This window comes from Leptodactylus fuscus, chromosome 7 (genome assembly GCF_031893055.1).
Source record: "Leptodactylus fuscus isolate aLepFus1 chromosome 7, aLepFus1.hap2, whole genome shotgun sequence".
NCBI lineage: Eukaryota > Metazoa > Chordata > Amphibia > Anura > Leptodactylidae > Leptodactylus > Leptodactylus fuscus.
The window spans coordinates 90,009,401-90,081,489 of NC_134271.1; the positions used below are offsets into that span (position 1 = coordinate 90,009,401).

The following is a 72,089-nucleotide window of genomic DNA, read 5'->3' on the forward strand; positions in this document are numbered from 1 at the left end:
AAAAAAGGTGGTTCTTGACTCACGTGATGTGTTGAAGGGATCTACTGATACATGGGGTGTGTTCTAATTCCCAATCTGCAAACACAATCATCATAGCCTTGATCAGTGTATATGTGATTTGGACACCTTATCTGCCTGCCATGTCCAAAAATTGTAATTGGCCAGCACATGTTGTGTCCATGTCACAAGAAAGGAGGCATAATGATGTCCAAAATGGGATATGGTGAGGGGCCACACGGTGGCTCAGTGGTTAGCACTGCAGCCCTGCAGCGGTGGAGTCCTGGTGCTCAAATCCCGCCAAGAGCAAAAAACCATCTGCGAGGAGTTTGTATGTTCTCCCTGTGTTTGCATGGATTTCCATCGCATATTCCAAAGATATACTGATAGGGAAAAAATGTACATTGTGGGGCTCGCAATCTACATTAAAAAAAAAGGGATATGGTGATGCCCAAGAGTGTGGGCAGACACAAAGGGGCATGACTGTGCCTGAAAATTTTCAGGTTCCATACCTCATTCTTAGGTACTTCTTCATTAATGTTGACAAGTATGCATAAAAGGATACCAACAAATAGTACATGGGTTGTCCATGAGCTTTCTTCCAACAACAGAGTCACACCTGTATACAGGTGTGGTATTATATGTCAACAAAAGTAAATGAGACTCCAATACCACACACACAACTATGCACAGTACAGACAGGGGTGGCACTGTTTATGTTTTTGTAAGAAGGTGTTTTTTCAAATCCTGGGCAACCTCCTTAAAGTTACCCCTCTGCATTTTGATATATGGCAATAAAAGTGATATTTTTATCCATCCGCTACTAAGATATTGCTTTTTTATCTCGTCCTCTCTACCCAGTACACTTTTCAATGAGACATCCTGGGATACATGCTTACAAATACCAGTCCAGCTACAACAAGAAAAAACATGTGGATGTTGTCAGAAGCCAGTGAGATGTAGTCTATACTACATAATATCCAGAGGCAGCCTGCGGCTGATCCTCTATGTTCGGTATGTGAGGAAGCCACTTCACTTCCAGAATATCAGCTGACTAAAGATACATGGCAGGAGGAGCGTGCACGAGCTACGGAGCCAAGTGACATCCAGCTTCCCAGAACTGGAAAATATTACTTGTAATATCAGATCTGTAAATGTCTGTGTAAGGCACATCCCTGATCTCTCACTTCCTTACTTTTAGGCCTGAACAAGTAACATGATGATAAAATGAACTTTACAATTTTTACCCTGCATGGAACTCCACTCATTATATTTCATACAGGTTTTCATTGTACATGACAGGATATACATCAGTATAACATGAGGTAGATCATTTTTAGAAACCACCCAGTTTATATACTGTAGACATGTAGGACGGCTGAGATGACATCTAGGTGCAGAGTCAGGTTTACCAGTATCCTTCTGCAATGGGCTCCATCTTCTCAATCACACTGCAGGGGCCACAATAACCAGTCATTTTGCAGTTTCTTGCTCCTGCTTGAAGTCTGCTGCCATGTGATTATATAGTCACATTTGAGAGGGCTAAGAGGGCCCTGGCCATAGATCAAGGACAAAAACAATCAGAGACAAGAACTAGGCAGCAAGCCACTACTGCAAACATTTCTGAGATTTGCAAACAAGCGTCTAATAGTATTAGTTTTACTGGTGGGTCCTAGACAATCCAGTCCAACACTACATGTACAATAAAGATTTACATTTCCTTATGCTGGTGACTAGAGCTTTATGTATACATATTCATATTTAAAGAGGCTGTGTCGTTATGGACACTTATCCCTTATCTAGAGGAGGGGTTTCGCTTACGTGATCGGCACTCCCCTCACTTCTATTTGTCTGAGGGCAATGTCGGAGATTACAATCCCAGCAGGATGGAATGCCGGTCACACAAACTCACTGGTACTCTACTGACATGGAGGTTGGGGGGTGGGGGCTTTTGGTCCCCTGTCCGCCTATGTCCTGTATGCAGGACTTTATTTTCCATTACAAAAGTAAACAAAAATGATGGAAGGTAGCTTCTGTCATGTTGTTATATATCACTTCAGTCTGTGACTGTTCTCAGTCTCATGTCCGTTGATGTCACCCAATGATGGAAGACAGCAACAGACATTAGTAACGGTATTGTGAACTCCCCCTAATAGCATTTAGTGGTTTAGCTTTACAACATAGTCATGACCATAGGCAGAAATAGCCTGGAGCTGACTCAATGGTAGAGTTTTCTGGTTATGCTCTGTGCAGGGAGAAGGAGTAGATAAACTGTGATATCATCTATTGTCAGTAATGGATGCAATGATGGTACATTATGGTTTGTTTTTTTTTGTAGTGGTGTGATCTCATATTGTGATCCTGTCTCTCTTGTTTGATGACTGTTGCAATGAAAATCTCTACAGAACTGGGTAGTGTCAGTCTATTATTAGGCTTTGTGATCAGAGTGAAAATTGCAGGATATAGTAATTTTTTTAATATAGAGAGTGACATGGAAAATTGAAAATAAAATCATCAAAACTTCTTTAAAAATGTTTCACATAAAAATGAGGTATACATTTTTTTCACTTATACATTACTTTTAAGATCAGTACTTTTACATGGCCATTCCAAAACTTTAACTGTATTCTTCTTCAACCATTGTTTAGTAGAGTGAATTGTATGATGAGAGTCTCTGTCTTCCTTCATAATTCACGTTATTTTGAGATTAAGTTAATGGACAGATGTCCTAACATTTTTCTTCAGATTTTGCTGTTATAATTCAGAATCCATTGGGGTCTATGGTCCCATGGGGTCTATGGGACCCCAACATTGGCAAACAAAAGGAACAGATATACCAGTTATGCCAGAGGTATAGGAATAGGTATCAATAAATAGCTCTACTTCTGCGACAAAATATAATAACAGGAATAATCCTTTTATTGGTCACTGGGAACTATGTGCACCATATCTCAGTTACCACACAGTAGAAAGAGTGTTTACCACCGCCCCACCAAGGACTAGCCACAAAACATATCAGTGTATCATCAGTGACTTGGCAACATAACTGGTCAATAGAAATGTCACAGGACATAATAAAACTTCATCTCAGCCCACAGATACCACTCATGTCTGCCTGTTAAAAGAGGATAGAGCATTGTCTAGTGACAGTCATACGATAAGTAGGTGTATGGTGGTCACTTAAACATGGAGAACCCAACAACAAACAAACTAGGAAATCTCAATTAGTGGAAGTAGTTGTGACATAAGTCAAGGGTGACATTACTCAGTTCTCCGAATCAATATAGAGAAGTCACAGAATATTTTAGCGCAAGTATAAGTTTATTTTCAGAATTGCAAGAGCCCTATCTATGACAGTGCCATATCAAAACAAAGCACAGGATATGATCTCTGATGGAGAACACCACTACTCAATATGTTCCTGATCTTCATACTGAGGCAATTGTAAGCTCACGCTGAATTCACATTCCACAATATAAAAGATCACAGGGCCCATAGACAGATGACTGAGGCTCAGGTTGGGCCCCACGTGGACTAAATGACATGGCAAAAACCACAGGGTTTTACAGTCACTGCAAAGTGAATTCTAGAGAATCCCATCCACACATTGCAATAAAACACGCACAGCAGAAATGCTGCGATTTCCAAAGCCACCACAGTTTTGGAAAACGCAGCATGTCAATTATACCTACAGAAACAATGGCGGTTTCCCTATAGGTATAATTGAAGCAGAAAGAAAAGGCTATTCAGGTGCTGCTAATCGTTTTAGAAAAGACACCCCCCCCCCCCCCGGGTTTTATGATTCCACAGTTCTCCACAAGAAAATGGCGCTTACTGCGTATGTCCGAGATTTCAATTTGCTACCGCCGAGAATACAGACCCTGGAGGCGGTTACTTGCAGGGAGGAGGACTTTCAGAGCACAAGCAACAGAGGTGGGCGTGAGGAAGGTATGACGCTGGTGGGATGCCCGGAACGCCCAGGGTGCACGGAGGGACTCATTAACACATCCGTTTTACCGGTAAATCATAAAAACTTGGGGATCTTTTCTAAAACGATTAGCAGCACCTGAATAGCCCTTTTAAAGGCTATTCAGGTATATGTTTATCTCAAATGCCAAAAATCTAATGATAGAGCCCCTTTAAGAGTTTGGACTCCGCCATCCACAGTGATACATTGTGTACAAATGGAGGAAATTCAAGAAGACTATTAACCTACCTAGCAGAGTCAAAAAAATTTCACTAAAACCAAGACTTATAATACTCGGCAAGGTCATAAAGGTATTCCAAGGTGACCTCTAAACAACTAAATGCCTTTCCCCATTAGCTAGTATTACTGTTCATGAGTCCACCATGAGGAGGACACAGAATGACAATAATGTGCATATGGCGGGATTATAAGGAGAAAGCTGCTGCTCTCCGAAAAGAGCACTGCTGCCTGGCTAGAGTTTGCTAAATATCATCTATATAAAGATCATCTATATAAATCAGAAGGCTGATGGAACAATGTATAGTGGACAGATAAGACAAAAATAGAGCTTTTTGGTTTTAAAAGAGAATTATTATTTATGGAGAAAGGAAACCCATACATTCCAGCATAAAACCCTCATACCATTAGTAAAACATGGCGGTGGTGGTATTGTCTCTCTGCACACTGTTTTCATGTACCCGCTCCATGCTGTTGTAGTGGTACATACTCTATGGAGTTACAGTGATATATGATGTACATATTTTGTGAGTCTCGGGTGAGGTACTGGCACAGTGCTCTATAATCTTTCTTGAGCCAGTGCCCAGCAATCCCTTTATAGCCAGACCACAGCATTCTTTATAACCTGGAGGTTACAGAATTCACAACCACCCTCGTCTTGTGTCAGGGAGCAAAGATACAATGAACTAGCCATAAACTAGTCACAGAGATTTGGTGCAGTACATAGCATGGATGGTCAGTCCGATGACAGGTTTTATGTTGTTTGTGATGGGACCAGCTCTTCAAGAATTCCTAAAATTTTCAACTGAAATAAACATTAACATTTTTACATAATTATATCCATAGGAACACGTTAGGCACTTGGATTTCACAATGAATTTTGAAGTAATAATATTAATTTTTACATCTAATCATTTCACAAACAAATGTCTTATTATTTTTGCTTAAATATAGCTCTAGGGCAGATTATTATACTTTTATATACATTGCACATCTCATGGTAACACATATCACACATTTTACCAGTACCACTTCAGTCCTATCTGTGAGATCATCATTGTAGTAGCCGCAGATACTTCCTATTTTCACCTTTAACCTACAGTCCGACAGTGAGCTGCAGCAAAACAAGTGCTGTGGGAAAAAACGTGGCGGAAACGCGTGGTAGTTTTTCCCAGAGCGTTTTTCCTAGAAAGTCTGCAGAGTTTTCCTCTGTGGACTTTCTGCTTCAATTATATCTACAGGGAAACTGCTAATGTTTCCATAGGTATAATTGACATGCTGTGATTTTCAAAATTATGACGGTTCTTGAAATCGCAGCATATTTTTCTGAAATGTGTCATCTACTTTGCACTATACAAACATACAAAATCACATTTGCTGAAGCTGGACAACCCCTTTAAACTACTGAACAGTAACTATGCTTAATTCTGCACTCTTACAGGAAATGGAGGGACAAGTTGGACACACAGGGATTTGGGGAGGTAGAGTGACAATTCATATGGGAAATATAATATTAAGTAGATGAGTAGCTAATACAGTATTTTCTAAGAAATGATGTAGCATAATATCACAGTCTTGTCTTTCACAGTAGATTTCAGGTACCAAATTGGAGCTCTATTATTAAAATCTAATAAAAGTCCATTCTAAATTGTAGACTTTCCTTGAAGTCACCTTTTGCCATCATCTGAGGGTAAAACAAGCCACTTGTGTTGAACATTCAATTCCTGAGAATAATACTGGTTGTTGCTGACTATCCAGCAATGAAGTGTTTGATTGCTGAGTCTTCTGCAATTTCTGAAAATGTCTTAAAAGTATGTTATTTCTTCCAATGCCATGAAGATGCAGAATGCACAAAATGTGATCCTCACTGCAAGAAAAAAAATCAGAAATAAGAAATGGACTTTATTTGATAAGCTGAAGCAGTTTCCATACAATGGTGGTCTATGGAGACCGCTAGTGTTCATTTTTCCGCTAGCGTTTTTTTTGCCGCTAACAGAAAAAAGAAGCGACATGACCTTTCTTCAGGCGAATTCCGCCTGAGGAAAGCAATAGAAGTGAATGGGAGGCGGAAACCACGTCGCGTTTTTTTACGGTCGATTCACTTTCAGGGCAGGGGAAAACCGCCTGGCGTTTTCTGAAGCGGTTTTTACCAAAAACTGATCCAAAAAAACACATCAAGGTCCAAAAACTGCTTCCTAATTAGAAAGCGTTTTTTTTACGGACCCAATTAAGCCAAATGTAATTTAAGTGTGAACTAGCCCTTGATTTCGAATGGTCATCATGCAGCCATCTCATTGATTTTCTGATACATAAAATAATATAATCTACAGTAAAAAACTGAAAATATTGCAATTAAATCTGTGCAAGTTGTCTGAGGGTCTATTCACACGGAGGAAAAATTCTGCTAGTGGAAAAAAAGCTAGCAGAACCCATTGAATACAATGGGAGGCTTTATTTTCAGCGTTGAAAATTCCACACCAAATTCCTCACCATTTTCCTCCGTGTGAATGGACCTTGATGGTCAGCCAGATTTCCAGCATGGACAATCTGTGTTCAGCAGGATAAACTTTGCCATCGGTCATCTAAACCTCAGATATCAGTCGAAATGGATAAATTGGCTATTTCAGCTGACAAAAGTCTAAAGTGTATGGCTGACTATTTACAGACAGGGGGGATTCATCAAGACCAGTGTATTGTAAGACAGCACTGATAATCACTTACTTCAGCAGAGGATTTGCTGGATTTATGACGGGGCATATCCCTCCTCTAGCTGTGCGTCTACACTAAAAAGTACTTCAATTTGTAACTGGTGTATATTTCAGGCATCATTTACATAAGAACATGTTTAGATTGTAAGTAGGAGTCGAAACACCCACATTTCAGAAAGTGTCAATGGTGGCCTACTAATGGCACTTGGAACAATTTTTGCGGTAAGTGCCATTTTTAAAAAGTTGCAAACCTGAGTTCTGAGGCTTTTTAATGCCACAAAAATGGCATTAAAGAATAATAGTTCTACCCCACATTATATATCGTGAGAACACCTATCCATTTTTAATGTCACATGGCAATGTAACTATAGGTGTTACAATGTGTTATTCCTTGAGCAGAAACCCATTGCGATACCACATGAAGACCATGACCAAATACTGGCTTGCAATTTGCATAGGGATAGTATTTTTCTCCATTTTCAACAGCACATATGTTAAACATTTTGTCATAAGTGTCCATGCCCCATGACCATCAATTGCATGACCCATGGTCATTACTTCTAGACGTGGTCCCAGTATAGGTGACAGTTGGCCAAGCAAGCCAAAAGACACTGTTGTAAAGCACCAGTAGTAGTAGACCAAGTACAATCCGAGGTCAGGTGGGGCAGAGTTTGTGCAGAGTCCATGGGTAGGCAAGTAGTTGGTAGTAGCACAGGGTCAATAGTCAGGAGGCTGGGGTCAGGTACAAGTGTTAGCAGAAAGTACCAAATAAGAAAAGAACTGGGTCAGGTAACAAGTTGGATTCCATATACAGTAACAGATCAGCATGCAGGGAAACACCCTGGCAGGGTACTAGTAAGCTTGAAATCTTTTCTTAGGTGGCAGATGAAAGAATGTGCATATTAAGGTTAGGGAAATTGCCAAAATTGTTGGCTCAAGACAAGCAGAGGACATGTGCACTTCATGGCTTCAACATGCATAAGCGGAGGAGAAAAACTGGAGGAGAATGGAAAGGAACAGGACTTGAGCTACCAATGTTACAGTTTACAGAGTTTTCATTTTACATATTTACAGTACCTGATATCCGGATACAGGTGAAACAGCTGATCTAGTTTGGGTGCAATGTCATTTTTTTTCTTGGCACCGATGATTTCAGAAATACAATGAATTGCGTGATGCAAGTTGTCCAGATCTGACCCCTTGAATAAAAATAACCTTCAATATAGTATATCAGTGTATATCAGAATGGTGTTTCATTTTAAACAGCTTGGTGTAGTGATGGGATTTCTTTAGGCAGGTCTTGTTTTGTGGGGGTCCTTCTGGTTGAACCCCCATGATCAGCTGCCATTCCCATGATAACTACTTAATATCTGATCATTGTAAGTTGACCATTGAATTTTACTGATTGTATTTACTTGTGTATTTCATTTACCAGTTAGCATTGTGTTGTAGTTCAATTCATGGTGGGAAGTTTTCTACATACCATGTTATCTGCAGCTTTATTTATCAAATCACCTTCTTCTCTCATTTTCTGTGCTGCTTTTTTCCTTTTTAGTTTATTCAGGCGCATTTTCCGTTTCATAATCTGAGAGATATATTCTTTCACTAAGTACTGGTGGATCCCCTGTGCAAAGTCCTAGTGAAAAAAATATAATATTGTTGTTCATTTTAATACAAATTAGATAGATACCGTCAGCTGCTGGTACACCAAGGATAGAAGTTCTGTAAGTCAAGAGGGGCAAAAGAGCCGTTGAAAAATCAGGACTAGAAGTAGACCATTAAACCAATGAGGATGATAGCCCAACCACTAGAGCACGAGGGATAACAGTAGACCACAGTTATACCAATAGATATAACAATTAACCACTGCTTCATTGAGGATGATAATCCAGCCAGTGGACCACCATAGATAGCAAATGAACAATGAGAACCAACAGAGAATGTCTTATTGCCACAACTGAGGCTATAGAATATGTAGTCTGAATTTCTGACCCTTAGGCCAGAGCTACACAGTGACTTTTTGTCGCGCTCCTAATTGATATAGTTATACAGTGACAACTGCAACCACAGGATTGCATAGACGTGAATGTAAGAAAGGCCAAAGACAGCTGCACAACATTTTACGTTTCACTTTCCATTTAGTGACTCATCTTAAACCATTAATTCTGAAAGATAATACAACACAAGTTATGTTCCAAGAATAAAATTTACAAAAACATTTTAGAGGAAGTTTCTAAAGGAAATTTCACACATTTCAGAAACCTCAAAATTACAAAATGTATGGTCTGTAACATATAGTCTGGCTCTGTAGAGAAGGTATACCATCAATGAAACCCTTGTGCGTGTACATCCCAACAATCTTGTTTTAAAGGGAATATACAATAAAACTATGAACAAGGGTTGGCAGTTTTTGGTGGGATCTGGAAAGTTTTAATAATGTGCTTCACATGGGGTTGTACAAGTCAGATTTCTCTCCAATTGTAATATTTCTATGTGTGGCAAATTATAAATTCTACTTTGCTACATTGCCCAAATCATTTCTGCTACATCTGTATATGGTGTTTTAGCCAATGTTCCCTTACTTGATTACAGCACGTTTTTCTGAAGGGTTAAACAGATGTAGTTCCTTTACCCTTGATATTGTACAGGGAGAAGTCAGCACAGTGAAAAGGAAGTTGGGAATATTACACCCTTAGTCAGCAGCAGATGGAATAGGGTGGATCAGAAAATAAGCAAATATTGTGATCAGTTGTATACAATGTATTACAGTTTATATATATATATATATATATATATATATATATATATATATATATATATTCTTTATTTATAGCAAATATACCAATAGAGAAACAATTCAAAAACAGAACAGGCCCAAAACTGCAATCCCAGTAGACAAATCAAATAACGGAGAACAACAGCAATGCAGTGAGATAAGAACAAAGAAGCACAGCAGATGAGCCAACTGATCATGACATTGGCAACACTGGCAAAAGAGAGAAGAGGAGAAAAGAAGGAGAAGGGGAAATAGGGGAAGAAGGAAATGGGTTGTGGGTAGACAAAAAAAAAGAAGGAGAGGGAGAAGAGAGAAAGAGAAAAAAAAAGTGAGGAGGGGAGAAGGAAAGCAAAGCAAGTGGCCCCGGGCGCAAGACTCACGGACCGGCATTCAACTCACCAGGTCTCTATAGGTCCGAATACCCTGGAAGAGAATCCACGGTGTTCACTCATGCGCATCTTGGAGAAATGTGTTGAGATCCTCCATGCTCTGGATGCCCTCCACTTCTCCAGTGGAGAAGAGAGGGTGGGTTGGGTGATTTCTAGAGCAATGAATATACACTCTGGTGGTATTGATCATGTGCCGTAAGGGAGTAGTCCGAGAGGTGCAGGAGAAAGAAGGCCAGTGTGTAAGGGAGAGGAACTTGGAATACCTGACAGATCACCCTATGGACACCTGACAGATCACCCTAAGCTACAGCGCCAACATGTCGAAGAGGAGGACGGGAAAATGTGTGCAATTTAGATGGAACATGATACCATCTGGTCAGAATTTTGTATCCTGCCTCCTGAAACTTACTAGTTATTGAACTCTTGTGAGCAAACTCAAGAATTCTCGAGCACTGTGAGTCAGAAAAGGTCATGTTCAAGTCGGCCTCCCACTTAGCTAAGTAGGAAGGTCTGTGGTCCAGACACCAACAACAAGTAAAAGAGGGATTGCCTGACTGGACTGTTCGGAGCATAGGCTCTATGGTAGGGTGGGACCTCAGAGCAGCAGGGCGTTGTGAGTTCAGCCAGGGGAACATGGAGGGGAATGCTAGAGAAGGCGCTTTCTAGGAAGATCCACTGCTTGAAAGGAAGGTAGCAGCACCAGTCCAACACTCTTTGGAGCATGGAGGCCTTGAAGATCTACGACGGTCAGGAAGCCCCAGCCCACCCCACTGCCTCGGCAAGTTGGACTCGAATGGGCCAACCTAGCTTGTTTACCCTGCCAGATAACGTTAAGAAGGTCACTATACAGTAGCTTAAAGAAATAGGGGGGACTATGAATAGGGAGAATTTGAAGAAGATACAGCAGGAGGAAATTCATTTTATAGATGGCACATCGCCCAAACCATCCTTAGACCATCGTTTTAGATCGGATCTGATGACCCGAAGGGGGGGAGGTAGTTTAGTGTAGAGTTCCCAGATTCCTAGAGATCCAAACCCACAGATATTTAATGGCTGCACTAGACCACTTAAAAGGGAAGGAGGATTGAAAAGAGGAATGAAGCCCCAGTGGGAGCGAGACATTAATCACCTCGGACTTCTGAAAATTAATTTTGAAATTAGTAAGGTTACGGAAATTGTGGAATTCAGACATTAAAGTGGGAAGGGAAGAAGGAGATCAGATTTTATCAGAGGGAAGCTGCAGCAAGCCATGTATTTCCCTTGCAGCATCTGCCTGAACTAGTAGCTGCTAAATGTGAGTGACTCTCCAGTTTGGTTATTAGAGGACATCCCAAGCAAGGGACCCCATCTATGGTACCCATATGCTGTAATGGAGCTTATGAGTTATGATGCAACCTCTTTTCTGGGGTTTTATAGACTTCTCCATGATACAAAATATCTAATAATCTAGTAGCTATCAGGTCCCATTGATACAGGATTAAGAGAATTTTCAAGAAATTTTTCATTTTTGTGATCCTTTCACCAGGAAACTATAGAAAGTATTCAATAAGAAAAAAATACTAAAAGCAGAAAAGTAAGAGCATTCATATGCTGAAAAGAGGCTCGGAGTGCCATAAATATACATTCATTAAGATACCCCCAATACAGTGCGTGGGTTATTACGCCTTCAACCACAGCTGCATCCTCTATACCCAACCCTAGCACGCTTTACAGTATATAGGAAAGGAAGTGAATGTAGCACATAGCACACCTGCAGCACTGTAAACCGTCTATGTATTTTAACCACTTCTGTACCTGCCCAATTTCTGGCCCAGGACCAGACACATTTTCGGGGGTTTTTTTGTATGTGCGGTTTTGATATAACATTTTTATCATTTGGGTTATTCAACTAATTTCTGCGTCTTTTTTGGTGACACATATGTTGTTTTTTTATGTGTTTTTCATTTTTTATTTAATAGCACAAAGTGTTACTATAAAACTTCAAAATGAATAAAAAAATGTTATGGTGTCATTGGTGGTGGGGCTAGAACCTTTAACAAGGGCATGTTCAGTTGATTATAAGATACCGCCAGAAATATTAACCATATGCTAGTACCAGTAATAATACCAGCATAAATCAAGAAGAAACCTGTATGCTGCTCAGCCTCCTTTGCCCCCATATCCAGTGGTGAAGCTAGCACTGAAGGATGTATTGTGACTCTACAACACTGTCTCTATACCGGCCTGGGGAACCAGAAGATTCCTAAGAACAGAAACCCAATATACCTTATGATATGGAGCAAGTACATATTTCACAACCCGACACAGGATTTCTGTTGATTTCATGATGGCGTTGAATGCTGTGTTCTTTTTCAGCCAACTTTTGTTGATTAGCTTCTGAAAATGTGGCTGTAGACATAGACACATGCAAAGGTGACGTTTTTATATTGTAAATTTTTGGATTGGCAGATTAAAAAAAATGCACATGACCAATTTGAAGTATAATGTATCAATCATAGAAAACAATGTTCTTATGTTGTTCCTGACAAAGACCTGCATAGACTGGTCTTTTCTGAGTCCATAGGTAACCACTCTTTATGGAATCTTTTCAGACAGTAATGGATGAAATGCAGGGTGGGATTCTGCCGTTTGGGGCCAGCACTCTTGACCTGCTTGTTAAACTAAAAATGTGATCACAGAATCTGGGCTAAATATTGTTTCTTTGCTCTATACCACTGTGAATCACTATCTAGCAGCTAGGTAAAAAATATGCAAATCTATTCTCCTGGATGGAATTAGGAGAACAGAGTGCACTCTGTATACCACCCTATAGAGGGCAGCATCCTTAACATCATGAACGACTCAGTTATAAAGTCTTTTAATCATGATGTGGATTTAATTGCCAAATCAGTATTTCTGTCCCAAAAGGAACAGATTTGTGTGTGTGTGTGTGTGTGTGTGTGTGTGTGTCATACAGTAGGTGCACATACTGAATGCGTGTTGCATATGAGTAGTATGTGTAGTTGCGTGTAGCCATGGCGACAAGCATACGTAACCACACCTTGGTAGCGTCATTGACCTCCCCAGTCCTGCACAGCCTCTAATAGTTCTAGGTACAGTCCTATGAAAAAGTTTGGGCACCCCTATTAATCTTAATCATTTTTAGTTCTAAATATTTTGGTATTTGCAGCAGCCATTTCAGTTTGATATATCTAATAACTGATGGACACAGTAATATTTCAGGATTGAAATGACGTTTATTGTACTAACAGAAAATGTGCAATATGCATTAAACCAAAATTTGACCGGTGCAAAAGTATGGGCACCTCAACAGAAAAGTGACATTAATATTTAGTAGATCCTCCTTTTGCAAAGATAACAGCCTCTAGTCGCTTTCTGTAGCTTTTAATCAGTTCCTGGATCCTGGATAAAGGTATTTTGGACAAACAATTCAAGTTCAGTTAAGTTAGATGGTCGCCGAGCATGGACAGCCCGCTTCAAATCATCCCACAGATGTTCAATGATATTCAGGTCTGGGGACTGGGATGGCCATTCCAGAACATTGTAATTGTTCCTCTGCATGAATGCCTGAGAATTTGGAGCGGTGTTTTGGATCATTGTCTTGCTGAAATATCCATCCCCGGCGTAACTTCAACTTTGTCACTGATTCTTGAACATTATTCTCAAGAATCTGCTGATACTGAGTGGAATCCATGCGACCCTCAACTTTAACAAGATTCCCGATGCCGGCATTGGCCACACAGCCCCAAAGCATGATGGAACCTCCACCAAATTTTACAGTGGGTAGCATGTGTTTTTCTTGGAATGCTGTTTCTTTTTGGACGCCATGCATAACGCCTTTTTTTATAACCAAACAACTCAATTTTTGTTTCCAAAATGAAGCTGCCTTGTCCAAATGTGCTTTTTCATACCTCAGGCAACTCTATTTGTGGCGTACGTGCAGAAACGGCTTCTTTCTCATCACTCTCCCATACAGCTTCTATTTGTGCAAAGTGCGCTGTATAGTTGACCGATGCACAGTGACACCATCTGCAGCAAGATGATGCTGCAGCTCTTTGGAGGTGGTCTGTGGATTGTCCTTGACTGTTCTCACCATTCTTCTTCTCTGCCTTTCTGATATTTTTCTTGGCCTGCCACTTCTGGGCTTAACAAGAACTGTCCCTGTGGTCTTCCATTTCCTTACTATGTTCCTCACAGTGGAAACTGACAGGTTAAATCTCTGAGACAACGTTTTGTATCCTTCCCCTGAACAACTATGTTGAACAATCTTTGTTTTCAGATCATTTGAGAGCGGGCTGTCCATGTTCGGCGACCATCAAACTTAACTGAACTTGAATTGTTTTGTAGAAAGAAATGGTCCAAAATACCTTCATCCAGGATCCAGGAACTGATTAAAAGCTACAGGAAGCGACTAGAGGCTGTTATCTTTGCAAAAGGAGGATGTACTAAATATTAATGTCACTTTTCTGTTGAGGTGCCCATATTTTTGCACCGGTCAAATTTTGGTTTAATGCATATTGCGCATTTTCTGTTAGTACAATAAACCTCATTTCAATCCTGAAATATTACTGTGTCCATCAGTTATTAGATATATCAAACTGAAATGGCTGTTGCAAACACCAAAATATTTAGAACTAAAAATGATTAAGATTAATAGGGGTGCCCAAACTTTTTCATAGGACTGTATATACTCTGTATATACCTGGTGGTGGTGGTGCTTGTGAAAAGGTCCTCCAACCCACTATACACTGGATGGATGTCACAGCACACACCGTAAATGTTGTATCAAACGGTATTATAATTTTTCATTCTACTGCGCAATGCTCAAACACAAATAAAAATACAATGCAACATTTTGGTCTATTCATGACCTTCTTCCAGCCCAGGAACAGGAGGGCATAGACCTCCATTGACTATCAACAGCCTCTATACCCTACTGCATCCAGATACAGATCAAGCCGAGAGAAGGTCATGGATAGACTGAAATGTTGTTTCGTATTTTGATCTGTGTTTGAGCATTGCACAGATATATACTTTATTGCATGGCATTGTAATGTGAAAAGTTGAGGATTTTCTATATTTCGACCAAACGAAAAATAAAACAAATATAATTTAATACAGCAATTAAAGTATGTGCCGAGACATCCATCCAGTGCGTCTAATACATTTTCGTGTCTGCCATGTTTTAGGGGGCGTTCACACTACCGTCTGTGTCCAACAGGTAGTGTCAGTTCAAAATCTCGCACGGACATTAGGAGTGGACACTAGCTGTGTTCGTGACACTTGTCATTTATTTAAATGGCGATCGGGTGTGTTCTTTTGCACTCCGTGCCCTTCCTTCACTGTCCGCTTGTAAAGATGTCCGACTTTTCAAGCGGACAGAAAAACCCTACATGTCGGGTTTTTCTGTCCGCTTGAAAAGTTTGACAAGTTTGTAAAGCGCTGTTTAATAAGTTGGCATTACACAAGTAAGCAAAATAAATGATTAATAAATTATAGCGTTCAATGCATAACTGGTATGCAGTACGCTTCAATGCTCCCTCTAGTGGTGGCAGCAGATATGCATAATTTAATATAGTAATGTTTGATCTATGTAGCCGACTGGGTGATCAGTATCAGAAAAACAACTCCAATTAATATAACAATATATTAAGAACTAATCATTACAGAATATTGAGCCAGTTAAAATAAGTTGGTGGGTTGAAGGGTAAATATTCACTTCATTGAGGGGCCACATGGTGGCTCAGTGGTTAGCACTGCAGCCTTGCAGCGCTGGGCCCTGGTGTTCAAATCCCACCAAGGGCAAAAAACCATCTGCAAGGAGTTTGTATGTTCTCCCCATGTTTGCATGGATTTCCATCCCATATTCCAAAAAAAAGACATACTGATAGGGAAAAATGTACATTGTGAGCTCTATGTGGGGCTCACAATCTACATTTTAAAAAAAATAAAAAAAAATATTCACTTCATTGATATCTTGTCTTTACCTTTGTATCCTCCATATAAAGACGGAGAAAACGATCTTTTAAACATTGGATGGCCTTGGTCAGGTTGATCTCTGCACATCTGTATTGTTCAGCATCGGACTGAGTTGTATTATGTCTAGGAAGGAATATATATATATATCAGAAGCAGAAAAACTTTAGATTGTGTAAATTAAAAAAAAAAGTTGTATATATGAAAACTGGTCAATCCTTAATGGCAGATCTGCATTGTTACCCAATGATGAAGCACCACTGGACATATCACTATGTAACCAGATCCTGCTGCTCTACAGATATCTGGAATACCAAAAAAGTACAGCATGAGGCCCCAGATAGTGTAACCACCTGGTACAAGAAGGAAATAACGTAATAGAGGATAACAGCTGTTCTACTATGTAGCCTCACAGTGATTTTTGCTACCATTCATGTCATTGACAGCATTCAGGAGGACAGGAAAACGTATTGTAGTGGAAAATAATATAGCAGGGGCCAGAAAGCCGGATAAGCAAATCTATCAGCAAGAATAAGACAGGGACAAGCTGCTACCTGCATGACTGTACCCACATATTGAGTAAGAGCACAAAAGGATTACAATGCAAAATTAGTCACACGGCAGGGTTCAGTATACCAGGTTATCAGTGTAGCATCCTAACATGGAAGCTTCTGCAACTTCTTAGCGTAAAGAGGACAGTTATAGATTTTTTATATGGAGCCTCTTTCTTTTGCATATTCTTTTTACATCATCATAGTGGATGAACCATATACATGTATGCATAGAAGGGAAATATATATGACGTGATATGTCTAGAAAGAAGACAGTGTGCAGGAAATAATCTGCAGGAAACTACAAGCAGCAAGAGACATCCGGTAATAATATCCATAATCAATTACAACATTAACAAAGGGGACAAGACATTAGAATAATCATGTTCTATAATGTTATATTTTGGGGAAAGGGAGAAAGCTGAAGAAAGGACTTTGGTTGCCAGTTCTAATTGAGTGGCAGCACAGATGCTCAACCGCAGTTGTACATTTGGGGGTGGAGGATTGGTGGTCATTGGGGGCTCAGCACCTGGAACCTCACCCATATGACATTTTACTATTCATTATTTCCTGTTATTAAACAGCTATTCTCTAAATGGTGTGTGGTGGGATCCCGACAGACATATCCGTAAGCTGATGTTAGAAAGCAGAGATATCCTTTTAGATGTTTCTTGGTATTACATTTATTAGTTATGTGTTAACTCTTGGCAACATTATTATCATGCTGGTTTTCTTCCCAATACATTGCCAAGTGATGGCCAGACTCCAAGCTCCTAGACTCATGAGCTATCTATGAATACCACTATATGGCAGCCAACAGGTGGTCCTCTGGACACATGCTAATTTAACACAATAGAATATTATGCAAATGTTATATTTTTAATGGAGATCTGGGAAAGCCTCCCACAGGTATACTGTAAGACTCAGTGGTCGATTCCAACAATGGCACTAGGAAAAGCTGATTTACAAAACCAGGGAATTCCAGCTCAGCATGATTTCTCATATAACTTACTAAAATCCCTGCTCAGGAGATGAGCTTTGTTCTGGCAGCAGTGGTTTATTATAGAGTCCTTCCTCCCTCATGAGTCATGATTTAAGACACTTGCCTTTGTTTTATCAAAGAAAGCTTAGTAATTACAAGTCGCCCAAGGTGTCTGGCAGGAATCCACTGAATTCAAGGAAGGGAAAAGCGTAAATGCAAATTAGCACTTGGGAAAACTGAGAAAAAAGCTGTAAAAAGCTTCCCATAGGCATATACAAAGTATAAGGAAAATATTTTTTACATCTCTTTCTCCTCACTATACTGTATCTCCTCCAGAGGATTAAGTCTTCAGCCTGACATTCCTGATCTTCTATGCAATTAATATCCAGTTCCTGGTACCATTTGTAAATTCAGCATTTACTCAATCATGTATTCTGTCTCATGTTTGTGGCAATATATATATATATATATATATATATATATATATATATATATATATATATTATATATATATTTAGTGCCCATCTATGTTGACTCATGAAAATGTGAGAATATACATAATTTCTGCTGGATTGAAAATACGAAGTCTAGAATTGGAGGATGAATCCATTTCCCTTCCTCCTATTTTCCCAGCAAAATCCAAAACCACATACATAAACTGATTGGTTTCTTACTAGTGGTGGCCAGGTCTGTTATACCTAGAACGTAAAAATCTACTTCCTCCTCCACTGTAATAATTTGGCTTCAGGAGGTCCTCCACATCTGCTGTATGGAGAACCTTCTCACTGGACTTAAAAAGAAACAGGTTTGGCTCCTAATGGAACACCTTTTACTACTCCCCTGTCTTTCAATTCCTCCTTGTGTCCCTTCCCGCTGACATAGCTGTCCCTTTGATCCAGTGGCGTAATTACCGGGGTAGGGACATTAGGGGCCCGGCGACAACCGCTACCCCTGCGTTTTTTTCTTTTTTTAATAGGCTGTTACCCGGGCCCTATTTACTTACCAATCCTGTCAGTGGCCAGGATCGGTAAGTGACGCCGCGAGCCCCACAAGTATTATCATTATACTTGGGGGTCTTTTCAGACCCCCGAGTATAATGATCGGAGGCCTCGGAAAGATAAAGGAACATAAACAGTGTTACTTACCTTTCCACGCTCTGGACAGGCTTTGGGCCTAGTTGTGTGGCGCCTGCGTCCCGGGTCATGTGACGTGAGTACGTCATTAAAGAATGCCGACACCACCGAAGACAGCAGCGGAATGGGAGATAGGTAAGTAACAGTGGATTTTTTATGTTTGTATCTCACCCCCCTTCCCCCGGTCTCCGTTTATTATACTCTAGGGTCTGAAAAGACCCCAGAGTATAATAACTGTTCATTATGGGGCATAATACTGTGTGCAGGGGCTACTATGGGGATAATACTGTGTGTAGGGGCCACTATGGGGATAATACTGTGTGCAGGGGCTACTATGGGGGATAATACTGTGTGCAGCGGCTACAATGGGGCATAACACTGTGTGCAGGGGCCACTATGGGGATAATACTGTGTGCAGCAGCTACAATGGGGCATAACACTGTGTGCAGGGGCCACTATGGGGATAATACTGTGTAAAAGGGCCACTATGGAGCATAATACTGTGTGCAGGGGCCACTATGGGGCATAATAGAGCGCGCAAGAATGCGGAGGGGGTTGGTCAGTCGAGGTCTTCGGTGTCGGTCAGGAAGGGGGGGGCATGTCAAAAGTTCACCACGGGGCCCTGCCATTCCTAGTTACACCACTGCTTAGATCCTAATATCCACTTACACACTCCCCAATGTTGAGAGGTCCACCCACCTCTCCTTTAGCTGTTTGATACTTGTTTGTATCTCCCCCAATATTTCCCCCCCCCAGCACCTGCCTTTCCATTCCTTCCAGACTTCCCCATGTACTCAATGTATGTTGTTTTGGGCCTTGCCCATGATGTATTTACAATCGAAAACCTAATAAAATCTTTAATGAGAAAAATACTAAATCTAATCCCTTGTGGTTCAGTAGCCAACCAATGTGTGATTCCTGATGTCCTAGTGGAAAAAACATGATTGGTCCAGCAGACAAAACAGTATGTCACCCCTGGCAACTCAATTAAAGAGACAGTGGGTTCAGGGAAATAATAGTGGATCATCCCTGGTGTCCAAGTGGAAGGAAAGTCTAATCCCAGTGATCCACCAGAAATCACAACCTGATCTACAGAGGTCAAACTGAAAATACAATAGGGCGGATTTACTATTCCTGCCTAGTCTTTAGAAAGTGCACATTTAGACTAGATGGACTTAAAATACCGCAGTATAAAACAAGGGAGCAAATAAAGTAATAAAAAATGGCCCAATTCTGGCATATTTTGTGCCAAAAATCTGACATACATGCTTTGTACCTCGTCATCTATTTGTTTTAGACACTTTCTAATAGTTTCTATGCCTTGTACAATGGATGGCTCACAGGGGTAGCATGGTGTACAAGGTGGCTCAGTGGCTAGCAATGCAGCATTGGAGTCCTGGGTTCAAATCCTGCCAAGGACAAAACATCTGCAAGGAGTTTTTGCGTGGATTTCCTCCCATGCTCCAAAGACATACTAATAGGGAAAAATGTACATTGTGAGCCCTATATATGGGGCTCACGATCTATATTTAAAAAAAAACACAGACTGATTCCAATCGTTGTCAAGGGGGTAAATTCTTTCCTGATTCCAAATCCAGCATTCAGTATAAAACCCTGGATCATCTTGTCATCTCCAGAGTCTAATACCCATAACCTACAATAGTTTTCCTTTCAAGAAATCAAGGCATCCAGGTCTTGATAGTCAGGATCTATATGTACCTGGGTGTGCTCCTCAACAATAAACTAGACTGGGCTGATCACCTGGAGGCGCTGCACAGAAAGGGTCACAGCAGGCTCTACCTGCTCAGGAGGCTGAGGGCCTTCGGAGTCCAGGGGCCACTTCTTAGGGCCTTCTTCAACTCTGTGGTTGCTTCAGCCATCTTTTTTGGAGTGGCCTGCTGGGGGAGCAGTATATCAACCAGGGACAGAAATAGACTTGACAGGCTGATCAGAAGGCCCAGCTCTGTCCTGGGGAGCCCCCTGGACCCAGTACAGGTGGTGGGTGACAGAAGGATACTGTCCGTGGTGACCTCCATGCAGGAGAACAAATCCCACCCCATGTATGGGACCTTGATGGGACTTGGCACATGTAAGTGACCGTCTGCTTCACCCCAAGTGTGAGAAGGAGCGCTATCGCAAGTCCTTCCTTCCAAAAGCGATCAGGCTGTATAATCTAAATCAGTCCAAGCGAAGATCACTCCGCACAGAAAACTAATGATTATGATTATGAAGTCTTCCTTCTTTCTTCTTCTGTTCCTTAGCTGCTATGGACTCCTAGTATATCTTCTCTTCTCAGCTTATGTGTGTCTACTTCTGTAATATATTACTGTGTATTATCCTGTATCTGTATTACTATGCTGTTGTAACATACTGAAATTTCCCCACTGTTGGACTATTAAAGAATTATCTTATCTTTTTGAACTTGTACAATGAATCCACCATCACCACATCATGTGGCATTGAATTCCATAACCTCACTGCTCTACAAATAAAGAATCCTTATCTATGTTGCTAATAAAATGTTCTGTCCTGTAGGTTCAGAAGATGTCCCCTTGTCACTGTCACAGGCCTAGAAGTAAACAGATCATTACACAGGTCTTTGCACCTTGTATTTGTACGTTGTGATTAGTCTTCTTTTTTCTGAATGGAAAAAAACCTAATTTGTTAATCTGTCTCTACACACCAATCCAACCCATTTTACTTATTTTCTTGGTCACCCACCATAAGCAAAACCTAGGTGGAGGATCTGAGTCATCTAGTCGATTTAACCTTTTGCCCTGAAAATTTCAGCTGGAGTAGATGTATTGCTGTAACAAATTTCTAGTTCAGATGAGGAAGAACGCATTTCTGGTCCTGTGTTCCTGTTGTGTCTCATGTTACATGAACAATATGATCTCTGTTCAGTGGTTCAGTAGAAGATAAAATGCCTCATTCCTGTTGACCAGGTGGGAAGTGTTATTTTATTACAGTTGGCCAAGTGGAAAACAAACGGATGGTCAAGTGGGAAGAACAGTGTCTGATTCCTATATCTCTGACTGTGTTGGTAGCACTTAAAGTGTAACTAAATTTTTGGACAACTTTTGATTTCCTTTCAGCATTTGTATCATTAATACATATTGTAATATACTTTTATAACAAATTTTGGCTCCTTTTTGTGAAATCCTGATTTTTTTTAAATTGCTATTGAGAGTTGTTCCAGAGTAACTGTGTATGCAGTACAAGCTTGGAGTTTGAGTATGAGTAAATTGATAAGAAAATTAAGGTTTGGGAGGGTCACTTCAAACAGTTACCGTATTTTTCGGACTATAAGACGCACTGGACTATAAGACGCAGGTTTTAGAGGAGGAAAATAGTGAAAAAAATTTTTGAAGCAAAATAATGGTAAAATATTTAATATATGGGAGTTGTAGTTTTGCAACAGCTGCAAGGCCACATTGACAGGTGACCCTGCAGCTGTACGGAGATCCATAGAGCGGGGCCAGATGTACTTTTTAGTTATACCATTTTGGGGAATGTCTATTGCTTAGATCACCTTTTTAAATCAGAGGCAAAAGGGTGAAAAAAAACCCACTGCAGTTTGAAAAATATCAGTAGACCGGGCATTTTCGGACACAGGGATTCCTAATGCGTATGTGTTTCACAGTAATTTTCTACTTTTATATGTATTCTAGGGAAAGGAGGTGATTTAGAAGTTTTATTTATTTTATTTTTTTAAAGCTTTTTTTTTTTTTTTCACTATTTTATTGCCCCTTCCCCCTAGGTGGCTTGAACCTGCAATCGTTTGATTGCAAGTCCCATAGACGGCAATACAAGTGTATTGCCGTGTATGGGAGATTCTCTACATTACTATTACGGCTGGTCATAGACCAACCGCAATAGTAATATAGCAGTGACAGGCCGGGGAGCCTTCAGTTGGCTCCCGGCTGTCACCAGAACAGGTCGGCTCCTGCGACCTCACCGCGCAGGAGCCGGCCTGCAACTTTAAAGGTATAGGGGTGTATTCTACACTTTGGGGGGAAGGGGGGTTAAGTTTTAATGCCCATAATTAGAATGCATTCTAATTTCGGGCATTAGCTTTGGGCCTCCGTGTATACCGGAGACCCGGTTACTATGGCGACTGCTCTGTAGTAGAGCAGTTGCCATTATTCTTACAGACCCGGCATCAATCCCTCCCCGGCAATAGAACGGCGGATGCCGGGAAGGGTTTTAGATGCCTGCACAGGTGCCGGGGCCTGCAGCATTGCCACGCTCCTGTCGCTGCAGGAAGCCAGCAGCGGCAGGAACATGGCTCCACATTCGGACTATAAGATGCACCCTCATTTTTCCCCCAGATTTGGAAATTCTTGTCTTTAATTTTACACTAAAGATGCAGTGCTATCTAATTTGAGAGATAGCACTGGTCGAAAAGCCTCCCCTACCTTTATTTTCTCTGCATTTTACACAGCCCTGTACTCCAAGCCTGTACTCCTTAGGGTAAGTTCACATGGCGGGTTGTAGGGCATCAGCATTCCGCTGTGACTTTCTAATGCTGATTAAGCCCCGATGCCTATGATTGAAAGATCTAAGACACAGTTGCATAGAGTAGCCCTGAAATAAAGACCAAAATCGGGTAATCGACCCTTGGGTTGTATGAAGATGTATATATAGCGGGCATCCCTGTATAGTCCTGTTAAGGATACAAAGAGAGAGTCATTAACTCAAACTCTCTCTGTGCGGCCATTATATACTACCATGATACGCGGCAACATGCAAGGCCCCAGACTGATTGCCCGGAGTATGGCCTTTAAGAAGACCTACAACACCTAATCAAATGCCTTTTCCAAATCGATCAAGAGTACACAGAATGGGACCCCGGAACTCGAGCCTTATGTACTTTTAGAGTCAAACATGTCATAATTGTTTGGAATGGCACCATTGATCAATGTTCCTGTAGCTTAATAAGTAGTCCATGTACTGGAGTCTATATATTACTCTTATATTCCATTATATGGATATAAGTAGACCCTCTCATAAGGGACCATATAACCATGTACAAAGTCTTATGTATTTCATAGAGCCCTAGCAGATTGCATTGCACTCAGAACGTACTTTCAATTTTTGGTAATAAAGGGGATCTTTGGTATGAAGAATTCACAGAAAAACCTATTTCACTTCTGTATTTAGAAACTTTCATCAGACTCTTACAAAATCTCAATTCCTTTAAAAATGATAGGGTTTTTTTTGTTTTTTTTTTAAAGGGATGCAGACTTGGTGGCAAAACAATCATCAGGGATGACCCATGGGCTCAAATGCACCTTAAGCCTCTACTTTTAATTAAAAAAAAACAAATCCATGGCTGACAAGAAGGCAATGTATGAGCTTTCTTTGTAGCTGCCATCTATTTGACCTAGCTACCACACACATACCTCCCAACTTATGAAGAACTGAAAAAGGGACAAAATGTGCGGCGCGCGTAGTGCACCGTGGCAAATTTAGTCCCACCCACTTTTATGTTGACTCCTCCCATTCTCATTCATTTTCCATGTGCCCCCACACAGTATAATCCTCCTAGAGTCACCCGTAAATTATATGACCCCCCTCTATCTCTCCCACAGTTTCATATACACCCTTCATCTGCCTCCAGTTTCATGTCCTCTCCATCTCTGCCCCCAGATTCATGTCCCTCCATCTCTGCCCACAGTTTCATGTCCCCCATCTCAACCCCCAGATTCATGCCCCTCATCTCTGCCCCAGTTTCATGTCCCCCATCTCTGCCCCCAGATTCATGCCCCCTCCATCTCTGCCCCCAGATTCATGTCCCCCCCATTGCTTCCCCCAGATTAATGTTCCCCCATCTCTGCCCCAGATTCATGCCCCCCATCTCTGCCCCCAGATTCATGTCCCCACATCTCTGCCCCCAGATTCATGTCCCCCCATCTCTTGCCCCCAGATTCATGTCCCCCCATCTCTGCCCCCAGTGCCATGTCATCCTCTCCTTCATCTGCCCCCAGTTTCATGTTCCACCTCAATGTCCACACACTCCAGATGCAGATCTGAGTTGAAATCGGGACATACCTCCCTCCAACCGGGAAATCGGGACGGTTGGGAGGTATGCATACATGAAATAGTAAAATAGTAGGAAGGCAGGGATGGAGTGAACAGAGAGCAGAGGCTATGAATGTCCATGAGTCACGGGTGACTGTCCGACTGAGAGCTACACAGCTGGTACGGTTACATTCACACAAGGTGCAAAATGACTGTCTTGCACCCAAGCGGCAGCCATTTTCACAGATCCCACATACATTACAGTGCATGGAAGGATCTGTGAAAACGGACAAAAATAGAACGCAACGGATCAGTTACAATGGAGCATCAAAATAACAGTCATGTGAATAGCCCTCATCACAGACATTGAATGCAATGCTTCCATTTGCGCAGCCATTAATCACTGCCCTGTGTATGTAGCTTAACTGGACTTCTTCCAAGATAGATAAAGTCAGGAGCACACTGGCGGATATAAGAATCAGCGCATAGTGTGGAACCTGAAGGATCCTTGGATAATATTTTACAGGAGAGATGATTTCTTAAAACGTGAGATAGTAGACAAAGCTTAAAAATGATTGTAAGAGTTCACATTTCTCTGCCCTGTTCTATATTTGCCAAGATTTGTTGGAAAAATTCTAAATTCTCTAGAGTCTCCTGACCTAGATATACTAACAGAAAATGCTGGAAGGAAAGAAAGAAGAGGTTTTACGGTTAACCCTTACAGCTCTGGAGAGTCAAACTGAAACTGTTATAAGTGGTAAAAATGGATGGCTATGTGTGTTAGTTTCTTTCGCAGGCAAAGGATGTATTAATTGGGAGAAGTTAGTTCATCCCTCAGTGATGACATCATCAAATTTTCTTTCCCAGCATTCGCTGTTTTCAAAATGGTTTAAAAAAAACAAAATCCCATGCTGATAAAATAATGGTTTAGCAATAAGGGTGTAGTGAGATGTATGACACAAAATAACTTAGAGATTTGGGTAAATCTGACCCAAAACAACATGCTCATGCTCAAGAGTTCCAATATAGCCAGACCTGACCCCGATTAATAAATGCTTATACAGTGCTTTGTCCTTATATACAGCCCACAGTCATTTAGCCCATCCCATTGGGTCCAAGCCCTCTACTCCTATATAAAGCAACAGCCTGGTGCTTTTCATCCATAGCCACAATCTGAAGAAATGGTGCGTTGTCTTGTCTCCCCCAATTGCAGATGTTGCTGATGCCATACTTTCATATGAAAAAACTGATCTTGGCCCATCCATGTAATTTTATCAGGAGGAGATTCGCAGGCTTATTAAAGCTCATTACAGTCATATGTCTCTACTAGCTATACCCGTGACTTCGTCCGCGAACCCCCCTTCCTTGCGCGAACCATGTGCAGCGTGGCCCGTTGACCCCCCACGGCCTGCTGCTCTGGCCACGGCTCCCCACCTAGCACCCACCCGCGCCCCCTGCTCTCCCCTTATCTCCCTTCCGCGCCCCCTCCCCCCTTTCGAGCCTACAGTCACCTTCCACATCTCCCCCCCTGCCCCCACCACCACCAACCACCCTGACCCCAGTCACCCGCCCACCTCCCCCTTTAACCTGTGCAATCGGCCTCCCTCCTACTCACCCTCGGCCCTCTGGTCCCAACCCCCCCACCAAAAAACCACTCCAGGCCCCCACCCTAACTCCCAGCACCTCCCCTAAACCACCTCCCCCCCCCTCTTTCTCCTACCCAGTGCCTCCCCCCCCCCCCCCAGCCCCTTACACACCAACTCTTGTAAACCCCCCACCACTACCACTAAGGAAACTGGCGATCACGGAACCTCCAGCACTCACCTTGCATATGCTGGGGATGTCTGTGTGTAGTGACGGTGACATGAGAGTGAGTGCTGTCTGTGCTGTCTGTTCCCGGCCACACAGTACGCGGGTACGGGCGGCTGTGGGCTTGAGGCCTGGTCGTGCTGCTGTATGTAATGCCAGCATTAGGCGATATGTGGCTGGCCGGCATGTGAGCAGCGTTGGGAACATGCAGGCAGCCGCCATGTTCAGGCAAGTGTCCTCGTGCGCTGGCCACGCCCACATTTCGGCACTAACCTATGGGGCCGCTGTGCTGTCTCCCTATCCCGCCCCCGCACCGCCATGCACCAATCGGCACTGCGTGTCACTACCTGCGCTGACCTCAGGGCCGGCAGTGGAGCCGGAGCCAACTTTTGAGGGTCGCGGTGGTGATTTGGGGTGAGTGAGACACGTTTAAAGTAGCCTATGTATCCTTTGTGGCCAATATGTAGATGTGTGTGAAATTTCAAAGCAATCCATTCAGCCGTTTGGGTGTGATTGAGGAACAAACATCCAAACATCCTTAAGTAGGATGTTACATTAGAAGCATGAGTGTTATACATTGTGTTTGCTCCAGTATACTTTGTTATATAGCAAGCTATTTTTGTGCTATATGTTTTGCTAGATATTTCATTAATTATATATTCTACTGTCCATTGTGTTATATGTTGTGTTTTTACATGTTAAGATCATGACAATCTTCATGTTTTACATCAATTGAAACCGTTTTTTAGCTTTGTATGTTGGTGCCACCTGGTGGCTGTTGACATATATACACTTTTAAATCAATTTCTATAAGCAATATTAACAGCCCTGTGTCTGGAAATGAAAGTCCTCACTGACAAAACAAGGGACAGGCTGCTCTAAAAAAGTATCAGTTGATTTCAGCATTCACTTGTGTCATTGTTGTACTAAAGGAATCCTTTCTAGCAAGATTTATCGTACATCAGTCTTAATAAAGGGTCCAACTGATGAGGGAACAAGGGATTCCCTCTTCATAAATGAGTTGGAAATCCTGAAACAAAATGGAAATCTATACCAGTTACTGATCAGAAAAGTGGCATAACTTATAATGAACCTGTCAGACCGAGGTTTTCCAGGCCTGCCCTGATCCCCGCCACACTCCTTCCAAATTTGCACAATGCGGCAAGCAAGTCACGGATCAGGGCCACAATATCATCCCTCTTTACACAGGGTATAGGACTCCCCTTTATCCCCCATCCACATGTTTTAATGCCTACTTTACTGATCCCCCATCCAGTATATTGCCCTCTTTACAGACCCCAACATTGTCACTTTTATTGGACCCCCTACACAGTATTTTGCCTCTTTATTAACCCCAATACAGGATATTGACTTTATTAATCCCATATGGTATACTGCCCCTTTATTGCCGCCCTTTACAGGCCCTCTACACAGTATAATGCCTCTTTGTTGGCCCCATAGAGTAAGTGCCACCTTTACATACCACCATGCAGTAAATGCCGCCTTTAAGGTCACATAAAATTAAGTGTCCTCTTAATAGGCCCCCACAGAATATACTTCCCCCTCATACTGGCTACAACAGAGTGACTTTAGACCACTACCTACTAGATTAGTCCAGCTGGTAATAGCCGATATTCATTTACCCATCCCCACTGAAGCCTATGGCATCCTCTGCTTGGGCTTCAGCATGTTGCTGCATATTATATCCCAATGCTCAACAGAGGGAGGATACGATATCTAGATGCTATTCATTGTTGGGACGTAATGATTGGCAACCCTGAAAGCTGAAGGTGATGTGGAGGAGGAGAAGTAATTGGATGGGTATGTGAATATTGGCTATTACGTGCTGGAATAATCCAGCCTATTAAAAATAAATTTAAAAAACTGTAGGGGTGGTAGTTCTGCCCCTGAAAAACCCTGTACTCAATAATACAAGTACTGCCCTAGCATTAGGATCAACACTTTAGTAAACAATATACCTTAAACCAGGGGTCCCCAACCACCGGTTCGTGGACTAGGACCAGGCCGTTGGGTTTTTTTTGCCAGTCCGTGGGGCAGTGGGCTGGCCTCAGTCTTAGCTGGATACTTCACACTAGGCCATGTTGTTATAGTAACATGTTAACTATCAGATAGCGTGGCAGCTACAGGATGCCATGCTACGCTATAGTTTACACGTTACAATAGCAATGTGGCCCAGCAAGAATTATCCAGCTAAGACTGAGGCCAGCCACCATCCCGCTACAGTGTAATTGCTAAGGACACCGCGCTACTCAATAGTTTACACATTACCATAGCAACATGGCCTAGCACGAAGTATCCAGCCTCGGTTTAGTGATTCGCCATGTCCGCTCTGATGCTCGTGTCACACCCACCTGCACTGCAGAGCATCCTGGCGGTGAAGCCTGCGTATAACCCTCATATGACCAAAGCCCCTCCCCTGTCCCGACCAATGAACCATTCCACTGTAGCTCTAGCTTTATGTTTAGGTTCATTGTCTTGCTGGAAGGTGAATCTCTTTCCCAGTCTCAAGTCTTTTCCAGCCTCCAACAGGTTTTCCCTGTATTTAGCTCCATCCATCTTCCCATCAACTCTGAGCAGCTTCCCTGTCCCTGCAGAAGAAAAGCCTCCCCCCAGCATGATGCTGCCACCTCCATGCATCACAGTGGGGATGGTGTGTTAAGGGTGATCAGCAGTATTAATTTTCCACCACACATAGAGCTTTGTATTTAGGCCAAAAAGTTCAACTTTGGTCTCATCTGCCCAGAGCACCTTCTTCCACATGTATGCTGTGTCCCCTATATGACATGTGGCAGACTGCAAACAGCACTTCTTATGTCTTTCTTTCAATAATGGTTTTGTTCCTGCCATTCTTCCATAAAGGCCAGATTTTGTAGAGTGCAAAACTTATAGTTGTCCTGTGGACAGACTCTCCCACCTGAGCTGTGGATTTCTGCAGCTCCTCCAGACTGGCCATGGGCCTCTTGGCTGCTTCTCTGACCAGTGCTCTCCTTGCTCCATTTGTCAGTTTAGGGTGACGGCCACGTCTTGGTAGATTTTCAGTTGTAGAATACTTTTTCCATTTTTGGATGATGGATTGAACACTGCTCCTTGGGACGCTCAAAGTTTGAGATATGTTTTTATAACCTAACCCTGCTTTAAACTTCTCCACAACTTCATCTCTGACCTGTCTGGTGAGTTCCTTGGTCTTCTTGATGCTGTTTGTTCACTTGTGTTCTATAACAAACCACTGAGGCCTTCACTGAACAGGTGTATTTATACTGAGACTTAACTACACACAGCTGGACTCTATTAACTAATTAAGTGACCTCTGAAGGCAATTGCACTGGATTTTATGTAGGGGTATCAGAATACAGGGGGATGAATACTTTTCCACATTACACTGTTCAGATTTTTTATTTTGCTTAACATTTTGAGAACTTTGTATCATTTTCCTTCCACTTCACAATTATCTGGTACTTTGTAAAGTCTATCACTTAAAATCTCAGTAAAATGCATTTAAATTTGTGGTTGTAAGGTGATAAAATGTGAAAAAGTTCAAAAGTTTGCAAGTCACTGTATATCCTCCCACACTGCCAACCCTGCAATAATCCATCCTATAAGTCTGCCCTAGATCTGCAGGTATTAACATTGTTCTCTCAAGCTGTTACAGGTTTTTCAGGTGGGAGGGTTTCCTCCCTGCTTTGCTACATTCATAATAAGCAGGAATTTTCCTAAGAACTGGTTCCCTACCGTCAACGGTGTCTGTGAATATGTAGCAGGTGCAAACAAACAGATTTATAACTTCTTGCGGTTGGTAACTGTCACTTAACCCCTAATATTCTTCATATAGGTTTAAAACATCTTGTAGCTATAGGGGATGCAAAGATAGCAACTGTATCTGATGAGTGCCTAAATCCACTAGACAGAAAACAGAGCAGGATTACAACATATAGAGCAGTGATTGCTTCTCATTGCACTGTAATAAAATCCTACTACATGGCGCTAGCTCACTGAAGAACGCAATGTACATACAGTAACATTCAGTGAAGCTTTTGCACTCATCTCTGTCTTCATGGGGCTCCATAGCAAAACTTGTAATGTGTCCCCAATTTACCATGACCACCTTATATGAGGTTTTTTGGTTTTTTTATGGCTAATCCTTAGGACCGGGTGCAGCCTCTAACATTTGATCTGTGTTATCACAGTTATGTCACAGCACAGGAATAATGCATACTGTGGCATTACAGGATCAGGCCAATGCACGCAATGATGTCGAAGTACTAGAATAATGCACCCAGTGATATCACAGTATCGGGATAATGCACAATGTGATTTCACGGTACAGGAATAATGTATATAGTGATAGTACAGCACACCAATAATAATATACAGTTATGTCACAATACAGGGATAAGGGACACCGTGATGTTATAGTACAGTAATAATTTGCACAGTGATGTCACAGCACAGGGATAATGCAAACAGTGATGACACAGTACAGTGATAATGCATGCACTGGTGTCACAGGACAGGAATAATGCTCAATGCCGTTATAGTACAAGGATAATACACACAGTGATTCCACAGTACATGGAAAATGCACCCCATGATGTCACAGTAAACAATTTGGCTTTCCATTTACCCATCCATCATCCATAGTTATCACTAACTGTACCCTAGGTCTCAGTGGAAATGGACCCCCTTTTGTTGGGCCCCATAGCAGCTGCTATGTCTGCTACTCTGCTATTGACGTCTATGATTTGGGCCCAGGAACTAATATTATGCATTTGTATAAATATCTTGTACCCTATAACATTATTCTTGTTCTAATCTATGTGGATCTAACACTCACCTGAGCTTCACGAAACTATTCACATAGACAACAGTGTAATGAACAAACAATTTGGTGAAACTAGTGCCAACACAATCCTGGAAAGCAGTTTGCAATCTATGGACAAAACATAAATGTGTTAAATTCAATGAAGAGCTGATATACAGATGTAGCAGAGCCAAATCGAACTTCTGCAACTGGGTAAACTGCTACAGCGTGATATCTTATCACAGAAGACATTACCTCTTCTGACCCACATCAAGTCCTCGCACACAGCTAGCCAATATCCTACTCGGCACTGATAAGAGACAAAATCCTTGAAACAGCTATCTGCAATGGGAACCTCTTCCTTTTGGAGGGTGGTATACTGACTTGGAGATTATTCCCAGATTATGCCTTTAGGTTTCTTAGAAAAACAGTTATTAATCTATAAAGAGCTACTTTCCAATAGGTGGCACTAGGAGAAAGTTCACCAATGAGGTCTTATTTGTATATCCCTTACACAGAAGACAACAAAAACATTTTCCAATGACTTTTGATTGTTTTTGTTCTCGTCTCTGTTATGATATTATGCTACCACAGTTTAACCAATTGCAGAAGTTGCACAAGACTAAATATGCAAAATGAATGAGGGTTTCACAGCGTCATAATACAGTAGACCTTATGAAAGTCCTGCTTATATATTTTAAGGGGGGATAGAGTCCGCAAACGATCACGCAATGCTAGTGTGTGTGCAGCCTTAATCCTACTAGACAATTGAATACATATAAGGAAAATAGTATTACAGTGCTATGTATATCTCCCTAATACCCACTATTTATCCACCATATTTGTTTTGTTTGTATATGAAAAACTGAGCATTTTGAATTCTGAATAGTTCTTTTCACATTTATTTTCAGTTCCCCTCTTGAACTCGACTAGGAAATCACTTGATCACATACACATATGATGCAATATTTCTGTACTTCAGTATATTATCATATTACCATTGTCCTATTACTATTAGTGTAAATGGGTGCAATCGAACCATTGGTATGGTAGGCTTTACTATGCTCCTGGCTACCATACTAACTGATCAGCCTCTATTATGAAAATGCTTTGACTCCAATCATTTTAAGATGGGGGTCCCTATATAAACTCAATGTAGTAGTGCCTTCACCTCTTGTGCACTAATTCAAGTAGACACAGGAATAAGGAATGAATATGGGATTAACATTCAAAAACTGACAATAATGGATAGGGAAAGATAGAGAAGAAACTCTTTGATTCCTACTACCTCATTTAAAGATGCGACCATCTTTACCATGCCTTGGCTGGACATGACTAGATGTGCAATACACAAAATGACCAGGTATACAAAACAACACAAGATTGCAACATTCTGTTACAAAGGGATATACTGTACTATATGTGGCTGTTTGTGGCCACCCAGTGGCTGTGTTGCGCATTGCAGACTGTCAATCGTTACACTAGTGTGTTGCAATCTTGTTTGGTTTCAAGAGACATTGGAGTCCTTAACCAAATTTGAGCTAAGGTAAAGTTGGATGTATCTGTGCAGTAGGATGGGCAGCTTTACAGTCCAAAAGCTGCTCTAAAAGTGTGCTACTTAAAGTGAGAGAACAGCAACAGTCAGGACAACATGAACGTTTTATTATATGGATTTAATAACAAACCTTGTGATGAACATTCCCAGCTCCTCTACACAGATATTGGCTGCGGAAGTCTCTAGTTCATCAGATAGTTTTGCAGAGTTTCTGACATGAGTTCCTATAATCTACAAAAGATAAAATATATATTGTAGGTAGTGTCTGTGATACATAAGCTTGAAGTTTATTCATAAATGGAGCCTTGGAAAAGTAAAATCCCTGTTAACTATAGGTGGAGATATATATATATGCACTTTTTACCTAAACCTTTTATACCTAAATATTTTCATATGCTCAATCCTCCCTTACAATGCCAACACAATGCTGCCATCTATTGCCAACATAATACCACTATACAATGCCTAAATAATAATACATGAATCTGGGATAGTGAAGGGGTCAGTCATGAATTCCAGTTTAGTTTATAAAGAGATGAAGGGGTTAATGTTTAAGTCCCTAGAGATCTTGGGCAGTGAATAAGCTAAAGAAAAGTCTAAAAGTCTCTTATGGTCTTGAATAGTGAAGGATAAGCAGTAAAGTCTCGGGTGGTCTTGGAAAGTGAAGAGGTTAACATTAAATCACTGGTAGCTATGAACTATGAAGCAGGAGAGGCAGAGAAGGTGGTGGCCCTGGGCCCACTGATTCTGGGGGCCCACCCCAGGACCACCGCAAAGTCAAGCAGCAATTTCAGTTGTAGCTTCATCAGAAGATGAGGATACAATTAAAATACATGGTAGCTTCCCTACCACTACATTCATACTTGCCTACATGCTTGCCTCCACTCCTGTGCTGGACTTCTCTTGCTGCCTGCATACATTTTTTTTTTAGATCTCAGACAAATCCTTTAATATAAGGGGGCATTAGGAAGCAGCATTTATTCACATGGGCCTCATATAAGGGGGCATAGTGGGAACTAACCTCTGGGCAATTAGGCTGTATTAAAGTGGTATGCAGGTATTATCAAATAGACAGCATTATTAATTTAGGGGTACTAATAATTTAAGGGGCACAAGGGGTATTATTATTTAAGGGGGCAAACAGGAAGTATTTTGTGTCACCCCCTCTACCTCATAGATTGTAAGCTCTTGCGAGCAGGGCCCTCAGTCCCATTGTGTGAAATGACTTTCTTTGTAATGTATCTTTCTGTCTGTATTTGAACCCTACAAATTGTACAGCGCTGCGGAATATGTTGGCGCTATATAAATAAAATTTATTATTATTAGTAGTAGTAGTAGTAGTAGTAGTAATTTCAAGATGCACAGATTATTATTCATTTCTAAGGGATTTTTATATTAAAAATTTTGATAGCTCAGTCCAAATGGAAGAAACAGGAAATGTGAACAATTATAGTCTAAGACAGGGGTGGGCAATTAATTTTCCCATGGGGCCGCATAAGAAATTGAAACTATGCTAGAGGGCCGCGCCACTGCAAATTTAGCTCCACCCACTTCTATGTTGATTCCGCCCATTCCCAAGCATCTTTCCATGTGCCCCCACACAGTATAATCCTCCTACAGTCACCCGTACATTATATGCCCCCACATTATAATGTTCCCTTCCAACTGCCCCACAGTATTAAGTCCCTCTCCTGGTGCCCCAGTTTAAACTGGTGGAAACTATAGGGGACATGAAACTGGGGCAGCTGGAGGGGGACATTAAACAGTGGGGGTAGTAGGAGGGGGGCAATAAATTGACAGCTGGAGCGGGACATGAAACTGGGGGCAACTAGAGGGGGACATTAAAATCAGGAAGCTGGAAGCAGACATTAAACCGTAGGGGTAGCTGGAGGGTGACATTAAACTGGGGGCAACTAGAGGTGGACAGGTCGCGTCCAGCTTCCTCCACAGTTTAATGCCCCCTCCAGTTGTCCCCAGTTTAATGTCCCCCCAGTTTAAGTGCCCTCTTCATCTACCCCCAGTTTCATGTCCCCCCTCCATTTCTCCCTCAGTTTCATATCCCCCTTCATTTGCCCCATTTCATGCCCCCCCTCCATCTCTCCCCCAATTTCATGCCCCCCCCCTCCATCTGCCATCTCTGCCCTAGTATAACATTCCCCTTCCATCTCTGCCCCTAGGTTACTGAGACAGACACACACATACAGACAGACAGACACCTATAGACACACACACACAGACACACACAGACAGGCAGACAGACACATACAGACAGACGGACAGACACATTTAGACAGACAGACACACACTCTCCACCCTGCATCTCACATTCCCCTCTCAGTACCTTAGGACACACACCACATGTCTCCATCTTCTTGCACTGTCCTGCCGGCACTAAGACACGCCTCCCTAGACATGCCTCCCTAGTCAAGCTGTGCGGGCTGAATCAGTCAGAGGACCAGATATGGCTCGCGGGCCGGGCTTTGCCCAGGTCTGGTCTAAGACGTCACTAAATATTTCCTCCACTGTATTTACTCAAATATTCTGCAGAGCCCTGTGTAGAGTTGGTATCTATCACTATATGGTCACCGTATGGTGTTAATATTGTTGTGCCTAAATTGGAGGCCCACTCTGATTTGTTTTTACCCCCATGTGCTGAATCCTATGCCTATGAGTAAATTGTAAAGACTCTGATAACTTAGAGCAGTAAAGGGATAATGGTAAAGTCCCTGGTGGTCAAAGGCAGTGGAGGCGTAATGGTAAAGTCCCTGCTGGTAAAGACTTGCACGTCAGAATTCTGGTTTATAAAGCCACAAAATAAGTTCTGTGACTTTATTGAACTTACTTGGGAAACACTTAAAATTACAGAAATTTTATACATTTTTGTCTTGCTAAGGAGTGGTAAACAAAGTGGTGTAATATCTGAGGACAGAAATGTTAGATATTCTTAGTGCAAGAAAGCCCCCTTCAAAAAAAATTGCTGAAATACAGGGCTTAATATATTTCCCCAAGGAGGAGTTCCCATGCGGGAATTAACTAGATAAATGATGATTTACTGATTTTTAATCAATACCTATTGCAAAATTTTTTACAATGTTTGTTCTGTTTTTTAAATGCATTGGCAGAATACAAGTATAAGAAGTTTCACCGGTATAGAAACTCTTTAAAAAAAAGCATTTTCCTTTTTAGTGCAGTTCTTTCTTTAAATCTAGCACTGCATAGAGAGGGTTAAGCGTATATATCTGGCGTCAGATATTTAAATTCCTTGACTCCAACAATTAAACCACTTTGTAAGCTGGCATATCTGCTATTGTGATGCCAATGTACCGGCCATTGAAATGCAAATGGACATGAAATTGCAGTTTCAAAATCCCTCATCTATCACGTTCTGCCAGGAAGCGGCTGTAAATGCTCCCAGCGTCCACATGAGTCACAATGTTGCAGTAAAACAATAACCACATGTTGTGCTTTATTTTACAAGGTGGAACGACAAAATATTTGTACCAGAGAAAACCTGCTGGAACGTAAATTATCTGCAGTGACCAAAATGCAGAGCCGGCTAGCACGAAGCATGCATAAGCAAGGCACAGGTCAATAGTCCAATACCAGTCGAAGGTGAACAGTTTGAACCATCACTTAAAGGGATATACACTACCATTATATCACTGAAAAAATAGCCACACTTTCCTGATATCAGATGAAAGCATGGTTCTATGCTGGATGCAGATAGATCCAGCAAGGTGCAGAATGTAAGAATACAACCACTTATCAGCATTCTGCACCGCTGCTATCTTTACCATAGGGCCTGTCTGCATCTTGCATAGATCCATGCTTTCATCCAATATCAGGTATATGGTGTCCTTTTGCAGTGATTTGTACTGTACACACAGTTAAGGTTCCGCATGTAGCTCCATTGCCACTTTTTGATAGCAACCATCACTTTCTAAAAACTATTCTAGTCTATAGTCACTTTTCAGTCCATAAATTCTGATTCACTGCAGTAACTGTAAAGCACATACATAGCACAGCCCAGTGGCGTAACTAGGAATGGCGGGGCCCCGTGGCGAACCTTTGACATGGGCCCCCCCCCCCCCCCCGACATCGAAAACCCCGACCAACGCCGAAAACCCTGCACGACCCCACCCCCCGCATTCCTACGCACACTATTACGCTCCATATTGGCCCCTGCACACATTATTATACCCATAGTGGCCCCTGCACACATTATTATACCCCATAGTGGCCCCTGCACACAGTATTCTACCCCATAGTGGCCCCTGCACACAGTATTATACCCCATAGTGTCCCCTGCACACATTATTATATCCCATAGTGGCCCCTGCACACATTATTATACCCCATAGTGGCCCCTGCACACACTATTATGCACCATAGTGGCCCCTGCACACAGTATTATCCCCCATAGTGGCCCCTTCACCCACTATTATGCCCCGTTGTGGACAGCCATTAACAATTATTATACTCTGGGGTCTTTTCAGACCCCAGAGTATAATAATCGTAGACCCGGGGGAAGAACAACATAAAAAAAAACAAAAAAAGACACTGTAACTTACCTGTCTCCCGACTCCCCGCTGGCGGCCATCTTCAATGACGTCAGGGACGTCATGTGACCGGGAGCCTGCGTCGCGACGCATAAGGACGCAGGCCCCGATCATGTGACATCTGAGACGTCACACAAGTAGGCCGAAGCCTGCACGGAGCCTGGAGAGGTAAGTAACACAGTTTTTTTATGTTCAGTTACCTCTCCTGCACTTCCGATCATTATACTCGGGGGTCCGAAAAGACCCCCGAGTATAATAGTGCTTGTGGGGCCCGCAGTGTCACTTACCGATCCCGGCCCCTGCCAGGATCGGTAAGTATATAGGGCCCGTTAGCGGCTGGAGTAACTCCAGCCGGTAACGGCCTATTAAAAAAAAAAAAAAAACGCAGCGGTAGCGGCTGCCACCGGGCCCTTAATGTCCCGGGCCCTGTGGCAGCTGCTACTGCTGCTACCACGGTAGTTACGCCACTGTCACAGCCTACACACAATACATTCCTGAATATTTCAACATTATCCATTAACAATCTGAAAGGACTGTCTTAAAGAGTAAGTGTTGCTTTCATTTTTTTCCTTAAAGGGGCTATATCAGCAAAATTATGCTAATAGAGCCCCACATATGCGTGAATAGCCTTTAACACTAGAAGTCCAAGACATTTCGAGCTCCCATTTCAAGCAATGGTAGAAATGTTAAATGACCCCTCTCTGGGACTTCTAGTGTTAAAAAGGCTATTCAGGCACCGTAAATGTTATATTAAACCCCGGTACCGTTTTTAAATAAAAGCATTAAAACATATATGCTAATCGTACCTGAACGTGCACCATGGGCGGGGATGCACGATGCTACGTCATCTTCGGGCACGCCTGCCTCTTCTGTCTTCTTGTAGTTACGCCCTCTGGTTCCGTGTCTTCTTCCTTCTTGTCTTCAAATCCAGCGCCTGCGTAGTAGCACTTCCCTCTGGAGCACTACTGTGCAGGCTCACTTGCCAGTCCCTGTAGAACTACACGTACTAAACGTACTGCACGCTCGCGAACTGCCATTAAGTAAAATGGCGAGTGAGCCTGCGCAGTAGCGATCTGGAGGGAAGCGTTAATACACAGGCGCGAGATTTGAAGACCTCAAGCCGGATAGGAAGACCAATAGGAAGCCGGGAGAAGAGATGGGACCAGAGGGCGTCGCTCCAAGAAGACAGAAGAGGCAGGCGTGCCCGAAGATGACGCGGCATCGTGCATCACCGCCCCCTTTGCACGTTTGGTAAGATTTGCATATATATTTTTATGCTTTTATTTAAAAACGGGACCGGGGGTTAAAATTTACAGTGCCTGAATAGCCTTTTTAAAGGCTATTCATGCATATGTGGGGCTCTATTAGCATAATTTTGCTGATAGAGCCCCTTTAAATCAATAACTTGGGTTAATAGAAGACACTTTGTAATATATTTCATCAAGATGCTTCTATCTACTCTTTTCAGCCATCTCTTGCTTGCTATATAGCTCAGTTCATTGCACAGAACTATTTTTAACACAAACGGGTTAGGTCCGATTCACATCTGCATTCAGGTTTCTGTATGTTCCGAACAGAAACCTATCCACATAAAAAAGCGGTTAGCTAAGGAAAGCCGCTGACCCCCTAGACTATAATGGGGTCCATGTGGTTTCTGCACAAAAAATGTGGAGAGAAAAGTGCTGCTTGCGGGGCTTTTCTCTCCACATATTTCATGAGGATAGGCAAATGGAATGGCCCAAACGCAGATGTGAACCGGGCCTCAGAGTTCACAGACAAATCATGTTACATAGAACTCTATGGAGAGGAGAAGGAGGAGGAGTCCAGTGACTGAGAAACAGAGGCAGATACATGTTGTCTTGGGTAAATGTGTTTAGAACTTTCATAGAAGGTTTAGGAGTACTGAGCAGTATGGATGTGAATAAAGCTAGTGAGCTAGATGTTGTACTATAATCTGCTCCAGGACATCTCTGACACTCTTGATTCTCTCTTCTAGACTTGTATAAACTGTAGCCCATGTTAGAGAAGACAGCTCTGAGCAGTGAATTAAGCAGGTAAGCAGGCAGGAATAGAACTAATAACAGTAGATAGAAGCACTTTTCTCTAATGAGATACATTACATAATATCTAATACTCACATGACCTATAGATTTATGAACAACTCTTAATGTCCGTTTAACATCTGTCAAGGGAAACAGTGATCCAACAGATTGATTTTTCAAGTCTTTAATTGTTTTTTTACAGTCTCCTGTCTTGGATCCCACATATGTGTCTGAAAGACACCAAGACTTGCAAAGCAGTGAACGCCAACCTACTCAATGGCATTCATATTTTTATGCACCTGCAAATTTATGGACCATTTCAAGTGTTTTGATTCTTCAATGGAATCACAGTCCAACAGTACCCTTACATTATAGCTGCGAATTACAATTTCAGCCTCTAACTCTATCACTGCAGCTTCTATGGAGGCAAATCTCCTAAAGCAGGACCTGCCCCCAGTGCACTTATGGGCTGATCTGCACAGCTATAGAAAGATTATCTCGGCATTCCTTCATCGCCAGCACTGTTACCTCCTCAATGTCTGTATGGATTGGTAAATTGCAGCTGTCTTCCAATACTGTTGCTTCTACCTCTTCTTCTTTTTCCCAGTTTCTCTTCTCTATTTCTATGATGTTGCTCATATATGTTCTGATTGTTTTCTAGAAGAGACAATATAAAGATAAGAAGATGAAGTCACCATATACGAATGTCCCATTGCGTAATATGCAAGATGATGCAATAGCTTAGTCTAGGACTGTACATGGATAAGTGCATGTCATATAGCCTTTTATTCAAGGACTTGCCGTATAGGGCTACTGGTCTGTGAGATATAGACAGAATTAGACACTCATGCTGATAGACTCTAAACAGACTCAGTAGTGTAGCTGTAATGGCGGCCCCATAGTGAGAAGGGGCCTAGCCCTAAACTGTCCTCCATACAGATTTTAATACTGATCTCAATACTAACTGTAAATATCCATATGCAATGAACTCCTTACTAGTGGTAGATACAAATATCCAGAACATTATTGTTAAACTGTATTACTTTGGACCTAAAAACGAACATTGAATTTAATTGGAAGAAAGTAGCACTGTTTTCTTGATCTTAATCAATCAGGTTAAGTATTCATTACAGTAAGGACATAATCATCATAAAGAATTACCTGCAAAGCCTGATTATAATCTTTTTTCAGCTTTTCAAGACATTCTCCTTCTAACAGAGGACAGAGACTTAAAGGGTTAATCTCCGGTTGAAATTCAGGATTGCCCATAAAATCATCACTGCAAGAGTTAAATTGACAAATTGAGTTGTTATAGTGTTACATTCAGCAGGGTTTTCTGTATCAATGAAAAGTCTGATCTATGGGAAGAATATGCAAATCTGACTTCCATGATGTAATTAGGATACCAGTGCCTCAGTCATGCACACCAATAGAGGGCGCTCACTGAGGATGTGTAAGTCTATCTTCCATGATGTAATTAGGAAGACAGAGTCTCAGTCATGCAACCCAAGTCTGATCTAGTACAATACAAGTCATATAGGGTGGAGGTGGGTACACTACTACAGATTATGCAGGAGGTCCTGGAGCTTCATATTACACCTCATAGGGCCACTTTTATAGCAATCAGAAGAGTCACTAAGCTCCTCTAGGGTCATGAATGGCGAAATGACTTTGTTATTTATTTATTATAGGAAACTGAAACCTAGGAAAAGCTGAGTGATATTCTTTCCAAACAATAGTCATTAATATGTGATCATCCAGCTATTGTGAAAATACAACTCAATATGTGGTTGCTGGACTATGTTAAGAGTTGTAGTATTTCTACAGTTTGGAAGCCATGTTCTAGAAGCTTAAGGCCATGTTCACATGATGAGTTCCAAGCGTAGTCCATGTGTGGGGCTATATCTTACACTAGAAGTTGTGTGAGACCTGACACTTCCATACTGTAGTGATCCAGCTGTTTAGGATTTCCCTGCCAATACACAGACTATCCAGGTGGAACACAACCTAAAAGCTGTAATATTTGTTGCCAAACCTGGGCCAAATGTAGCAAAAAAACATTCCAACTCAAGAATGTATATTACTCTGGGATTACTGTTTGTTTATTTCTGGGGGAATGGTTCTTTAACAGATTGTCTAGGAAAGTGTCTCCGCACTCTCCAGTCACATCTCAAGAGTGATAAGTCTTCTTTAAGTAAATTGATTTTCACATTAGTGTATTATTCTCTTGAGATAGCTGATTGTCAGAGATGGAGGCCGATCTGTTGCCATGGTGATCATTCGGGGTTACGCTTCAATTTCGACACACAAATTCTCGCAGAAGGACACTTAACCAATATGGGAAGTGTGCTCTCAAGGTTCCTTCATATACCCCTGATCCAGCACATGCTGATAAATGTACTTTCCTCCTGGCAGTAGGTCATAAATGTTGAATGCCCCATAGCTTTGATTACAGGTATGGAGAAAGGCACTTAATGCAGTGCAGGAGGCTGCGTGTTGTTACTGTGTGCCGGCGTATAGAGCAGTAACAAGTATGACACATGCAGATTAAACATTCCTTCAAGTGATTTCCAATGTAATCATATCCAACCCCCAGATTTTAACCCTCTAGTTATAAGGAATGGAGGAATTAACAAAATGTTAATACAGCTACAATGAAAAGGAGCTCAAGGACTATAGACAATTGCAACTATATTTTTGGATTAAAAGTAAAGAAGAAATTCTGCAAATAGTCGTAACATAAAATTTTAGTTTTTTTTGTATGCAGCTCCATTGTGTGTCTATGTGTGTTCATGGTAACAGACGACACATGGCAAATGGTAGTCTAATTCTGCTGTTATATTAATCTATTATATCTTCCTCCTCTTCTACCATCTGTGAAGAAGAGGGAATGTGATAGTTCTGAATGTAGCCTATAACCATGGAGAACTGAATAGGACTTCTATACATGAAATAGTAGAGGCATTATTAATAAAGATTCTTTTTCATCTTAGAATCATTGCAATAAGTGGAAAATAGTTCCAATAGTATACATAATATTACAGTCTAGAAGCTACATAGTGTTACATCCACCCTTGTACAATGGATGCAAAATAAACAAATCCTGCCTAGTTCTGACTTCAGTACAAGATCAGTTGGGAGAATGAATATTGGTGTTGATAAGTGACCGGCGCAGTCAGAGACAAGGCTTTTGGATGGTCTGAGTAACATCAGTGTGCCTGTCATGTGTAATAACCACACTCATTATGACACCTGAAATATCAGTAATCTGCTCCACTGGTAACCCTCAGGACATTGTCAAATGTTTGACCATTGGGCATAATTAAAATCTATTCTACTCATGAGTTATCCTATCAGTTATTTTGGCCACATGCCATAGGGACTCTCACCCAACCTTCTGTGTGTCCTTAATGACATTATACATCTTCACTATTCTACTTGCTCTCTTTTTCTCGCTCAGGTCTTGAGTTGGCTAGTTTCTGAACAGAATTCCATAAATGAAGTAATGACAACAAACAAAGACCAACATACAGATGTGATAGAACAACCGATGTTAGAAGTAACCGCGCTCCCCTTGTAGATTCAAAAAACAGCTTTATTGGTATATAGACTCACAACACTACGCGTTTTGGACGTTCAACTCGCCCTTCTTCAAGTGTATTGATTCTATAATAAAATAAATAAAAATATCATTACCCACACACCTAAGAGGTGTAAGGAGACTGCAGCTGTACCCACCCTAAGGAGGAACCCTCCGACCTTGGATTGTCTTGCCATCAGGGAGTTGACTCAGGTTCACAACCTTGTAAGGTGAGCCTTACTCCTTTATTTCCCAATATTGATACCTGAAATACTACACTACGGGTTGCTCAGTGATTTCTTTTGTTTTGATAAATTAAGTAATGACTGAGACTTAAAGAGAGAGAGAGACACCGAGCGCCAATAGTGTAGTAATCTTAATTACAAATTAAGCCTCTTACCTAGATGTGTTGTGACTAGTCACAACACCAATGACACGCAGAAATGAAACGTGGTGGCAGCAGCTAGTCCCCTTGCGTTAGCCAAGGCTCGCAATGAATAATGTACAGATATCCCTCAGAGTCAAAGACCAATCGGGTGGCAGAGGAGTGGGGTGGAGTGCGCACAAACCAGCCAAAAATGTAATCTTCCAAAAAGTTTATTACCAAGTCACTACGCGTTTCGGGCAATAGCCCTTTTTCAAGTACATATAAAACTGGCTGATAGCCTGCAGCGTCCGATATGTATACATTTTCGGCTGGTTTGTGCGCACTCCACCCCACTCCTCTGCCACCCGATTGGTCTTTGACTCTGAGGGATATCTGTACGTGAGACTTAAGAAGGACCTTTACTCATCTCCTCCAATTCCAACTCTTTGCATTCTTTAATAGTTGCCACTATACTGATTCTGGAATGATTGGACTTTTTCTCTAGCCCCTACGATTCCAAGGCTATCCTTGCTGTTAGTTTCCGTTTTCAGTGCCATTAGCCCCTCTATTGTCAGCTGGGCAGTCCTTTTTCTTTCTAATCCAGCCCATGACCACCTACCTGACAATATAGAGCATGCAAGTACTAAAAAATATAGAAATGATTGTTCGGAATTGGTGGATAAAGAAAAAGATCCAACTGCGCCATATCAATGAAACAGCACCTACTGAAGGGTGCAAAGAGTCAGAGCGTCTATAGGTGGTGCAAGGACCTCTTTAATGCAATTTCAGTGCTGTTTATGTGCATTTTCTCCCACATTAAATTAAGTAAAGAATTTTCTTTATGCATTTAATCTTTATCTATTTCTGCAATGTTTTAGACAAGCCTTTTATTCCAACTTCACAATGGTGCTGGGATTCTATTCATGGACCAGGAAGCTCTGGATGAAAAGTGTATTAGGTTTCTTTTAAAGCTCTCTTTTATATAATGAAAAGATATTCATTTTCTGTTGTGATTTATAAGCCATTTAACATATTGCCTATATAGACGCCTGACTCATTGTAGTGATATATACTGTATAGACTCTTATATCTGCCACTACTTCTATATATAGTGTATGTATACAGGTAACTTATACATTATTTTATACTTGGACTCCCACGATGGTGGGTGACATCACGGCGCTGACATGAAGCACACACTGGTAAGTGCATGAAAAACAAGTTAAGTGTTCAGGAAAATTGCTTTATTTGTGGAACACGAGGTACCTCAGCTGAACAATTAGTCACAGTGCGTAGGATTAGCAGCGTTACCCAACCTTTGTGTTATTTGTTACTGCGAGGGGAAAACAAGGAATTAATGCAGCCACAGTAATATGAGAAATTACACAGGATAAAGGCAGAAACATAACGGAGTCTGTCCCTGCCTTCCCCCACACACAGGTCCTGTTCACATTTGGCTTGCGGGGTCTGTTCACACCTAGAATACAGGACCTAAAGGTCTGTGTCTCATATCACACATTGGGGGAGCAAACTACAGATTTTGCACTGTGCCCAGTTATGCCTCTGAAAAAAATGTGCTGGAGATACAAAATTCTGGATTGTAGCAGGGACTGAAGTGTGTGCCTTTTTTTTTTTTTTTTTTTTTTTTTTTGGGAGGGGGGGGGTTGCCATTGTTATTTATTACTATACAGTTACCAGACACTGGGTTAGGGTCCTGAGCATTAGATAAACTCTCAGCTAAACTGCACCACATATATTTAGAGGGGTCAGAGCCCTGTTTTTATATTACTGAACTCTGAATCCCCTGCTTACAAAGGGCAATAAGTTAACTGAGTAAGGGGCCACACGGTGGCTCAGTGGTTAGCACTGCAGCCTTGCAGTGCTGGGGTCCTGGTGTTCAAATCCCGCCAAGGGCAAAAAAACATCTGCAAGGAGTTTGTATGTTCTCCCCGTGTTTGCATGGATTTCCATCCCATATTCCAAAAAAGACATACTGATAGGGGAAAAAAAAAGTACATTGTGAGCTCTATGTGGGGCTCACAATCTACATTTAAAAAAAAAAAAAAAAAAAAGTAAACTGAGTATGTATTATATATATTGTACTTTATATAGGTACTAGCGGTACCCGTGACTTCGTCCGATCCACCTGGAGAGCCACGCAGGCTTGTTCCTTTGCGTTGTGTCCGCAGCGGGCCCTTCCTACACCTGTGGGCCCATGGACCCCCGGGCCCCACCCTGCGGGCTGCTGGATCTCTTTTCCTCCTATTCCTCCTGGCGCCCGCCACCCCCCTTTCTCCCTACCCACTCCCCCATGTTCTCAGTCCTTCCTCCTACCCCGTGCCCCTTTGCCCCCCACACACGTGCACCCTCCCCCCAACAACATGCCCCTCCTTGTTACCTACCCTGTACCCCCTTTCCCTCCATGCCCCCTTCCCCTGTGTTACCTACCCCGTGCCCCCTTTTCCCTCCCCCAGGCCCTGCCGACCGTGTGGCCCCGGCCTCTCCACACCCCGGGCATCCCGGGCACCAATGTTATAGGGGTGCCTATGCAAGCCATGTGGCCCCATGCCATCTGTGGGGGCAGTGGCAGTCCTGTCCCCGTCCCCCTCCCATGGGCCTCCGGGTGTACCTGCCCAGGACCCCCTTCCCGCGTCCCCCACTGGACCAGCAACCTCCTCACCCTCAATACCCCATCCGTCTTCCTTCTCAAAGTCCCCCAACTCACCTGTCATCACAGGCCTTCTTTGGGCGAATGAGAGGGTAGACTGGCCTGCCGACATCCCCGATGGACTTGTAGTGTCCCGAGAGACCGCAGCCGCTGCGGAACAGCTGGCCGAGCCGGCGTTCCAGAGCGCGGCGCAGGCGACCCCATGCCCAGCCGAGGCAGAGCACTGCAGGCCTGTGGTGAGGCCACACAGGCGGGGCAGCGTATGCACTTGTCGCTGCCCCAGAGTACGGGCGCTTGTTCAGGACGCTCCGGACCTTTGAGAGACACCATGTTCTTGTGGACGGCGGGCAGCCGATAGCTCCGCCCACATAGAGAAGCAGCACCCAACCAGATGAGCTGCTGAAAGGGCTGGGATGACGTCATCCCAGGTCCTACAGCATCCCAGGTCCTGGAGCGAAATCAACAGTGAAAAGCACCGGTCACAGGAGTGAATTGCGGTGGTGTATGGTGGGAATTCCATGTAGCCTATCGTTCAATCCGGGACCCAAGGTCTGTATGTGCAATTTCAGACAAATCCGTTCGCCCGTGTAGTTGTGATTGAGGAACAAACATCCAAACACACAAACCCACAAACATCCAAACACACATACTTTCACCTTTATAATATTAGTAGGATTAATAATGTTTCCTCTCTGAATTATTGCAAGTATTTGTAATAGCACCCCCTAGTGTTCAAAATGTATTGTGCATGCCTTTGTAGTGAAGCTTGCTTAGTCATCCATGCCCTGTACAATATAGAACAGCATCTGCTGTATCTTCATAAAAACAAGCAGAGACAGAGCAGCCCAGCATATGCAGCACAGACACAGCTAATGTTGTACCAGTACAGTGTCTCATAAGCAGGGGATGGCCGGTCAGTAAGATGCTGTGTGGCCTGCGCCTATCAATGGACATTGTGGATGGTTCCAGGCTACATTAGTAAATATAATAAGGATGGGATCTATACTAGCTGCCCATCAGTACTCTTTCCCTAGGATATCTGTGCCACATTACATGCACTTTGCTAACTGATTGTTAGCTTCTTTGAGGGGCCTCTAGTAATATTGTGCTCAACGTTAGCTTATTCCATAGAAGCCGGGCATGAGTGGGCAGGAACAGGTCACTCCGACCTATGTGTATTTAATATCCGCTTCTAAAGTTTGCTCACAGCAACACAGTGGATGGACAGGAATATACAACAGTCACTGGATACCACTAACTGTGCTCATATAAGACCATATACAGGCTATCCAAGAGGGTGGATGATAGCAGGGGACAAATATTGAACTATACTTCCGTTTTTTAGCAATTTTTGTTAAGGTCGATTAAAGTTTATTAATGAGGTAAATTACTTTTCTTAAGGATATAATAAAAATTCTGTTTTATTTACACATCCGGGCTAGGGTTAGCTTTCTATGCAAGGTATAGGGCCAGGTCTTGTGGCCACTGTATAGGGAGGAACAGTGAAGGGGCTACAGTATGGGCCATACATTGTCCCCTTTATATCACTATTGGATAATTACTTACCTATCTGATCCCCAGTTCCACTCTGTCTCCCTGCTCTGACATCATGTGTGCCCGAAGCAGGCTGAAGTGTGAGGCACTGGAGAGTAGACAGGTAAGTATTGATACTTACCTTGTAGGTCACTGGCTCAATTGGGCCTGTAGCCTAAAATTCAAGGAGTGGTAATGCAGGAAGCCTGTGGTGGCAGAAACGGGATAGGGGTGCCACTTCTCCCCGATTCTGCATCTCATTGTAATGGGAAGAACTGGATGCATCACTTACCAATCCCCGCTCCTGCTTGTGGCCTCCTCTTCCCTCTTCAGTCTTCAATGGGTCTTGTGTACCACACATCAGTCCATGATGATGCACAGGTGCCCCTTGAAGACTTAAGAGGGAAGAGGAGGCCATGAGAAGGAGCAGGGATAAGTAAGTTAATAGGTGCCATTACTGAATCTCCACTACCTATTAAAAAAGCAGTGGATGTTTGGTAGGGTCCCCTAAATGCTTGGGGCCCACCAGGGGATTTACCAGTACCCCAGTGGACCAGTCCGGGCCTGCTTAGTTTTATTGCACCAACATATTCTACAGTGACACAGGGAGAACATACAAACTTCTTACAAACGCTAGACCTTCTGGTAATGATTATGAAAACACCAAAGGCATAACTTGAAGCTCTTGGCCTCTAATGTAAAAAAATAGGGTTCTCAGTTACTATGTACCATCCATAATGGTCATGTTTTCAAATGTGACATTATCACTAGGGCCTAGATACAACTTCTACCTCTGTACCCCTATAGCTATTTCCCTTCTCCTTCATTCCTTTGGATTGCTGGTCATGGGCTAAGATCTACAACAGAAGATTTTATCATTTACTTTTTTATGTTTTCGCATTCCCATGCATCATATTGCAATTAACCAACATGTGAACTCATAAAATTGTCGTATTTTACATTATTCTTGTCCTACCTTCTGTATTGATTCATTATCCAGTTCAGTAGACAGTAGAGTTGACTGAACTCCAAGGCTAAAGGTATCACATTCTTCTGAAGGTGTGAGGCCAGGGCTTTGTGAAAACTTCTCATGTAGGTTCCACACACATCATAGTCCTCCGGGTAGAGGCACTTCAGGGAATTCTTAACTTTTTTCAAGTCATCCACAGTAATTGTCTGTAGTCTCTCTAAGTGTTTAGCAAGCCAACCATTTTCTTGTTGTTTTATGGGCACCAATTCTATTCTTTTGCTGACACTGTCATTTACTGCTTCTTTCCATAATTTTTTCCATCCTCTAGGTTGGCCAAGGGGAATTTCAAAATTTAAAGGTGTTACTACAGGATTTTTGTGGGTTTCTGCTTCTTTGTTAATAACGTAAACTACAGAGGAGATCATTGATTCATCCATCTGATCTTGACCAAGAGAGTCTTTCACAATGGACCTTATCATGTTGAACAGAGATCCATATAACAAGTCCACATCTTTACCCCGTATACTGTACTCTGTAACATTTTCATGAATGTCGTTGGTCTTACATTCCTCTTTGAGTTTGTCTTCCATTAGTTTTATATTTCCAAAGGCTTTCTTAAGTTCCTTGCTTTGGATAAGACCATTTATTTCCATCACTAGGAATAATAATAAACAGATTTTTTTTATATCCCATATAAAGAATAAGATATTTTGTAAACGTTTGCATGGTATGAGTATGAAATTTAATGTAGAGGGCAGTATTATATAGTAGAAGATAGAATTTTGTACATAGAGAGAAGTATAATAGTTATAGTTTTGTACATTGGGGCTGTACTATGTAAGATATATATGTATATAGGCAACAGGTTTATAGTAAGTATATTCTTATACATGTTAGGATTTATTATATTAGCTATATTTTTCTACCTAGGGGGCAGTATTATAGTACTTATATTCTTGTACATAGGTGGTAGAATTTTAGCAGTTATACACGTGATCACAGTGGGCAGTGTTAAAGTAGTCATATTTTTTTTGTATATAGGATTATATATATAGGATATATATAGGATTATTCAGTGGTTATATAGTGGTTATATTCTTATACAGTATATAGTGGACATTATTATAGTATGTAGGCAGTGTAATGGCAGTTAAATCCTTGCACATCATAGAAGTAATATAGCAGTATGATAACTGCATATATTATTTGTGACCAGAGTCATGCTTTTAAGGGTGTGTATATTGTGAATGCGGGATATTCTCCATAAAAATTGTTAGAAAAAAACTCTATACAACATACAGATTTCTGCTGGAGACAATTTTTAGGCAGAAAAGTCTGTGCAACTTTTTCTTGCTATATTTGCTGGTGTTGGATTTCAGATTTGCTCTAATATTAGTAAAAATGCTGTACAAAGGTAAACTTCATTTTTTTTCAAGAGCTGTTTTAGGGAGTGCAATGTATTTCACAGACCTCTATATCCATGCAGACATGTGTTGAATGCAACATATAGTAGCATATATAGATTCTTGTATAGCGGGAGCAGTAGTACAGTACAGCAGTTATATAATGACATGAAATACGGTATTACATAAGGGCTCGTTCACATCTGTGCCCAGCACTCCGTTCTGCACTCCGTTCTGCACAAAACAGGGCAGGAGACAGAAACCTGCCGGCATCTTTCAAACCCATTCATTTAATGGGTTTGAAAAGTGTCCGGCCGTGAGCGCCGGTGAGCATTTTATGCTCTACGTGGCAAAACCGTTTTTTTTTAAACTGGACACAGAGTCGGACATGCAGTATTCTGGGTCCGGTTTAAAAAAAAATGGTTTCACCGCGGAGAGCTCAAAACGCTCACCAGCGCTCACGGCCAGACTCGGCATGTCAGGTTTCCGTCTCTACATGCAGAAGACGGAAACCTGATAACGGAGTCCAGACGCTGGTGTGAACAAGTTATATTCTTGTATATAGGAAATAAGGTTATTGTAGTTTTACACATGTGCGTGTGTTATACATGGGGATAATATTATAGCTATATTTTTTGCCTATATATTAAGCTTTATGTATATTGGGGCAGTATTATAGTAGCCATATTCCTGTATATACGGGAACTATTAAAGTAGTTATATTGTTGTACATAGTGGGCAGAATTATATTAGTTAAACTTTTGTGCTTATGACACAGCACAATAGAAGTTATATTCTTATATATAGTGAGAAGTATTATAGCAGTTGATGCAAATATTTAGTATTTATTTACTGGTTATGAATTACAGATCTTTTGCAATATCAGTAACAGTAAAAATCCTGTTCAAAGGTTCACTTTATTGATTGCCAGATAAAGAGCTTAGTAATATAGTATTTTATGTCTAACTCTCTGACATGTGAGGAATGCAAAGCATGTGCAAATAAGTCCAAATCAAGGTCCAAACAAGTCATTGCAACCAAGAGCTCAAAGCAAGAAGTAAGGGACACTAGGGGGAAATCATCATGTAATAAGGTTCAGCCATGGGGAGTTTTTGTCACCAGAGATAGTTCATAAGCTTTATCAGACCAGCGAACCCTTGGCCTCAATGCCTTCCCATGTTGTAGAGATTGTGGAGAGACACCACAAAAAGGGTATAGGAGTATATATGGCGTACTCCATAGGCTTCAAACAAATAGATCAGTCATGTTGTAATCCACTATGCCCAGTCTTCCTTTTCAATAGCATCTGCCATTTAGAGAGAGTTGGGATAACCCCATATGTATTAAGCTCGGTTCACATCTGCGTCCAGTCTCCATATGGGCATTCCATTCGCCTCTCCACATTATTTCACCCTATGGGGTCCGCGGGCTTCCTAAGGTAACTGCTTTTTTATGCAGATTAGGTTTCCATTTGGGGGCCCCAAACGGACCGGACCCCCAAATGGAAACCCATGTGCAGATGTGAACCAAGCCTAAGATATTCAGCCAATCTTGACAAAATCAGAGGATTCTGCCAGTGTTTGCCCTTTTTATGATATTTCTCCACATATTTCAAAATAAAGTAGGGCCAGGCTAATACATCGAGGTCACCTGTAGCAGAATGGAGTGTAATAGTCACAACTAGAGGGGCTTTAGTGGGATTCATTTGTATTTTTGCTATGAAGCTCCCTCTTTCCTTTATATTCCCCTGATATGTATTTAAGTTCTTATATGTCTGCAAACCAATCCATAAATGTATTTCAGTGTAAGCTGAATAGATGTGGTGACCCCAAAATGAATGTGAAAAATTCAAGTGTCTTCAAGATTACAGGTCACATTTCCACAAAAGTGAGAGTGGCAATTTCAGCTAAATGCTGTCTATATAAATACTAGATAATAACAGACTAAATCTACACTCTCAAAAGATTGAATTCAGCATGAGAGAAGATTCATTTGCTCCTGTATGCATCTTATTACTTTGTGAAATTTGCCCAGCCTTCACTGCCAGGACTATTTCATGACCAATCTTGCAAAAGATTTACTTTTAAAGGAGACAATATTTAAAACAACATCACAATGGTCCATAGGGTGTCTGGTATTGCCACTCTGCTCCAATAAAGTGCATGAGGATAAACTACAACACCCCACACAGTCTGTGAACCAGTGTAGCCATGTTTTTCTGATCTAGGGCCACCACCTGGTGTTTAGACTTAAAAGGATAGTGTCATCAATAAATGACCTATTGTTTAAATCAAGTATCACAAAACCTATAACATTTCACTATTCTTTTGGTCAGTGTTCCCAAATAGTGGCTCAGGGGTAATTCATAGCTCCTTGGTCCCCTGCTTGTTCATCTCCAGCTGTTGACCTCTTGTGCATTATTGGCACCAGGGATGTCGAAGGTAAAAGCCATGTCACTTGGCAATATATTCTTTGGAATATTCAATTATAATACTTGGTTGGCTTAACGTTATGAGTTCTTTTTGAAAGTGACTTGCAAGCTGTAAAATGTTGAAAATTACTACTATAGATCATCACCTAAATATTTCTGCCACAGAATGCCATTAAAGGAAGCAAGTATACGGCAAGTTTGATCATAGCAAAAGTTTGAACAAGCAAAATTCACAGTAAGGGTAAGTTCACATGGAGTTTTTTGGACCAGAACCTGAGGCGGAGGCCGCCTCAGGTTTTGGTCCAAAAGACGGGTAGCCGCGACTGAAAGCCGGTGCACTGCACCGTCATCCACCCGCGTACTCCGCTCAAGATTAGGCCCAATGAATGGGCCTAGTCGGGAGGAGGGAGTGTCTTAAGGCCAAATTGCGACGCAAAACGGCCCAAAGAATGAGCATCTCACTTCTTTTTCCAGGAGCCGATACAAGCCGGCTCCCAGAAAAAACACCTAAGCGGCTCCCATCCCATCCCAAGTTCCCTCACAGCTATTCACTGGGTGAGTCCAGCATTAATACAACCTGTGCTCAGATCTCAACCTAATAAGATGCACCCAATAATGGTACTACAGGTTCTAGAAGTTCTAGAGTTCTAGAGTCTGACACATTGAGCCATCTTACCTGATAACATCTGATGTACTTCCTCATCTTCAAGCTTTGGTTCCTCTGGTATAGAAATCTTCTCAGCTCCATTATAGTCTAGGTTCTTCTTCACCCTGATACTTTTCCTCAATTTGTCCATCAGAAAACCAGTTCCTTCAGGGGGACCTTTACTTTCCGTCGAGCTGCAATCTTCCTTCTTATCTGGTTTATTTGGGCTCCACTTACTTAGTCTAGATACCAAATTCTGACCCTTTTTGATAGGTGACTCCTGTTTTTCTTGAGAAGATAGTTCTCCTACTTCATTTGGTTTTTTAAAATTTCTCTTACTCTTTCTAAAACTTCCAAATTTTTGCAGAAAACTTAGATTTTCTTCTGCAGACTTCTGTATATGTCCATTATCTATATTATAATCTGGATTGTCTTCTGTAGGTGTTGGGTAAGATCCATTTGCTGATGTTTCCATGGTTGTAAAAAAAATCCTCAGTCCACACCTAGGGGGAAAAAAAACACACACATTTGTTCGCCGCTCTAATGATAGTCGAGGGAATTTACGTAACTCTTCACAAATGTTTAGGTGTTTCCCTACTACCATTGCATAACAAGCCTACCAAACAGCTGTTTGAGCTCTTAAGGGACCTATGGAGAGGGAAGTCCACCTAAGATTGACCCATTCTTTTACCCAGTGTGTGGGGACAACTTTCCCTGGGTCTCTTACCACCTTTTAGGGCCTATAGTGCTGGGAAATAAAGCAAGTGGAGTTTGTAACAGAAGTATTGAAGCCCTTCTATTGTAAAAGTGAAGGGCAGCCAAGCATCAGATCATACGGTATTATTCCAGGATGGAGGTGACCAGTTACCAGAACCAGGAAAGGGTTTCCAATTTTGGTTCCTTTCACTTACACATGAATCATTTTATTGGTGAGAAACTTCCTCTTTTTCAGAGGTCTAGACCTTTCGTTTATGGAAAAGTTATTTGCAGGCTCAAAGTTCATTAACCATGTCAATGAAGAATACAATACTGCACATTAGAGAAAAATGAGGCCACAAAATGAATGGCACAATATAATAATCAGCACCACGATAGTTATATAATTTATCGCAAAAATGCACTTGATAACTCAAAATTGTATTTTGTGGTGGAACTTTTTGTGTTTGTGTTGGTACAAGACACTACCATATCAAAACATAAATGGGCCGGATGTCACAGTATGCTGGTGTCCGCATGTCACAGCTGTTTTAGCGGTCCAGCTCTCTGTCATTCGGTCTTCCGGCAAACCTGAATGACAGAGACCCCAGCACCGGTGTAAACCTAGCCTCACTTTTAGTTTTAGTCAGAATTTTTTTTTTTACAGAGTTTTGGCACATTATATATTAGTACATCGAGGTACATTTAAAGGGGTTCTCTGTGAAGTATGTATTCATTTATCTGGTCTGGAATGCTTTTGGAAGCAATATTCGGCTCCCTGGGTCACTCTATCCCCCTACCTTCCCAAACTAATTACCTGTGGTGTGGAGGGCTGGTTGATTAAAGTAATTAATATAATTACTTGTGAGATCTGTTTTTGGAGTGGACGGAGTGGCCCAAGAAGATGAGCAATCCGGGGAGCAGGATGCCGTCTACAATCACATGACTTTATCCATCAAAAGCATACCCAAGACAGGTAAGTGGAAAAATACTCCCTGGACAACCCCTTTAAGCCATGCCCACTTTTTCTGAACATCCACAACCACATGTCTAGCAATTAGAAAACTTTTAGCTCAAACTAGATGTACCAATATGCGCCAAAGATGTTCCACATTGCACCAAAGACGTTCTACATTTGCACCAGTGTCTAGTCTTAGCCACAATAGTAAATCTGGGCCAATGTACATAACTATGAATACACACATTTGCCATGCTATAATAATAAGTCATCAGTCAACGGACAATAATATTTTTTTTCCCCCACAGTATTTTCCATATCTCTGCTTGCTTTGGGTAAATGTTATTTTTAGTGAAATGCACAAATCTTTTCCCTGTCTGGATAGTGGGTTACAATGTATCAGTGCAGTTGAAATGTATTAGTGTGGAGTCCAGCCTTCTTATAGATCACCGTCTAGATCATCTGTGAGTTATAAATGCTGGAATCCATAGTAATACATTTGTAGCAAACCCTCAGCTGTGAGAAGTATTACCTGTAAAGGTATATAAGACTGCTCCCATTCCTTGTACAGCTATACAGCAGCTCCTTAGCCCAGAATTATGTTTCATTTTCAGAAGTCTTAATATTTTCTATGTAAACACAGACTCGGATACAACAAACATAGGCATTAACCTCTTTGGTGCTGCACTAAAGTTTTATAAGCATAAACTATTCACGTTTACTCACCAGACACTGGAAGCTGAGGATTTTGTCAACTTTGTAGGTTTTCGCTCGACTTTCCTATCCTATATGTACCTTGACACAGTACCTTGATACAAAAGGTTATAACACGAATACATCCAACCTTTACTTGCACTTTCAGTTTTACAAAGAATATTGTGTTACTACCTGCTCCAGGGAAGTACCTTAATCATTAACCACGAGGCAGTTTAATGGAATACTAGCCAACATTTCATCCATGCTGTTGGTCTCTGTTGTCAGCCAGTTCCAGATGAGGAGTGGCTAACATCAGTTTTCTCCAATAGGATGAGCGACAGGAGGTCTAGAAACCTCCCTCCCCCAATGATCTTTACTTCATATCACGTATCTCCAGCTGATAACCTCTAGAGATAGTGACATCCATATGTGTGACTGATATCAGCTGCTACTCTAAAGGAGAATAGTATTATAACATTCAATATATATTCTAATATTCAATATTATTGTAATAATATATACAGTATTTATATGTACCATGTTTCTCCAAAAATTAAGAGGGGTCTATTTTAGGGAAAGGTGGGGTGATTTGAACTTTTATTTTTTTGTAAGATTGTTATTTTTTGTTTTCTTTTTTAAATTTTTTAAACATTTTATTAACCACGCTCCAGGGGACTTGAACCTGCAATTGTCCCATAGACTGCAATAGTAACTGTGTTGCAGTCTATGTGATTTATCAACCAGCCTCAATGGTAAGATTCCTATGATATGGCTGGGAGCCTTGATAAGGTTCCTGGCTGCAAAGGAACAGGTCAGCTCCGTAATCTCTCCATAAGGGAAGCGGCCTGCAACGAAATAGGTATAGGGCCGATGGGGACTGGCCCCGGGGGCAGTTGTAATAATTTTGAGGAGGGGCACACTCACCAATGCCCAGAGTGAACTCTTATTGCAGGCGTTTCCGCTATACATTACCCGGTATGGTAGCTATGGCGGTCGCTATGCAGCAGAGTAGCTGCAATCTTTAAGGAGATGGCATCCTCCATAATCATATGGCAGATGTCGGGAAGGGGTTAAACCAAACTGTAACTAAGGCTTATTTTTGGAGTAGGGCTTGTATATCAATCCTACTGCTAAAAAACCTGCAAAATCTAGCTAGGGCTTATTTTCAGTATAGGTCTTCTTTTTGTAGAAACTCAGTATATACGGGATATATATATATATATATATATATATATATATATATATATATTTCAAAAATATTACTGTTAGTCTCTGTTCACATCAATGGATGCATCATAGATGGCAGAAAAATAAACTCTAAAAAAATAAATTCTAATTGTAGCATCTAAGGGGTTAATGTACATGATCAATCATTTCTGGTGTGGAATTTTCCACGCTGAAAAAAAAGCCTCCCATTGATTTAAATGGATTCTGCTAGCTTTTTTTCCATTAGAAAAAAAGGTGTAAGTTCACACTGAGTTTTTTGGTCAGGATTCTGAGGCTGTATCCGCCCCTGCTGTAACTGTACTGACCTGTAGAATAAAGGTAACATTTTAATTCTGATGAACGGCAAAATATTAAAAAGCAATGCCAGAATTTGTTTATTTTTTCTTCCCCAGAAACAGTTAATAAAACCAAAATGTTATATTATTAAAAAGTGCATCTCATCCTACAAAAAACAAGCCCTCATATGGCTACAACAAAAATAAAAAAAAATGTACAAGCAGAAAAAGGAACCCATTGAAGTAAATGGGAGGCTTTTTTTCAACGCTGAAATTTCCCACCAAATTCCTCACCATTTTCCTCTGTGTGAATGGACCCTAAGGGTAAGTTCACATGGGGATTTTTGGTCAGGGTTTTGAGGCCATATCCGCCTCAAAAGCCTGACCAAAAAGACGGCTCCCACTGAAATCAATGGGAGCCGGTCAGTTCTTTTTTCCGTGAGCCGGTCTGTTCTGGCTTCTGGAAAAAGAAGCGAGATGCTCATTCTTCAGGCCGTTTCACCTCGTGATTTGGCCTGAAGACACTCTCTCCTCCCGACTAGGACCACTCATTGGGCCTAATCCAGAGCGGAGCGCACAACTGGATGCTGTTGCACTGCAGTGGAATTCAGTTGCAGCTACCCATATTTTGAACCGAAACCTGAGGCAGCCTCCGCCTCAGGTTCCGGACCAAAAAACCCGTGTGAACTTACCCTTAACCAATCTTTGGACCAAACCCAAAACAAAACGAATCTTCATGTCGCTCACCTGTCTATAGTTTTAAAGACTTTGTCCAACCATTTTAGGGGCATTCACATGGAGTAAAGTGGCTCTGTGTGGCTCTGTGTGAATGCCCCCTTAGTGCTCACAGTTCTTTATCTTAATCAGTTACCAATGCACATGCCATTGATGCAGGAAGTTTCTGTTCTCTGGTACTTGTCAGAAATCAAGCCAAGATTTCCTTATTGTGGCTGGTTTATTTTCTGACACATATACTGTAGTGTCCCTGACTGATAACCTGTCCACAATAAGGCTAGGTTCATACCTGCGCCCGCTCTCCACAGGGGGATTTCAGTCCCCATTCCACTTTAGAAATACAGAGAAAAAAGTCCTGGGTGATGGAAAGCCAAAACGCAGGTGTGAACCTAGCATAAGGAAATCATGGTTGGAGACCTAGAGCATAGAAAGTTTTTGCATTTACGATCATATCCTTTGGCATCTACTCAAGACATAAGACGGTCACCAATGGTGTGTGGGGTACACGATTGCCATGTGTTTCTAGAGGAAGAGAGTACAGACCAGAGTCCATGAAGTATATTAGGAAAATGCTCTAAATTATTTATGGTGCTGATTTATGGGGAAAAAACAATAATTACTGGTAGAACTTTAGGCTAGCTGGGAAACTTCTTTTTAGAAGTTTACGATGGAGTATTTGATTTTGTACACAGTTAGATTGCAAGAGCTAGTTCAACTCCATAGCAAAAGGCATGGGAGAGATGGGACCTCTAAAAAGATGGATAGAGTTTCGAAAAGGGCAATAAGCAATAGGTGGTTGTAAGGCTTTCACCAATGCTTGTCACCAATTCTTCATCCTTAAAGGACCCACTACCAGACTTTATTATTTTTTGCGTCACTGTCAGCCCCTGAACATTAAGACTAAGACTTGAAAGAAACTTTGGCCACAACTCCCCCACAACTAAACATCACCCTGCAAATCCTTCACTAATGATAGTGAATGGAGTTGTTGTCAGGATGCGGAGTCGCTGCGGTCTCCTTGCTGCGCGGCGTCTCCCTGGGAGACGTGTTAGGAGTTCTATTAGGTGTGCTTAGGTCATTAAGGGTTAATATTTTCCTTGCTCTCAGTCTCCATGCCATTAGCCATCAGGTGTGTTCTCTGCTGCTATTTAAACCCCACCCAGGCATCGATCCTTGCCAGCCATTCACTTTGTGGTGCCTGGTTCCTCTGCTCAGTCTGAGTCTCTGTCTGTTTGTATTCAGTCTGTTTTCTTGGTTTATTTACCCGGCTTGTATTTTTGACTATCCCTTGTCTTTTGATTTGGTACCTTTTATTATATCTCCTGGCTCGACCTCTTGCTCGTCTGACCTCGCCTTCTCTTCTGTGTCTTGCTGGGACTTGTGGTCCTCCCTGGTTCCATGCTGTTTAGTCTTTTGTTTTGCATTGCATTGACACTGTGCTTTCTGTTTAGGTGTGACCCCGTGACTCCAGTCCCTAGGACTTTCAGGGCTTCCTCTCCCCTTATCCTAGCCGCCGGATAGAAGTGTAGGAGCCGTGGTAGGCGCACTTCAATTAGGAAGTGCATTGGTCTGCCTCATCTCAGATATTACAGCATAGTTATAGCTGCAGGGCCTGCGACCCCTTTTGTCATTAGCTGCACAGTGTTGCTTTCCAGCTGTGTCATTTGCACTGCCTGACCCTGACTCCAATCCTTACAGTTGTATTGTATTCACAACTGCGACTTCAAGTGTTAAAGAGTCGAGCAATATTCAACTAAAGGAATTTTCTGGGATTTTGATCATCTAAACATGTTACAGCAGTTCAATGTACAAAACTGAGAGTGAATTTAACCTAAAAACAAAATATTATCAAAGCGTTGTGGGCAGCACATCAGGTTCAGATGTCATCAAATTGCAATGTTACTCTTTGGCCAGCAGGTGGCAGGGTTTAGTTGTACAAAACTTGCACAGTTGTGTTCAGGAACATTTCTTTCCATGTTCATCACCTGCCATAATAATTATTACATTTACATGAAGCTTTTGTATGAGGGAACACAGAGGGAATGCCACATCCTCCGTGGGGAGCTATGTCAGATTGATTCCCCTGCATTTATTCGAGGTGACCTAAGGTAACGTTAATAGCAATGCCATAAGTTTACAAAGACACACCTGCAAATCTCCCAACTCTCAAAGGACTGAATTAGGGACAAAATGTGCAGCACCCTATGCATGGAGCTTATGTATAGCAAGACCTACCTCCAGCCTCACCCACTCTCACTTTGGCATTGCCCATGTTTCTTTGTGCCTCTACACAGTATAATGCCCCTATAGCGACCCTGAAACAGTATACCCCTACATTATAATGTCCCCCAAATATTTTCCTACAGTATAATGCCCCCTCCAGTATAATGCCCCCTCATAGTATAATGTTCCCTTCACAGTATAATGCCCCCTCCAGTTGCCCCCACAGTATACTCCCACAACATAATGGTAAAGTCTTGCATTTTCTGTCATACTGTATAAGGGTTATGGAAGCAGACACGTAGTGTGCATCATCACTATATGCAGGTGGCTGAATTCAATTGGGGTTCTTTATCATCTGCCCCTTTTTCGGCCATACTTTTTGCAGGTGCGCCCTTTTTAAGACTAGTTTTACTGGGGTGCTTATTTATGATGTTGGCACGCCTTCTTATTAAATGTTCTGCACATGTTAGTTAGTGTTGATGCCCCTTTTTAGGTCGTGTGAAATTGCCCCTTTTTAATGCCTCGCGTCGGACGGTCTCTTTCATGCTGCCCATGGACTGGAGGGCATTCGCACCTTTTTTTGCCCCTTGCAAAAATGTGCAAGTCATGAATACTGATAACATGAATCCTAGGGAAACTTGAGTAAGGTTGGCATTTCATGTAGTCTATGCACCAGAAAATCTAAGCTATGATCTGGTGTACATGTTTAAATTGGGTTTAGGGGACATGAAACTGGAGCAGCTGGAGGGGGACATCAATAGTGGGGGTAGTTGGAAAGGGGCAATAAATTAGTGGCAGCTGAAGTGAGACATTAAACTAGGGGCAACTAGAGGGGGTCATTAAACTTGGGCAACTAGAAGCAGACCTTAAACCGTAGGGGTAGCTGGACGGTAACATTAAACTGGGGGCAACTAGAGGCAGACAGGTCCCCCTACTGCTACTCCCACAGTTTAATGCCCCCTCCAGTTGTCTCCAGTTTAATGTCCCCCAAGTTTAAGTGCCCCCCTTCATCTCCCCCCAGTTTCATCTCCCCCCACCATTTCTCCTCCAGTTTCATCTCCCCCTCCATCTGCCCCCAGTTTCATGTAGATAATATTTATTCATGTACTTGGGAGGTATGACTATTTGCCTGAAAAGCAGAGCATTTCACATTTAAAAATTTTATTTTTTTCCAAATTTCCATCAAATTTCCACATTTTTTAGAAATTAATACAAAAGTTTTGATCAATGTTTACCACTAACATGAAGTACAATGTGTCATGAAAAAACACTCTCAAAATCACTTGTGTAAGTTATAGTGTCTCAAAGTTATTGCCAATTATTGAGGCCTGGTCATTAAGGCACTTTTAGACCTGCTCCTTAACTGGTTGCATTTTGTTTCACTGCCTACAACAGATTTAAACTTTAAAAGTTTAGCTCAGATAACCCCTTTAAAACTGTTTTTTTGTTTCAAAAAAATTAGGCAAAGGGAGGTGCAAATCCCCTCTCCCCCCCAAAAACAAAACGAAGACAAAAAAATATATATATTTTTTTTATCCTGTTCCCAGTGTCTCCCAGTGTAATTCGGTCCTGCACCTCTGTTGAAGTTCCCTCTGCCAATCGACGGCCTAAGGGAAGGGACCTGGGACGTCACAGCCAGTATGGACTTCTGGTAAAAGAAGACAGCGGAGCTGCAGGACCGGACCGGGCTGGGAGGACACCGGAGCATCAGGACAGGGGGTATGTTTTTTGTTTTAAAAAAAAAAATTATACTGGACAACCTTTATAAAGTGTGAGGCGTTAGGAGTATATTAAATTTGTTGTCCAGGCATAATTTTTTTGTAGGGGGAAGATACCCGGCCCCCGGACCGATCAGCTGTACGGAGCCACTTCCAGCGCCCATCCTGTATACAATACAGCAGAAAGCTCCGTCCACTATATATCAGCCGGCACCATCACTGCATCTCAGCACTTAGTGAAGTCAGTGAGATCTGAACAGCAGTGAAGGGTCCGGGCTACAATACAGTGGATGAAACTTTCTACTTCTGGCCCTCTGTTGTGTACAGAACATGTGCTGGAAATGGCTCCATACTGCTGATGGGGCCATGTGTCAGCCCCCCTCATCAATCAGGTATTTATGGCCTATCCTGAGCATAGTCCATAAAAATCATTAAACCTGGACAACCCTTTTAATATGTCGCACACAGTTTAATGTCCTCCCACAGGATGTTGGCCCCCATATCTGCCCCCACATTATATAATGGACCCATCACATACAGTATGGGGACCAATGAAGAGGCCACTGTATGTGGGGGACCAGTGAAATGGCCCAGACAACCCCTTTAAAGAGGTTGTCCATAAATTGGAGTGACCCCTGAGGCTACCACGGAAGTGTAACCCCCCCCCCCCCAAAAAAAAAAAAAAAAAAAAAAAAAACATACTCAACTGTTCCCAGCACCCTGTTGTCCTCCGCCTGTCTGTTCGGTCTCATGGCGACACCTCATGTCTGAAAATCCTGTACCGAATTCGTCTTAGCGGTCACATGAGGTTCAGGACTCCCAGCAAGAAGGTGCCAGCACGAGACTGAATGGACACTAGTGGCGGACAACAGGGTGCCGATGACAGACGAGTATGCATTTTTATTTTAAACCTCCGGCCCACCACATGAGTTGCTCCAATTCCTGGACAACATCTTTAAAGGATTTATCCATGTTTCTAATAATATCTATCCGTAGGATAGGCCATCGATATTACATCTGTGCGAGTCTGACAGCTAAGACCTCTGTAAATGAGTTTTTCCAGGACAGTGCGGCTACAGGTAATGATGACAATTCTAGGAGCCACACTGCTCTCTTGCCATACAGGATATAGCAGTGGTGCACATCGTACAGCAGGAGAGCAGCATGGCTTCTGATATGTTATTACCTTTAGGGTAAGTTCACACAGGGTTTTTTGGTCCGGAACCTGAAGCGGCGTTCTGGACCAAAAAACGGGTAGCCGCGACTGAATGCCAGTGCACTGCATCGGCATCCAGTCGCGCACTCCGTGTCTTTAAGCTGAATCGTGAAGCCAATCGGCCTGAAGAATGAACATCTCGCTTCTTTTTCTGGGAGCCGGAACAATCGGCTCCCGGAAAAATGACCTGACCGGCTCCCTTTCATTTCAATGGGAGCCGTCTTTTTGGTCAGGATTTTGAGGTGGATACGGCCTCAAAATCATGACCAAAAAACCCCGTGTGAACTTACCCTTAGTTGCCCTGTCTCGGTTCAGCTCATCTATAGGCTTCCTGGCAGTGGGCCACTAATAACAATTCCACTGTTGGGCCCTAGACACCCCAGTCTGACCCTGCCTGCCACAACAGGACACAGTAGATTTCTGATGTTGAGGATTTATTCTGATTGACAGATTGGAGTTTTCCCCTAAAATGAAGAAAATTGTCTACAGCCGGATTAATGGCCCGCAACACTACCAGCTACTACTAGAGTCCCCTGGAGAGGTGAAATAAAAAGCAAAGAAAGTTTTTAAATATTAGAAAAATAAATATAATATACAATATAGAAAAATAAAGACATTGATAAATGATTATTATATTATATATTTCATATACTGTATATATATAAGTTCTATATCTATACTTGCCATTGGAATACTCGCAAACCACCTAGATACATTGCTCCTGTGACTGGCATGCGGCTGATCAGCTGCGGCACCTGCACTGACTGTTATGACTTGTTATGGTTTGAATTCTCGGCTCACTTGTTACTGAGCTGTCAGACAGAGCTGTAGCAGGATCTTTGCGTCTCGTATTATACGAGGAGCGATTTGGACTTTTTGGATTGCGGAGCCGCCAAGGCACTTTATTGTTCTCTGTATTGTATTGTCTGCTGTTCTGTGTGTGTCTGTGAGTTGTTTCGTGTCTTTGTGTTATTTTCTTTGCAGGTACCATCTTCACCACCGAATGGTAAGTGCTAATCCTCACACTATATACACTACACACAGGGTAATACATCCATAGTACACAGTGTATATACGCAGACGTGACCTGTAACCAGTTTGGCCTCTTTAGACCTGTCCATCACACTATAGATAACTAGCACATATACAGCGCCATGCACAGGGTTATTCAATAGAGGGCGCTGATGGACATATATATGGGTATTTACTCCTCCATAAGGGGTCATGTTATAACTGAACAGGGAAGCTGTCTGTATTCCACAAGGGGGCAGCACTACTGTGGGGACAACCCCAATGCCGAGGTTATTACAGTACATTAGTAAATGCTCAGCGACATTTCCAGCACATTTGTTACAGTTAGGCTAAAATGGCCGACTTGTTTTACACATCTGTGTTCACACTCTGTTTTTTGATCCAATTTTCCATGTGTCTGGGGTATTAATTGGTTACAGTGAAGAGATCATGTGACTGGTATGTGATGGGCATATACTGGGCACTACCTGGCACATCTATGGTACTGGCAAATTATAATGGGAACAGGATCTTAAAGGAATTCTACCATTAAATAACTTTTTTTTCTAGGTAACACGTCGGAATAGCCTTTAGAAAGGCTATTCATCTCCTACCTTTGGAAGTGATCTCCACCGCGCCGTTCGTTCGAAATACCGTTTTGTACCAGTATGCTAATTAGTTCTCTCACAGTGATGGGGGCGTCCACCAGCGCAGGAGATGAGATGGGGGCGTCCCCATTGCTGCTCGAAAACCGACTCCAGCGCCGCCTCTGTCTTCTTCTGCATCCTCCCTTGCTTCTTCGGCTGGGCGTCGGACGACTGCGCAGTACGCTCTGTTCGGCGAACTAGGATTATATACCACAGGAATAGGATTAGCATAGGTATAATAAGGACAAATAGTATTAAAATAAAAATGCAAAAAAAATGTGTAAGCTTAGTATAATATAGATTTCTATAGAGTGCATAGGTATCGGTACACAATATAGTATAAGTCAGATATTATATACTTATTCCATATACATAATATATAAGTGTGACAGGGCCCCATCCAGTGTCATCACTGCAGTGAACCAGGGAGTAACCGATCGCCAGGACTTGGGGTCAGGAAGGAATTTTTTCCCCCTTATATGGGGGTTCTTTTCGCCTTCCTCTGGTTCACACTATTTTATGTAGTAAATCCTATAAATTATACTGGATGGTTTCTAATTATTTTAGATTTATTATAGTAATAAAACTTAGATTAATTTAATTTATTCATTGTGTCTGTGGCTTCTTTATTGTGTGGTGTCGCCTTTTATAAAATCCCCTGAACACTCTGATGGTTGAGATCCAGAAAAAGGGGGTCATATACCATGTGTGTGTGTGTGTGTGGGGGGGGCAAGTAAAAGGGGTCGGGTATCACATTGTGGTAAAAAAAAAAATGGGGTTGTATATTGTGTGGGGACCAAATAAAGGAGGTGTTGTACTACGTGGGAGCCAAATAAGGGGATTTGATGATCTGCCAGTGGGGGTGGGGGTCCTAGGGGGCTCCATCACAATACTAAAAATAGCCTGGACATAATACTGTGTGCAGGGGCCACTATGGGGGGTAATACTGTGTGCAGGGGCCACTATGGGGGATAATACTTTGTGCAGGTGCCGCTATGGGGCATAATAGTGTGTGCAGGGGCCACTATGGGGGATAATACTGTGTGGAGGGGCCACTAAGGAACATAATACTGTTTGCAGGGGCCACTATGGGGGATAATACTGTGTGCAGGGGCCACTATGGGGGATAATACTGTGTGGAGGGGCCATTATGGGGGATAATACTGTGTGCAGGGGCACTATGGGGGATAATACTGTGTGCAGGGGCCACTATAGAGGATAATACTGTGTGGAGGGGCCATTATGGTGGATAATACTGTGTGCAGGGGCCACTATGGGGGATAATACTGTGTGCAGGGGGTACTATGGGGGATAATACTGTGTGAAGGGGCCACTATGGGGCATAATAGAGCACGCAGGAATGCGTAGGAGGGGGTCGGTCGAGGTCTTCGGTCGGGGGGGGGGGGGCATGTCAAAAGTTCGCCTCGGGGCCCCGGCATTCCTAGTTACGCCACTGTGTGGGTGTATAGTCCCTCCAATACAGGGTGCATCATGTGACATTTTGCAAAGAGAATGGTGTTGTGTCCTTGTACAGCGTGAATGGAGCATCACTATAGGACACTGTAGTTCTCCCCATTTCTGCCATTGTTGAAATTACAACCAGAACACAGAATCGGGGAGAACTGATGCCATGACCTGGTTCTGGTGGTGCATGGTGTAGTGTGGGTGGTAGAGATGTGGATGTCAAATACTGTCACTGGTGAGGACCTGGACCCTCTGGGGTAGGGGATAGAGCCAAGTCACTGTGAGCTGGCTAAATACTATTTCAGTTCAGGACCTGACCACTAGGGGGCAAAAAGACCCTTACCAGTAATGGGAAATAGATAACGCACACTGAGCCGGCTAAATACTATAAATGATAAGGAGCAGGTCCTTATGGAGTATAGTATTTACTCACAACTGTTTATGGACCCCCTGACTTATGGCCATAGACTGCCCTCAGTCCAGAGTCTCTCTTGCACTGAGCACTGCGAGCAGCAGCCGGAGTGCTGGTATCCAGGAAGTGTCATCATCCGCGTCCCTGAAGCAATAAGACAAAGGTGTCCAAAGCCATACCTCCCAACTTTTGAATAACAGAAAGAGGGACAAAATGTGCGGCGCGCATAGCGCGCTGCGGCAAATTTAGCTCCATCCACTCCGTCCACATACTGTACATTATAAGCCCCACATTATAATGTTCCCTTTCAACTGCCCCACAGTATTAAGTCCCTCTCCTGGTGCCCCAGTTTAAACATGAAACTAGAGCAGCTGGAAGGGGACATTAGCAGTAGGGATAGTTGGAGGGGACAATAAATTAATGGCAACTGACGTGGGATATTAAACGGGGGCAACTAGAGGGGGACATTAAACTCAGGCAGCTGGAAGCAGACATTAAACCGTAGGTGTAGCTGGAGGGAGACATTAAACTTGGTCAGCTAGAAGCAGACATAGGGGTAGCTGACGGTGACATTAAACTGGGGGCAACTAGAAGCAGACAGGTCCCCCTCCAGCTACTCCCACGGTTTAATGCTCCCCTCCAGGTGTTCCCAGGTTAATGTCACCCCAGTTTAAGTGCCCCCTTCATCTGCCCCATTTCATGTCCCCTCCTCCATCTCTTCCCCCAGTTTCATCCCTCTCTCCATTTCTCCCCCAGTTTCATATCCCCTTTCATCTGCCCCCAGTTTCATATCCCCTTTCATCTGCCCCCAGTTTCATGTCCTCCTCTCCATCTCTGCCCCCAGTATAATGATACACACAGACAGACACAGACACTCACACCCACACTCACACACACTCCATCCTGCATCTCCCCCCCCCTCCCCCCTGTCAGTACCTTACACACGTCTCTTCATCTCTTCACTGCACGGAACACTGACACACCCACCTGATCACATGACCGTGTGATGTCACACAAGGTCCTTCTATAATACTGAAACGTACCTCCGATCACAAGACACTTTTATCTGTTGATCGGAGGAACGATTGTTTAATAAAACATTAAAGGGACAGAGCGGGACATGCAGGGGGCTGGTTGGGACCGCGGGACAGGGGCAGGAAAGCATGAGTGTCCCACCAAATGCGGGACACTTGGGAGGTATGCACCTGTGCATTCCACCAGGCACGGGATCCATTGCTAGCATTGCAGAGTGCCTCCTTTAAGGGTCGAGAAGAGGTGGCATGAGGTTTAAATATGTTGTACCCTGTGACAGATTCATCGCCACAATATTCATTTTAAATCTGTTTTCAATATGTGTCAGTGCATTAAGTGGCGGTTATAAAACACAGGCCTGTACTCTATATCCTGGCACTTTAATGGCTAAAACATAATGTGTCCAACATGGTACTTACCATGGCAGGATGCAGGTCGTGGCTCTCATAAATTGCCGTTAGAAGCCTGTGATTTTTCTAATGTGTTTGAGCTAAGTGAGTAAAGTGTGATATACTATTATATAAAACAGGGCTGGTCTTACAACATGATCCCGAGAGAGATATTGATGAAAATGATGCTGTTGAGTTTTTGACTCGGACATGCTGATTATTTCTGGTTGACTGTCAGCTCTTGTGCACAGCTCTTGTGACTGTCAGCTCTGTTTTCATAGCCCTGGTTTTAACCTGTATCTGCATCTTTTCTAATACCTTATACAGTACTAAAGCCGGTTGCACATGACCGTGTGCTAACCGGCACCTGTGAATGAAAGGCATGAGTATCACACGGGGGCCACATATTTGTCATTCGGACGTGCTTCTGCAGCCCCTTTGTTTCAAAGGGAGTCTGTCCCCAGAACCCAGCATATTAAGCCAGTCCCACACTTTAATGGAAGTTGCATATGATTGCGATTTACATGTGATCTCTGTCGATTTGACAGTTTTGGGGGTTTTTTTACAGCCAAATCCCAGCTTCAAGCAAGTGGAGTGATAGCAAATCAAAAACAAATTGTACAAATGTTATGTATGTTCAACTTGCTGTTGCACAACACATATCGCCATGTAACCCTAGCTAAAACTGTCACCTCGTGTGCTGCTGAGCTAATGTTGTTATGCTTATCACGTTTGATTCTGCCTGCTGTATTACTGCATCTAAGCAGTGGTGCAAGTACTGTCATGGCAGCCGTAGTGGCCCGCAACCTTATTTGCTGGAGTAATCCTAGTAGGTAACAGGACCTACTTACTTACCGATCCACATTCCTGCTCACGGCCACCTCTGCTTCCCCTTTTGCCCTCCCATGTCACATCATTGGTGCCCCCTTGAGTGAAGAAGGGGAAGTGGAGGCAAGAGCAGGGATTGATAAGTAAGGCAGTGGGCCCGCGGTAAGAGTATTTGTTGGATGAACCCCAACAAGTACTGCTATTATTATACTCTGAGTCTCTTCAGACCCCAAAGTATAATAATCAGAGGTCCAGGGGAGGTAAGTGAATATAAAAACTAGTGTTACTCTCCTCTCCTGGGCTCTGGTGAGACTCTCCGGTGTCTTTGGGCCTGTATAGTGAAGTCACAGACCCCAATTTTTTATAATATTTACAATGAACATGATTGGGCCCATGATGGGACATAATACCGTGTACAGGGGCCACTATGGAACATTTTACTGTCTGCAGGGTTCACATAATACTGTGTGGAGGGGCTGCTATGGGACATTATACTGTGTGTAAGGACCGCTATGTGTCATTATAAAGTGTGGAGGGCCTCTATAGGACATTATACTGTGTGCAGGGGCCTCTATAGGACATTATACTGTGTGCAGGGGCCATTATGGGATATTATACTGTATGTAGGCCACTTTGGAAGATTATAGTGTGTTCAGGCATTACAATGTGCAGTGTCCAGGAAAGAGAACGCTATGCCATGGGAGCCCCATGTCAAAAGTTTGCTATGGGGCCCAGTCTTTGCTAGTTAAGCACCTGTTTCTAAGCCTTTTGAGTGCGTTACTGTCTCGTGTGCAGTTGTACCTAAGCTTGAGATGCGTGATACTGTCTTAGAAGCTGATGTATCTAAGCATAACATTTTTCAATGTTCCCTATTTCCCACCTTTCAATTCCCATTACATGACCAGCATCACTAAGGCGTATACTTCAAAACACCTCATATCTTAGTCATATTGCTGGTTCCCAGATACATCTTTACTGTATGTATTGCAGGGTAAGTTTTTGACTACATTTGTAATGTGAGCGATCGCTACATGGGGTTTACCTCTTACTATTCCTGTATCATAATGTAAACATAGCGCTAATGTATCAATCTGTCATCCTCCATATGATGACAAACCTGCAAACCTATTTATAGACAGGAAAGCAGAATGTCAGACAGGAATACATCAGATGTAGCGCATCTGTGATGTCTCGGATACGAGGTGCGAAGCTGCTAATGCTGTGGAGACTGAGCCGCCTCCTGAGCTTTCTATGTCCTGGTGATTGTCGTGACAACCAGAGAATTCATTGGCTATGTCTTACAATAAGCAATCACATCCAATCGTTGACTCAAGGTTGCAAGCAGACAATGGACAATGAATGAATCACAGTACTGACAGGTATATGACTATATGAGTGTGGGTTACATGTATACAACTTTTCTTCCTTAAAGGAATACTACAGTAAATACAAATTATCCCTTACCCCACCATTTGGAATCATAAGAACAGAGTTCCCGTGTCCACCATATGGATAAAGTGGCAGGTTGCCTATGTATGCTGTCCTTACTATCCATTCTATGGGACTGCTACAAATAGGGATGAATGGAGAATCAGCGCATTTGGACAAATATACATACAGTGGACATGGGTCTCCTGTTCTTGTGATCGTGGGAGTCCTTGTCGTTGGACTTCCAGAGGTTAAGCAGTTATCTAGGGAAATAGGGATAGCTTGTAATTATTGGAATAATGCTTTAATCCCATCCACACACTGCAAAAAACGGAAATGTTTCGATTTCCAAAAACCGTTGCGGTTTTGGAAATTGCAGCATGTTAATCATACCTATAGAAATGCTGGTAGTTTCCCTATAGGTATAGTAGAAGCAGAAAGTCTGCAAAGAAAACCTCTTCCTTTTTCATTGTAGCCCGCCACATGGGGCCTTAGTCTAAGGAAAACTTGACCAGCTCATATACACCCCCTGAGATTTTCACACATGAAAAGGAATTTAACTGCTATAATAATACAGTACTACAATGCTGCTTTCTATGTACAAAAATGTAACTGCTATAATACTGCACCCTGTGTACCAAAATAAAACTATTGTAATACTTTTGCTTATTTACTAGGGTATAACTACTATATAACTACTATAATATTGCTCATGATGTACAAAAGTATCACTGCTATAGTACAGCCTTCTATGTGCAAGAATACAACTACAGTAATAATTCCTAAACATACAAAAATGTAACTATTAGAGTAAGTTCACACGGTGGAAACCTTTTCCGCCATGTGACTTTTTGGCTTGGCTACCCGCGACAGGATGCCAATGCAGTGCATTGGCATCCCGTCGTGGCATCCCACTCCTGATTAGGCCCGAATGAATATGCCTAAGCAGGAGGGTGTCTCGAGCCATGGACGCTGTGGCTGACTCAGCCACAGAATCCGCGTGAAGATAAGGCATTCCTTGCGGGGGGAAAAAGCGAGTGACTCCTATTGAAATGAATGGCAGACGTTTTTCCAGGCAGATTTTGAGGCGGATTCTACTTCAAAATCCTCCTGCAAAATACTCCATGTGAACATACCTTTATATTACCATGTTCTAAGTACAAGAATGTAATAATATTGCCCTTTATCTAAAAGAACAGAATTATCATGTACAAAATTAAAACTACTGTAACACTTCCCCTTTTTTTAATATAACTACTATACTGCTTCTGTGTAGTACTGCCATCTATCTACATATAGCACGAGAATATAAATGATATAATATTGCCCCCCTAGGTACAGGAATATAACTGCCTTCAATGTGCAACAGTATAGCTATTATAGTAATGGCTCTATGTACAGAAATAAAACTAGTGTAATACTGCTACCTATGTGCAGGAATAAAGCTACCATAATACTTCTTCTATATATAGAAATACAAATACTCTATTGCTGCATTCTATGTACATATATGAATAAAAGTAATATAATACGGCCCCCTATGTGCAGTAAAACCACTGCTACCATTGTCACTGTTGCTCTTAGATTTTAGTTCATGCTTGGCAAGGCTGTTGACCATGACCAGTCATGTGACCTCAATACGTCATCACACCAGCAGCCTGAGCAGCATCATTGCCCTCAGGAAAAGTTTGAGCTGTCAGATATTTTCTTGGTATTGAGTTGGGAAATGTCTGCCTGGTGACAGATAATTAAATCATACAATTGCAGAACTGTTGTGGGTTTTTGCTGAATGCCCATAGGAATGCAGCTTAAATCATGCATAGGTGTAATACCTTGTGGAAACAATCCACCATTATAATAAGGCATTATGCAATGTATCTAAATCTGTATTATATGATCACATTATCACATGCGAACAAACAAGAAGCTTTATGAATATTACAGTAATAAATTTTCCAGTGATGCGGATTGAGAATGGAAGATTATGTAGATAATTTGTTTTCCCATAGTCC

The 72,089-nt window shown here is 42.1% G+C and overlaps 1 protein-coding gene across 1 annotated transcript; it reads right to left on the reverse strand.

The window, feature by feature from the left end:
* Positions 1–5,881: 5,881 nt before the first annotated feature.
* EXOC3L4 (exocyst complex component 3 like 4) lies at positions 5,882–53,597 on the reverse strand. Its single transcript, XM_075283418.1, has 11 exons — positions 53,153–53,597; positions 48,649–49,297; positions 40,686–40,803; positions 40,053–40,181; positions 33,054–33,154; positions 31,402–31,497; positions 16,062–16,176; positions 12,340–12,462; positions 8,393–8,545; positions 7,987–8,108; positions 5,882–6,068 (listed from the first exon to the last, which is right to left on the reverse strand). Exons 1-11 carry the CDS (start codon positions 53,595–53,597, stop codon positions 5,882–5,884), a joined length of 2,238 nt encoding a protein of 745 aa, XP_075139519.1.
* Positions 53,598–72,089: the final 18,492 nt, after the last annotated feature.

Coding starts and splice junctions, on each gene's coding strand:
- EXOC3L4 (XM_075283418.1), bottom strand. CDS start 53,597: ATGGAAACATCAGCAAATGGATCTTACCCAACACCTACAGAAGACAAT. Junction 49,298..53,152: donor AGTACATCAGATGTTATCAG/GTAAGATGGCTC, acceptor TATTATTCCTAG/TGATGGAAATAAATGGTCTT. Junction 12,463..16,061: donor TTTATATGGAGGATACAAAG/GTAAAGACAAGA, acceptor CTATGTCTACAG/CCACATTTTCAGAAGCTAAT.